This window comes from Entelurus aequoreus, linkage group LG22 (assembly GCF_033978785.1).
Source record: "Entelurus aequoreus isolate RoL-2023_Sb linkage group LG22, RoL_Eaeq_v1.1, whole genome shotgun sequence".
Classification (NCBI taxonomy): domain Eukaryota; kingdom Metazoa; phylum Chordata; class Actinopteri; order Syngnathiformes; family Syngnathidae; genus Entelurus; species Entelurus aequoreus.
Genome location: NC_084752.1, coordinates 40,957,840 through 41,018,787, shown reverse-complemented (window position 1 = coordinate 41,018,787; position 60,948 = coordinate 40,957,840). Strand labels below are relative to the sequence as shown.

General features: G+C 39.8%; 3 protein-coding genes across 7 annotated transcripts in view; all 3 read left to right on the top strand.

Moving 5' to 3' along the window:
* Positions 1 to 350: 350 nt before the first annotated feature.
* LOC133639733 (oocyte zinc finger protein XlCOF22-like) lies at positions 351 to 31,918 on the top strand. The gene is made up of 5 exons (XM_062033316.1): positions 351 to 814; positions 1,183 to 1,267; positions 4,884 to 5,080; positions 20,842 to 21,039; positions 30,555 to 31,918. The coding sequence occupies exons 2-5, from the start codon at positions 1,236 to 1,238 to the stop codon at positions 31,916 to 31,918; spliced, it is 1,791 nt and encodes a 596-aa protein (XP_061889300.1). The 5' UTR covers positions 351 to 814; positions 1,183 to 1,235.
* A 34-nt stretch (positions 31,919 to 31,952) lies between these two features.
* LOC133639744 (gastrula zinc finger protein XlCGF17.1-like) lies at positions 31,953 to 32,915 on the top strand. The gene has a single exon (XM_062033328.1). It carries the CDS (start codon positions 31,953 to 31,955, stop codon positions 32,907 to 32,909), a length of 957 nt encoding a protein of 318 aa, XP_061889312.1. The 3' UTR covers positions 32,910 to 32,915.
* A 19,766-nt stretch (positions 32,916 to 52,681) lies between these two features.
* The window catches only part of LOC133639727 (oocyte zinc finger protein XlCOF6-like), a 30,667-nt gene continuing 22,400 nt past the window's right edge, over positions 52,682 to 60,948 (top strand). For 4 of the 5 annotated variants that reach the window (XM_062033289.1, XM_062033290.1, XM_062033288.1 and 1 more), the window contains exons 1-3: positions 52,682 to 52,830; positions 53,103 to 53,187; positions 56,798 to 56,985. In XM_062033289.1, coding sequence (XP_061889273.1) covers positions 53,156 to 53,187; positions 56,798 to 56,985 — 220 coding nt within the window. In that variant the 5' untranslated portion in view covers positions 52,682 to 52,830; positions 53,103 to 53,155. The remainder of the gene's footprint in view (positions 52,831 to 53,102; positions 53,188 to 56,797; positions 56,986 to 60,948) is intronic. The other variant, XM_062033287.1, reaches the window with a different exon arrangement.

The following is a 60,948-nucleotide window of genomic DNA, read 5'->3' as shown; positions in this document are numbered from 1 at the left end:
AAACATGAAAATGGACTGTGTGAATGTGGGACAGAAGAAACTGTGCAGCATGTTTTTATGGAGTGTCCTATATACACAACAGAGAGGAGAGAGCTTTTTGCTGCATTACTAGATGCAGGGTTGCCCTGCATCTCACTGAGGATTATTCTGAACCCTGAGGAACATCAAAGTGCAGTGATGAAAGCAGTCATGGACTACCTGTGGAATACTGGCCTGCACCAGAAAGTGTAACTGCATAAGCTGTGATAATACCTGAACTGAACTGTGGGAGGCAGCAATACGCCGATGGGCGTCTAGACTGCCGGAAAGCCACAAGAAGAAGAAGAAGATGGTCCTAGTGCCCTCCTCATTTCCTAACCGCCATTAAACAACAACAAAAAGAACGACGAAGCCAAGTTGGAAGTGGTCCATTAAAAGGTTGATAGCGCGACCTCCTGTACTGTAGAATGTAGTATGGACCATAGGACAGGACGAAGACCTCCTGTACTGTAGAATGTAGTATGGACCATAGGACAGGACGTTAAGAAGCCGTGGAGGCCTAAGATGCTCTACTAGTCTGCTGGAAATCCAAAGAAGACGAAGGAGTAAAAAGCAAAATGTCGTTTGACAGAGAAGGCCTAAACGTGGCCACTGGCCATTATTGTTTCTCTATTTGTATTTAGTGCATACATGTACGCATATATGTCGTGTAGTAGATGAAACATTGTTTGTATCCGGATACATTAGTCGGAGCGCACTTTATCAAGTCTTAGCTTGCTACTTAGCTTAGCTTGTTAGCTGCTAACAAAGAGACGCGGACGTTATCAACACATCGGTAAGTAGACATCAAATGTGAGTGTAAAGTGTTGTGATTGTGTCAACATGTGAGTGTAAAGTGTTGTGATTGTGTGAACATGTGAGTGTAAATTGTTGTGATTGTGTCAACATGTGAGTGTAAATTGTTGTGATTGTGTGAACATGTGAGTGTAAATTGTTGTGATTGTGTGAACATGTGAGTGTAAAGTGTTGTGATTGTGTCAACATGTGAGTGTAAAGTGTTGTGATTGTGTGAACATGTGAGTGTAAAGTGTTGTGATTGTGTGAACATGTGAGTGTAAATTGTTGTGATTGTGTGAACATGTGAGTGTAAATTGTTGTGATTGTGTGAACATGTGAGTGTAAATTGTTGTGATTGTGTGAAAGTATGAGGAGGAACTTTGTCCAACAAAAGAGGAGAAGGAGCGACAACATCAACTATGGACGCTATTTTCAAGAAACATCAAGTCAGGTTTGTTGACTTCTTACTCTCACATCTTTACTAACTTTATATTTGATTATTAACACTTTTCTTCAATAGATGCGTTGTCTTGTGGGGATGATGCAATGCTTTCATTTACATTCTTCATGAAAAGGAGACAGTTTGAGGTTGATGTTCCTCTCAGTTTGTAACAATGTGTGATTGATTGATTGGAGGAGTTATGAGAAGTTTGCATAGGAAGGCTACACTTTCATCACGGTACACATTCACTGCTACAACAAAGCCTGAGATCGTTTCAGTTGAATTTTTTTTTTTTAACTCACACAGAACACAGTACTATGTAGAAAGTAGACAAAAATACTGCTAGAAAGTAAATTAAAATAAAATTAAAGCAAAAAGGCTTTGTCTATTCCCATACGGGTAGCGACAACCTGTGTCGTCTTTTCAAAGCCACTTTGAAAGAAGTAAGGGACTTACACTCCTTTGTGGCTATTGATAGGAAGATCCACATGTTGGTGGTATAGCAGGCAAACTAATTAGAAACTTTTTTGGAGTGAAATCTGGGTTGAATTTGATTTGTACATCTACTTCTGGTGTTATAATGGTGAACATTTTTTACATTTCTGAAGTATCTAGACAGGCACATGGGTATTTTAGTGGTATGGTGTATCTTGTACACCAGACCAACTGCAAGGAGCTGTACTCTGTCGGCGACTAAGAGCATTAAGGAAATGGTTGGCGGAAATGTGAGCCCGAGATGGACTTTGTTTTGGGCTGTCGAGTTTGTTTTTCAGGGCTGTTAAGGCGTCATGGTACCAAACATGAACTCTGTAGTCAAAGTGGGGTTAAATGAGTGCTCGTGTTAGAGTCTTAAGTGTATTTCTACCCACCAGCGGGGCGATCCTACTATGTAAGAACATAATTTGTCGGCTGATTCTTTGACTACCTTAGTAGTAATTTTTTCACTGGAGAGATTAGTCTCTACGATGCAGCCAAGATAGGTCATCTCATTTTTGTTTGTTATCAGAATCAGAATAGTTTTATTGCCATTGTTTGAGAACGGGTTCACAAACTAGGAATTTTTCTTGGTGCAAACGTACGACATAAAACACATATAACACATATTTGGTATAAAAAGAGCTGTGACTGAGCTATATATACACCAATATTATAATATTGTCACCCACTTTGACTGTGAACTTATCTACTTTTCTGAGGTTAGGAATTGACCCAAAGACCTGTGTACTTGCAAGTACCAGGCGAGTCTTAATTTGCCAGTTTGTCATTGAAAGCCTTGCTAGTCTAGGTCTTAAGGATTGTAGCTTTGCTTGTTTTGTGGCCGTCAGCTTTGGTTTTATTTTTTTTACAGGTATAGAAAATGATGGAATGATCACTTAAGCCGCATACAGTAGTTCCACTTGTGGTGATCTTAGACTGGTCAGAAGTAACAACGAGATCTATGAAGGTTTAAAGGCCTACTGAAACCCACTACTACCGACCACGCAGTCTGATAGTTTATATATCAATGATGAAATCTTAACATTGCAACACATGCCAATACGGCCGGGTTAGATTACTAAAGTGCAATTTTAAATTTCGTGCGAAATATCCTGCTGAAAACATCTCGGTATGATGACCTCTGCGCGTGACCTCACGGATGGTAGAGGATATTTTGGGACAGCATTGTGGCCAGCTATTAAGTCGTCTGTTTTCATCACAAAATTCCACAGTATTCTGGACATCTGTGTTGGTGAATCTTTTGCAATTTGTTCAATGAACAATGGAGACAGCAAAGATGAAAGCTGTAGGTGGGAAGCGGTGTATTTCGGCCCGCTGCAGCAACACAAACACGTAGCCGGTGTTTCATTGTTTACATTCCCGAAAGATGACAGTCAAGCTTTACCATTGGCCTGTGGAGAACTGGGACAACAGAGACTCTTACCAGGAGGACTTTGAGTTGGATACGCAGACGCTGTACCGTGACTACGCAACCAGAATGTTGCCATAAGCATTTTGTTTAATTTGTATGTGTAACGCAGTACGCAGCTGCGGCTTCCAAACATTTGATCGCTTGCCCGTACGTGCACGGCGCTATGTGCATGTCACGTACGTAACTTTGGGGAAATATATGTGCTGTATCAACTTTGAGGAGGTGAACGGTGCTTTGGGCTGTGGGATGTGTGTTGTGCGGGTGTTTGATTTGTATTGGCGGGTTATATGGACGGGAGGGGGGAGGTGTTTGTTATGCGGGATTAATTTGTGGCATATTAAATATAAGCCTGGTTGTGTTGTGGCTAATAGAGTATATATATGTCTTGTGTTTATTTACTGTTTTAGTCATTTCCAGCTGAATATTAGGTCCCACCCGCCTCTCACAGCATCTTCCCTATCTGAATCGCTCACACTGCCCTCTAATCCTTCACTCTCACTTTCCTCATCCACGAATCTTTCATCTTCGCTCAAATTAATGGGGAAATCGTCGCTTTCTCGGTCCGAATCACTCTCGCTGCTGGTGGCCATGATTGTAAACAATGTGCAGATGTGAGGAGCTCCACAACCTGTGACGTCACGCTCATATCGTCTGCTACTTCCGGTACAGGCAAGGCTTTTTTATCAGCGACCAATAGTTGCAAACTTTATCGTCGATGTTCTCTACTAAATCCTTTCAGCAAAAATATGGCAATATCGCGAAATGATCAAGTATGACACATAGAATGGACCTGCTATCCCCGTTTAAATAAGAAAATCACATTTCAGTAGGCCTTTAAAAGGACTCACTCACCCTGGTAGTTTGCTTAATGAGCTAAGTGAGACAATGTTGTTGGCACAGCTTGGTGAAGGTTTTAAAAATGGGTGCATCCTTTCAGGACATATCTGTGTTCCAGTCCCCAAGAAGATGTAAACCTGTATCAACATGTTTACACAAAACTCACACACTCACCAAATACATTTTACACTGTAATCAAATCTAATTAAAGTTATAATTTCACTTCCTGATTGTGACTTACATGCAACAATAAGTGAAAGTAAACATTTATTTTCAATAACCAAAGTAGTCAACACTTGAATTATTAAAAGAGCATAAAAGTGACTGGCTTTCTGTCAGCGTGTCGTAGATGGTCTCCAATTCCTAAAGAGGAATTGTTGATGGAGATACTCAATAAAACACCACATAGTAAAACATGTTTTTGGTAAAAGTTCCTTTTGGCCCAGCCAACAAAATGACCACCCAAAAGTATTCTGCATGATGACAGAAACATACCATGAATGTTTTTTTAAGTGATTTTGGAATTATATTTTTTTTATTTCCATGATATTTAAGTTATGGTAATGACAATCTCAATATTTACACACTTTACATCAGTGAGTGTAAAGTTAAGAATGCCTCAATCAATGCTGCCTCGTACTTATAAAACTTTTCAAATTGACCCCCATCACATGTCCAAGTCTGTTTTTGTACTCACTGTACCACTTTTTAATTAATTTTAGGACAAAAGGTGGTATTTCCTGTGTTTTTATTGGTTGTTTTGCTACACACTTTTAACACAACACACAAAAGAACACAATCTCATTGTGTTAACAGTGTCAGTCCAAAACTATTTATATTCACTCTTTATCTCTTATCATTTACTTATTTACCCAACAGACGTCCAGCAGCCCCCCACATTAAAGAGGAAGAGGAGGATCCACAGCCCACCCACATTAAAGAGGAAGAGGAGGAAGAGTGTGTTGTAGGGCAGGAGGAGGATGATGTCAGCAAGTTTCCACTGACTGTTGTCTCTGTGAAGACTGAAGAGCATGAATACAAAGCACCTGAGTCCTCACAGCTTCATCACAGTCCAAGTAAGCACATATCATTTTATTCTCAGGGCATTCAATCCATCACAACTGGACTGTTCACTTTGTCTTAGAGGACTCATCCAAGTAGGCTTCATCACTTCATGCTCATACACTTCAAGTCTTAAATCTAATCATTGGAATTTAGAGGGGAACTGCACTTTTTTGGGGGGAATTGTTCTATCGTTCACAATCATTATAAAAGACATGACGGTGGATATATATATAAACAAAAAATCACATTCTAACTAGGGCTGGACGATATGGCCTTTTATTAATATGTGGATATGTTTAGGCCATGTCACGATACACCATATATATGTGGATATGTTTAGTCCATGTCACGATACACCATATATATGTGGATATGTTTAGGCCATGTCACGATACACCATATATTTGTGGATATGTTTAGTCCATGTCACGATACACCATATATTTGTGGATATGTTTAGGCCATGACACGATACACCATATATATGTGGATATGTTTAGGCCATGTCACGATACACCATATATATGTGGATATGTTTAGGCCATGTCACGATACACCATATATATGTGGATATGTTTAGTCCATGTCACGATACACCATATATAAGTGGATATGTTTAGGCCATGTCACAATACACCATATATATGTGGATATGTTTAGGCCATGTCACGATACACCATATATATGTGGATATGTTTAGGCCATGTCACGATACACCATATATATGTGGATATGTTTAGGCCATGTCACGATACACCATATATATGTGGATATGTTTAGGCCATGTCACGATACACCATATATATGTGGATATGTTTAGTCCATGTCACGATACACCATATATAAGTGGATATGTTTAGGCCATGTCACAATACACCATATATATGTGGATATGTTTAGGCCATGTCACGATACACCATATATATGTGGATATGTTTAGTCCATGTCACGATACACCATATATAAGTGGATATGTTTAGGCCATGTCACAATACACCATATATATGTGGATATGTTTAGGCCATGTCACGATACACCATATTGTTGGAAGCATATCCATATTTAAGTGTTACTTCTTTCTAAACTCCTATAGTCATATAAAGAATAGCTAGTATTCTTCCTTCTTTTGAGTCTCATAGTAAGGTGTTGGCCTTCTAGCAGTGGAATGCAGAGAGTAGAGATAACACAAGAAGGAGGAATACTCCCTGTTCTGCTTCCCTGGCCAGACTCAAGATAAGAGACAAGGAGAATGTGTTTGAAGTTAGAGAAGTGAGGGCGGGGGGAGATATTGAAGAGGAGAGTGCATTCCGGGATGTTTTCAGATCAACTTGGGCTACGCATTTGTATGTGTTGTTCGAGGCTGGTCTCTATTCTCAAATATTTGACAATAAATTACAAAATACCTATTCTGTGCTTGGTGGTACCTTTGAGTTCAGTTTATATGTCATCTAAGGAACTTGGGACTGACCAGCGTTTTACATCCAACTTGGAGGAACATCTGGTCAAACGCAACAATTTATATTTGGATATGTTTAGTCCATGTCACGATACACCATATATATGTGGATATGTTTAGGCCATGTCACGATACACCATATATATGTGGATATGTTTAGGCCATGTCACGATACACCATATATAAGTGGATATGTTTAGTCCATGTCACGATACACCATATATATGTGGATATGTTTAGGCCATGTCACGATACACCATATATATGTGGATATGTTTAGGCCATGTCACGATACACCATATATATGTGGATATGTTTAGTCCATGTCACGATACACCATATATAAGTGGATATGTTTAGGCCATGTCACGATACACCATATATATGTGGATATGTTTAGGCCATGTCACGATATACCATATATATTTGGATATGTTTAGTCCATGTCACGATACACCATATATATGTGGATATGTTTAGGCCATGTCACGATACACCATATATATGTGGATATGTTTAGGCCATGTCACGATACACCCTATATATTTGGATATGTTTAGGCAATGTCACGATACACCATATATATGTGGATATGTTTAGTCCATGTCACGATACACCATATATATGTGGATATGTTTAGGCCATGTCACGATACACCATATATATGTGGATATTTTGCCTTAGCCTTGAATGAACACTTGATGCATATAATCACAGCAGTATGATGATTCTATGTGTCTACATTAGGGATGTCCCGATCCAGGTTTTTGCACTTCCGATCCGATACCGATGTTGTTTTTGCACTTCCGATCCGATACTGATACTGGAAAAAAATAAAATCTATTAAATAAATAAATATTGACTGTTACCCCCCTAAAAAAATAAAATAAATAAATATTGACTGTTGTTACCCAAAGTATATTAAGTGGGATTTTTCAGAAAAACAAATATATACAGCAACACAAAAACAACCTGTCTCTGTGATCACTATAGGTGTATAAATAAAATCAGTCCCATGGGCACAAAACTGAAAATAATACAGCTCTCCAAAAAGTGCACTTCTGCTGCTATTTGACATAACTGTTTGTTATGATGCTTTGACATTTTTGAACTTTATTTCTTTATTGAAAGAAAATTCTATGAAGAGAAAAGTTGTTTGCAAATGTGGTTACAATGCTAAACAATGAAAAGTTAAAGCTAAAAAAAGAAATACACTTTATTGAGTTAACATTATTTCTTTATAGGGTAGATAGATAGATAGATGTGATGTTATGTTATGAGCTAGGGAATATAACAACTACACTACCCAGCATGCAACGGGAGTGACGAGCATGCACAGTAGCCCCGAAAAGTGTTGTTGCATGTCGTCACCCGGCAGCTAAGAATGAGGTTATGAGCACGCTGTGAAAGTAAACGTCAAGAACTCAGCCAACACGCCTCGTCTGCTATATTTATAATTAGACAGACAAGACATATACAGTGTGATTTTGTAACGTTTACAAGGAAAGAAAAACAAAAGTTAAAAAAGGGAGATGTCATATATATGTATGTGCTGCGGTTGCTGTAAGAACGTTGCGACAGCTGCCGTAAAGGAGGTGCGCTGCTAGCCTGGTTGCTATGTTTCCGGTTGGTGGTAAAAGTGTTGGTCATGTGTTTGTACCCTGCTCAAATCTCTCAGTAAAGTGATTCATTGGATTATACCTTTTGTTTTGAACTTTATTACACCTTGGAGCGCTTTCTGCTTTCCCTATCTGCGGCTAATGACTGAGCTACGTGACGTAATTTCTTGTGATGTCTCAAGGGGCATTTCTGGTGGGGACGGGATTCGTTCCCAGCGATTCGAATAAAGAACCAACTCTTTTTCTTTACTATAGTGGTCTCGATAACGGGTACCGGTTCTCAAAAAGGGATTCGAGTCCGAGGACTCGGTTCTTTTCTTATCAAACAACCGGGAAAACCGGTTTCGAGTATCATCCCTACTTTCAAGGGGTATGTCACGTTTGAAAATATCCTGTAGAGCTTGGTTTATCTCTTTCCAATAGTCCTTTATGATGGAGCAGTCCCAGAAAACATGCTAGTGGTTTGCATTTACATTCCCACCATTTCTCCTGCAGGCAGGGGAGTTGTTATCATAGTGACACTTCTGAGAAGGTGTAATAAAAAATCTGATCAAACTTTTCCAGCCAAACTGGAAACAGCTGGTACAAGTCCATTGATATTTCCATATTATTGTCCATTCTTCCTCAGATATAGTTATCCCTCCTTCCTTCTCCCATTTTCTTTTAATATATGAAGTTGAATAGGATTTCATATTCAACAGACCCTTATACAAGCATGAAACAATTCTATCAATAATTTCTGAATTGTAGGCTTTTGTAAACAGTTCAATCAAACATATACTCGTCTTTGTGACACTTTTCACCTTCATATTAACAAAATGTCGCAACTGCAAATATCGCTAGAAGTCTTGGTTTTCTAATATATATGTTCTTTTAATAATTTCAAAACTAAGCATTTTTTATCTTTCATTACACTACATAAAGATTTTATACCCCTAGATATCCAGTCCTTAAATCTTGAGTCTAATTTATTAGGTGTAAACTCTGTATCATAGGCACACCATTTAAGAACTGCAATATCACTCTCGAGTTTGTATTCCTTTATGATCATTTTCCACACTTAGGGTCCATTTCACCCATGGGTTATCAGTGTTATTTATGTGGGTTTGTAAATTGCTATCCGCCAGGGTTGCTTGTATGGGGATGGAGGGCATTTCTTCTTCAATCATTTTCCATTGAGCAATGTATGATGGGTTGCACCAGCATATCACTGCTCTCATCTGGGCTGCAAAATAATAATATCGGAGGCAAGGTAAACCCCATCCTCCCTTTTGTTTGACCAATTGTAAAGTTTTGAGACGAACTCTTGGCCTTTTACTTTGCCATATATACCTTGATAGCATTTTGTCCCATTCATTGAATTGGTTTTGGTTAATCTCTATTGGCAGGGTTTGAAATAGGTACAGCAGTCTTGGCAGTACATTCATTTTAATGGAATCAATTCTAGAACTAAGGCTAAAAAGGAATTAAGTTCCATCTTGCTATGTCATCTTTTATTTTTTTATGTATGGGTATATAATTGTATTCTGATAATTTTGTTAGATCTTTTGACAAATTAATGCCCAGGTCTTTAAAAGACTCTGTTTGCCATATCAGAGGGTAACTACTTCTGATTTCCCCTGGTGGGTTATAATTATATGAGAGTGGATGGGTTTTACCGATATTGATTTTATATCCTGATAGTTGACCATACAGTTCAAATGATTGCATTAATTTAGGGAGCGAGTATGTTTGGTGTCCGAGGTAGACCGAAATGTCATCCGCATAGCAGGCCAATTTATACTCTCTTCCTTTAATCATGATTTCCTTAATATCTTCATTTTGTCTGATAGACTGAGCTAATGGCTCCAGATATAATGCAAAGAGTAATGGTGACCATGCACCAGAGGTGGGACCAAGTCATTGTTTTGCAAGTCACAAGTAAGTCTCGAGTCTTTGCCCTCAAGTCTCGAGTCAAGTCCCGAGTCAAGACAGGCAAGTCCAGAGTCAAGTCCAAAGTCAAGTCCCAAGTCCTGCATTTTGAGTTTCGAGTCCTTTCAAATCCTTTTAACCACAGACTAATATATTTACACAGATTGTATATGATTTTAAAACGCTCTATTTATTTATTACAACAAGTGCATTTGAAATTGCAGGAATAAAAATAGTGCTGACATTGCACTTCATAATAGCACTATTAAACAGTCATTTTAAACATTTAACTCATTCCTTTACAGAATAAACACATTTGAAAAAACAAGTGCAACTGTACTTATTTGTACAAAAGAGTTAACATTGTATTTCCATGGCATATTGCATTGTAACTAGTTCCACAGCAGTTTCTATCCTGTTCTTACCTCATCTCATTGATCTCATCTCATACTGTATGTGTGTTGATGTGTGCGTACACATGGAAAACATAACAAATACATGAACATAACAATGAACAGAGTTGTACTTTTTAGATGTCAGGGCCCTATGCAATATGTACACATATTTTTAACATAGTATACATTTTAACTGACCTTTATTTGACTATGTTTGTCTTTTTGTAGGTGGCTAAAATATGCGGTGCTGCTGACCGCCGTCTAACGTTACGTTACTGTGTGTGATACATTGACTAACGTAACGTTATGTATAGGTACCTCATGCAACCCTGCTTAAAAATAATAATTTGACAAAAAGTATGAATAAGGTAGCGAACTGCAGTGGACGCAACAGATTGCCGTGTTTGCAATGACGTTATAACCATAGACATGTTATAAGTAGACGCAGCATTGGCTGCTGTGACGCGAGCAATTTTGCCGCCATCTTGAAGTGGTGATGAGGAGCCGGCGAGCAGCCTAAACTGACAGTTGACAGGTAGAAAACAAAGATGCTGTACATGCCGAACATTAACGTACATGCCGAACATTAACGTACTAGTGGTTGTATTTTGTGAAAATAATATTAGCACAGAGTTGAGAAGGAGCAAAGATCTTCAATATTTGTATGTGAAAATCACAAATAAATCTTCTGGGGGAGGATGACGCCCCTACAGGGGTTTGGTTTACAAACTTTCAGCCCCACCTAAAACAAAATTCACCAGCCGCCTTTGATTATGATGCATTCTCATTTTAGGCAAAATATAAGACAATACTTTCTTAACAGTATAATTGTAACCAGGAATAAGTCTTCAAGTAACAATATTCAAATACTAACATTGTTGGGTAAGACAGAATTTGGTTTTATTCTGAATCCAGTGAAACAGATTGGTGGTTTTAGCTGATATAAAAACTTTCAGGTGTTTATATATGTTTATTTTTAAGTATTTGGCAGACGCTTTTATCCAAAGAGACATACATAAAAAATACATATAAAACAATCAGTGTAAACATGATCATTTAAGGGAAGAATGTAATACAAAATATCAATACAAAGTGTCAAGACAAAATAAACTGACTGCTGCTGCAGCAACAGAGATACAGTCTATAAGATATATAGATATCTAATGTATTCATACATTGTTTATGTAACATGTATATATAACCTCATCATATTGTTTCTTGAATTTAAAAATAGCTGACCGTTTTTTCCCCCTTCTCTGGGATTATATTCCCAGTTTTGATCTCGGACGTCTGGTCACTTATAGCATATAAGAATATTCTATCACTGTTAAGCAAACTATGAATAATAAAACACGCCAAAACATGTGTCCTTTATCATAGCTACACATATGACAAAAAAGCGTGTAAAATCAGTGGTATTCAGTGAGGTAAAAATAATTAAATGTGCTGACAGTTCATTGTTCCTGCCAAATGAATTTCACTGAGTGGAGCGGATCACCACTCCAAGATGGCGGCCCCACATCTCGTCAGCGCCAGTAGGCATTAGCGCTCGATGCTGCGTACCCTTATAAGATGTCGATGCTTATAGCGTTAGCAGTGAGTTTACAGCCTCACTGATTTAACTGCACAGCAAATAAAAGTTACGTTACTTAGAAAATAAACGTTAGTGCAACTTCAAATGTCGAACGAAGTTGGAAGATTAGTTTTTTGTTGACCAAGTCGTAGTTTTAATACCAGAACGAAACTATCTTTGGCGTAATTTTTCCTCACTGGCGCGTTGTTTGAGAGCAATTCTTCATTGGTTGTCCTGCAATTTGATTGGATGAATGCTGTGGGATGAAAACAACGTGGATGTAATTTGATTGGCTGTTGGACTGACAGGCAGCACACACGCTGACAGGCAGCACACACGCTGATAGACACAGACGTACAAAATGGAAGATACGGAGCGCTCCTGAATAACTTTTTAATCTTTGGGTTTTGGGGAAAGTAGCAAGTCTTGTCAAGTCAAAAGGCTCAAGTCCAAGTAAAGTCACAAGTCATTGATGTTAAAGTCTAAGTCCAGTTGCAAGTCTCTTTACATTTTGTCAGGTCGAGTCTAAAGTCATCAAATTCATGACTCGAGTCCAAGTCATGTGACTCGAGTCCACACTTCTGCCATGCACATCCCTGTCTAGAGCCCCTTTCTAGGATAAAACTGTTTGATAAGTATCCATTGACTTTAATCCTAGCAGTAGGATTGTTATATAGTGCCTGTATAGTTTTAATGATTGTATCCTGAAAGCCAAATTTATTTAGAACTCTGTAAAGAAAATTCCAATTGACCGAATCAAAGGCCTTTTCACACTTATAACAATTGCTTCGATGTTTTTTCTTTTTATGTGATCCATAATATGTAGTGTCTTTCTTATACAGGTATTGTCTTGTGTTTGGCGTTGATGTATAAAACCTGTTTGATCATTATGTATCAATATAGGTAAGAAATCTTCTAATTGTTTGGCCATAATGGAAGTAAATAGTTTATAATCTACATTGAGAACCGATATTGGCCTGTAAGATCCACATTCAATTCTATCCTTGCCTTCTTTTGGTATAGCTGAGATAATTGCCTCCCTCCAACTAAGTGGTGTTTGTGCCTTTTTTAAGACCCAATTCAATGTGGGGAGTAAAACAGGTATTAATTATTTTTTAAATTCCTTATACCACTCAGCCGTGTAACCGTCTGATCCTGGCGATTTACTTCATTTAAGCCTACTAATTACAACTTTTAATTCATTTTCAGTTATATCTGCAGATATTGTTTGGTTTTGTTTTTCATCTAAAATAGGTAAATCCAGGGAGTTCAGGAAGCTGTCAATTTGGGTTATGCTCCTACTAGAGACCTCGGAGTATAAAGTTTTATAAAAATGTTCAAAGGCTTCCTGAATTTCGTTTGGTTTAGTTTTTATCTCTTTTGTTCTTGGATCCCCGATTTTATGAATTGTGTTTTCCGCTATCTTTTTTTTTAGTTTCCATGCCAATATTTTCATAGACTTAGAGCCACTTTCATAGTGTCTCTGTTTCAAAAACATTAGATTTTTAAAAATTTGTTGTGTGGCAAAACTGTTAATTTCATTCCTAGTATTTCTTATTTCCCTTAATGTATCTTGTTCCAAATGTAGTTTGTTTTCTTTCTAATTCTCTTAGTTTTTTTTTTAAGCCATTTGATTTTGTATTCTCATTTTTTTTCTTAAATGAAGATATTGCTATAATTTTCCCTCTTATAACAGCCTTCAGGGTGTCCCATAACATGGGAGGCGACAACCTCTCCTGTGTCATTGAACTCCAAGAAGAGACTAATTTCAGATGTAATTTGTGTTTTAAATGATAGGTCATTCAGCAGACTTGAGTTTAGTTTCCATGTATTATTTTTTGCCCTCAGATTAAAGTCAATAGATAGGTATATAGGTGCATGGTCACTTAGATCTATCGTCCCAATTTCACAGGTACACATTCTATCTTTATCCTTTACAAATGTTAGAAATAATCTATTCTTGTATAAAGACAATGCGGAGCAGAGAAATAAGTATAATCCCTTCTGTCTGGGAAAAAGTCTCGCCATATGTCAATTAAGCCTACTTCCTCAAAAAGTGTGTTTTTTTTCTTATTAAGGGGTTTAACGTTATGTATTTTTATAGTAAATGAGTCCAATTTTGGCTGTAAATATATATTTAAATCCCCACCACAAATCAAAAGACCTTCGGTTTCCGTTACCATAATATTGGTGATTTTTTGGAAGTAATTAATATCACTCCCAGGGGGTGCATAGACATTCAATAAGGTGATTGGGTTCTGTTGCGTTTGACCAGATGTTCCTCCAAGTGGGATGTAAAACGCTGGTCAGTCCCAAGTTCCCTAGATGACATATAACTGAACTCAGAGGTACCACCCAGCACAGAATAGGTATTTTGAAATTTATTGTCAAATATTTGAGAATAGAGACCAGCCTCGAACAACACATCCAAATGCGTAGCCCAAGTTGATCTGGCATTCCAAAGGAAAAAGCAACTCTTTTCACACAAAGAAAGCCCCCATCTCCCCCCCCCCCCCCCCCCTCCTCTCAACACTGATAAGAAGAGAGACTTGGGGGTTGTGTTCACATTCCTGATGGTTTACGACCCTGTCTAAACAGGCAATCTGAAGACAAAGAGAAACTAGTATACAGAGTATACATGGAAAAATATGAGCTGATTCAAACATGATTATGAATAAAGAAATAGCTCTTAAACATATGCATTATCCACAGTTCCCATCTATCTTTCCCTTTACTACAATAAATCTACCCTCCTTATCACCAAATTCCAGTACTTTTTCAAAATTTCGCTTTTTTGAGATGAGGATTGCAACTCCTCTCCTCTGTCCTAATTTATATGACGAAAAAAACAAATGAGTGAAGCCCATTCTCTTTAGTTTTACATGCTCCTTGTCAGTCAAATGGGTCTCCTGTAAATATACTATGTGGGCTTGTTCTGTCCTCACCTTCGATAATATTTTATTGCATTTAATTGGGTTCAATATCCCATTAACATTAAACGATACACATTTTACTTTGTCACTAACCATATGTATTTACTTGTAAGTGTACCAATAAAATATTCAAAATAAAACCTAGTAAGTCTACTCCCATAACGAAAACAACTGAAATAACATAAATAAAACAAAGCAAAATAACTAAAGAAAATTAAAAAAGAAAAGTGTAGTTCCAAGGCAGTTGTCTCTAATAGATGACCCTGAGTTAGGCTAGATAAAACGTCTAGCTGTGGGGGAAATCCTCTCCCAACTATGGGCTGAGGGCCCCCATCATGGCACTTGGTAGAAAGAGAAAAAAAATCTCTGTTCATTACATAGATACATCCCTCATTTGTATATATTCTCATCTAGCTGGGGTTATTATATAAACACAAATGTCTTGGAGTGAATTTAAAGTCACCTGTTTTGGTTCTGTTCATCTTACCAACACTTTAAGAAGTCAGTCAGAATTAACAGGTCCTCCGGAAAAGGCGATGATTATCTTCTGAAGGCTTGTAGTCTCTCCTTGATGCTTTTCTCTGGCTCCTCACCTGTCCCCTCCCGGCTCCTTCCTCCCATGGTCTCTCAGGTGGAGCGGGACAGCTGATCCAGCAGGCTCTCCCTCGGCGTAATCACGCTGATTGGCAGTTCTCTGTCCTTCATGTCTTTTGTCGCCACCTTTGCTGTCCGGTACAGCTGCGTGCCGTCCTCATAGAACACTCGTAGTTTGGCCGGGTACGGAGTCTGGAAGTGAATATTTCTTTGCTTTAACACTCGCTTCGCTTCAGCATATTCTTTCCTCTTTTGCAGGACTGCTGGGGGGTAATCCTGGTCAAAGTATATTAGGCTCCCATTCAGAAAAATCTTCTTTCCCCATGCTTTGCGCAAGACCTCTTCTTTCATCCTGTAGTGGAGGAATTTGACTATTATTGACCGCGGCTTGTCTTCTCTGTCTCTGGCGGGTCTCAGCGCCAGCGCGCGGTGCGCCCTTTCGATGTCGAGTTGCGTAGTTGCGGGGATCTCCAACATGTCCCGCAGTAGTTTTTCCACAAAGTCTGGCATGTACGGTCCCTCGGCTCCTTCGGGAACATTGTATATCCTCAAGTTCTGGCGTTAGGATCTCCCTTCATAGTCGAGTAGTTTGTTTTCTTGCTGATGAATGACTTTTGTCATGTTGTTCAACACATACTCCACGTTTTGAATCCGGTCCTCCACCTTCTCAATTCGCTCCTCTGTGTCTGTTATTTGTTGTTTAATGTTGGTGAGCTCAGATTTAATATCGTTCAGCTGTTCTTTTATGTCTTTTCGGAAGTCCCGAATCTCCTCCAGAACTTGGACTAAACCTTTGGCGTCCGCCTCCTTTGAGCGAGGGTTAGCATTAGCACCGCCATCTTGTAGCTTTACAGGTGAGCTGTTCGGACACAGAGCTTTCCTCATTTACAGGCTCTGCAACAATATTTCCTCGATTTCTTCTGGTTTTCCCCATTCTTGCCCCTTTTGTTTTTTCAAAGATTATCTAAAAATGTGGCTTTTTACGGTCTAACGGGGCGAAATAACTTTTCTCACGGGGGAGATGTTACTCTAAGCTGCCATTCAGCTTGGTGACGTCACCGGAACTCCTCAGCCTCAGTTCTATGTTTTTTATGGGTACAGAAAATCCTGGAATGATCACTTAAGCCGCATACAGTAGTTCCACTTGTGGAGATCTTAGACGGGTCAGAAGTAACAACGAGGTCTATGAAGGTTTAAAAGGACTCACTCACCTTGGTAGTTTGCTTAATAAGCTAAGTGAGACAATGTTGGTGGCACAGCTTAGTGAAGGTTTTAAAAATGGGTGCATCCTTTCAGGACATATCTGTGTTCCAGTCCCCAAGAAGATGTAAACCTGTATCAACATGTTTACACAACCTCACACACTCACCAATTATATTTTACACTGTAATCAAATCTAATTAAAGTTATAATTTCACTTCCTGATTCTGACTTACATGCAACAATAAGTGAAAGTAAACATTTATTTTCAATAACCAAAGTAGTCAATCCAATCCAATCCACTTTATTTATATAAAACATTTAAACAACAAAAATGTTTCCAAAGTGCTGCACAACAATATTAAAAACAATATTAAAAACAATAATCAAATATTATCCTTAGCTCCCCCAATGACTGAATAAAAGCAAAAAATAAATAAATATAGAACCAATATCAAAACAATATAAAAATAAATATGATTAAAAACGATTTTAAAGGGAAAAACCAATTAAAACAGTAAATCAAAATTGATAAAAAAAACACAAGAGGACAACCGAGGACCACACAACTCACGTAGTGTTAAAAGCCAAAGAGGTCTTAAAGTAGGTCTTAAGATGAGACTTAAAACACTCCACTGTGGGAGCAGTTTGAACATGGAGGGGCAGAGTGTTCCAGAGCTTAGGGCCGACCACAGAGAAGGCCCTGTCTCCCCTGGATTTAAGTCTGGTCTTGGGCACCACGACCTGGAGCTGGCTCTCGGATCTCAGAGCGCGCGTAGGAGTGTAAATTTGGATGAGGTCCGAGATATACTGAGGTGCCAGTCCATGTAAAGCTTTAAAAACAAACAGCAAGGTTTTAAAATCAATTCTAAAATGAACAGGGAGCCAGTGCAAACTCTGAAGAATTGGAGTTATATGCTGGCGTTTCCTGGCCCCTGTTAAAAGTCGTGCTGCCGCGTTCTGGACTAACTGCAACCGGGAGAGAGCTTTTTGGCTAATGCCAGCATGAAGTGCATTGCAGTAGTCCGGGCCACTTGAAATAAAAGCATCTTCTTCTCCCCTAACAGGGGACGGCGTGGCGAAGTTGGGAGAGTGGCCGTGCCAGCAATCTGAGGGTTGCTGGTTCAATCCCCACCTTCTACCATCCTAGTCACGTCCGTTGTGTCCTTGGGCAAGACACTTCACCCCTGCTCCTGATGGGTCCTGGTTAGCGCCTTGCATGGCAGCTCCCGCCATCAGTGTGTGAATGTGTGTGTGAATGGGTGAATGTGGAAATACTGTCAAAGCGCTTTGGGCTCCTTAAAAAAAGGGGTAGAAAAGCGCTATACAAGTACAACCATTTACCATTTTTACCATTTGTTCAAAAAGGTTAAAAGATAAAAACGGTTTTACCTTTACTAAAAGACGAAGATGATAAAAACACGATTTTAAAACGCCATTGACTTGTTTGTCAAGTTTAAAATCGCTGTCTATAGTGACGCCAAGACTGGTGACTTTGGGACGCACATCATTTTGCAATGGTCCCAAGTCAGTGAGGGCCGGACCAAAAACTGAAATTTCCGTTTTTCCCTCATTCATTATTAAAAAATTCTGGGCTAACCAAGCCTTGACGTGGCATAGACAGTTGAGAAGGGTTGTCAGGGGGCCGTGGCCTTTTGAAATTGGCATATAAATTTGTCAGTCATCTGCATAAAAGTGATAGAACACTCCATGCCTCTTAAAAATCTCTCCAAGAGGGAGACTGTATAGTGAAAACAGGATGGGGCCTAAAATAGATCCCTGGGGGACACCACAGTAAAGCGGAGCAGAAGAAGAGGTGGCGTCCCCCAGCCTGACTGAGAAAGACCTCTCTGACAGGTAGGATCTGAACCACTCTAATGCAGTCCTCCTGACACCCACACAGTCTCTCAGGCGGTCTAAAAGAATTGTGTGGTCGACTGTGTCAAAGGCAGCTGTAAGATCTAAAAGCACTAAAATGGCAGAGCTGCCAGAATCAGACATTAAAAGCAAGTCATTACAAACCTTTAAAAGTGCAGATTCAGTACTGTGCAAAGCTTTGTATCCAGACTGAAATGGATCTAAAGTGCTATTTTCATCTAAAAAATGCTGCAGTTGCGCCAAAACATATTTCTCCAAAATTTTTGACACAAAAGGTCATTTGGAAATGGGCCGATAATCTGACAAACTTGTAGGATCAAGACCTGTTTTTTTAATCAAAGGCTCGACAACAGCTCTTTTACAAAAAGAGGGGACACAGCCAGAAATCAAGCTGCTGTTGATGATGTCCCTAACAGACAAGTCAATAGTGTCCCAGATTTCTTTAAAAAAGCGAGGGGGGGCTGGGTCTGTGGGACAGGACGAGTGTATTAGTTTGTCAACTATTCCTGTAAGCTCAAGCATAAACACAGGCTCAAACTGACAAAACACAGCCGAGCAATGAGTGGCCAATTTAAAACTCAATGGAGAACGAGAAAGATTTGCCCGAATAGAAGCAACCTTGTCGTTAAAAAAGGAGATACATTTTTCACAATTTCACTTGTCATCTCCAGTAAAGTGGTTGGATTCGGATTAAGAACATAACTAATAGTTTTAAAAAGAACACGTGGCTTGCTAATACTATTTGAAATTAGGTCTGACAGATATTTTGTTTTCTCAGCTTTAACCACACTTTGATAATTCTGACAGTTTTCTTTTAAAATTTGATAAGAGACTTCCAAGTGATCCCCTTTCCACTTGTGCTCCGCCCTTCGCCACTCACGCCAAGCTGTGCGTGTGGTTTCATTGAGCCAAGGCTCCTGTATTGGCTTTGGACGTATAGCTCTGAGGGGCGCTACACTATCCAGAATCTCAGAACATGTGGAAAGAAAAGAGCACATCAATTGTTCAGAGTGTGGTATACTCTGCATGGACACAGTGAATAAAGGGGAGAAGGTGGCTGCCGTGTCAGACCTAATAACACGCCCATGACGCACGGCAAGTGGTTTTACATCAGGATCAAAACCTAAATTAAACATAACAGGACTGTGATCAGAAAACACAGCATCACCAACAACGACATTGTCAACATTAAAACCATAAGACAGTACGAGGTCTAGTGTATGCCCACGTTCATGTGTCGAACCAGACACAGACTGTACAAAGTTAAATGAGTCAATGAAATTCAGGAAGCTCCTGGATAGAGGTTCGTCTGGGCAGCAGGTGTGAATATTAAAATCACCAACAATAAGGACACGATCATATTTGGGCAGGATTTTCCGCCAGAAATTCAAAAAAGTCATTTATAAAGTCTTTTTGGTACATGGGTGGTCGATAGACGACGGCACACAGGACGACATCAGAAAGACCCAGTTCAAACATGCATAGTTCGAAGCTTGAAAAGGAGGATTGCAGGCGGATCTGACGGCATTTAAAGTCATTTTTAAAAACGACTGCTAATCCTCTTCCCTTTCGGCCGGACGACCGCGGAGAATTAAAATACGAGCACTCCGGTGATTCAACACTTGAATTAGTAAAAGAACATAAAGGTGACTGGCTTTCTGTCAGCGTGTTGTAGATGGTCTCCTATTCCTAAAGAGGAATTGTTGATGGAGATACTCCATAGAACACCACATAGTAAAACATGTTTTTGGTAAAAGTTCCTTTTGGCCCAGCCAACAAAATGACCACCCAAAAGTATTCTGCATGATAACAAAAACATACCATGAATGTTTTTTTAAGTGATTTTGGAATTAGATTTTTTTTAATTTCCATGATATTTAAGTTATGGCAATGACAATCTCAATATTTACACACTTTACATCAGTGAAGTTAAGAATGCCTCAATCAATGCTGTCTCGTACTTATAAAACTTTTCAAATTGACCCCCATCAAATTTCCAAGTCTGTTTTTGTACTCACTGTACCACTTTTTAATTAATTTTAGGACAAAAGGTGGTATTTCCTGTGTTTTTATTGGTTGTTTTGCTACACACTTTTAACACAACACACATAAGAACACAAATACTCTCGTTGTGTTAACAGTGTCAGTCCAAAACTATTTATATTCTCTCTTTATCTCTTATCATTTATCTTATTTACTTATTTACCCAACAGACGTCCAGCAGCCCCCCCACATTAAAGAGGAAGAGGAGGATCCACAGCCCCCCCACATGAAAGAGGAAGAGGAGGGAGGGTGTCCTGTAGGGCAGGAGGAGGATGATGTCAGCAAGTTTCCACTGACTGTTGTCTCTGTGAAGACTGAAGAGCATGAAGACAAAGCACCTGAGTCCTCACAGCTTCATCACAGTCCAAGTAAGCACATATCATTTTATTCTCAGGGCATTCAATCCATCACAACTGGACTGTTCACTTTGTCTTAGAAGACTCATCCAAGTAGGCTTCATCACTTCATGCTCATACACTTCAAGTCTTAAATCTAATCATTGGAATTTAGAGGGGAACTGCACTTTTTTGGGGGGAATTGTTCTATCGTTCACAATCATTATAAAAGACACAACGGTGGATATATAAAAAATAGATAAAAAAATCACATTCTAGCTAGGACTGGGCGATATGGCCTTTTATTAATATCTCTATATTTTTAGGCCATATTGCGATACACCATACATATGTGGATATGTTTAGGCCATGTCACGATACACCATATATATGTGGATATGTTTAGGCCATGTCATGATACACCATATATATGTGGATATGTTTAGGCCATGTCACGATACACCATATATATGTGGATATGTTTAGGCCATGTCATGATACACCATATATATGTGGATATGTTTAGGCCATGTCACGATACACCATATATATGTGGATATGTTTAGGCCATGTCACGATACACCATATATATGTGGATATGTTTAGTTCATGTCACGATACACCATGTATATGTGGATATGTTTAGTCCATGTCACGATACACCATATATATGTGGATATGTTTAGTCCATGTCACGATACACCATATATATGTGGATATGTTTAGTCCATGTCACGATACACCATATATATGTGGATATGTTTAGGCCATGTCACGATACACCATATATATGTGGATATGTTTAGGGCCTAAACATATCCACATATATATGGTGTATCGTGACATGGCCTAAACTTTAGGCCATGTCACGATACACCATATATATGTGGATATGTTTAGGCCATGTCACGATACACCATATATAAGTGGATATGTTTAGGCCATGTCACGATACACCATATATATGTGGATATGTTTAGGCCATGTCACGATACACCATATATATGTGGATATGTTTAGGCCATGTCACGATACACCATATATATGTGGATATGTTTAGTCCATGTCACGATACACCATATATATGTGGATATGTTTAGGCCATGTCACGATACACCATATATATGTGGATATGTTTAGGCCATGTCACGATACACCATATATATGTGGATATGTTTAGGCCATGTCACGATACACCATATATAAGTGGATATGTTTAGGCCATGTCACGATACACCATATATATGTGGATATGTTTAGGCCATGTCACAATACACCATATATATGATAAATAATAAATAAATAAATATGTGGATATATTTAGTCCATGTCACGATACACCATATATATGATAAATAATAAATAAATAAATATGTGGATATATTTAGTCCATGTCACGATACACCATATATATGTGGATATGTTTAGGCCATGTCACGATACACCATATATATCTGGATATTTTGCCTTAGCCTTGAATGAACACTTGATGCATATAATCACAGCAGTATGATGATTCTATGTGTCTACATTAGGGATGTCCCGATCCGATATTTGGATCGGATCGGCCACCGATATTTGCCAAAAAATGCGTATCCGCAAGGCATGGGAAAATGCCGATCCAGATCCAGTTTTTTTTTTTAATTCCGGTCCGTGTTTTCCAACGCACCAATTTAAATAATACATTCCACTTTTCTGCTGCTCCCTAATTTCCGTTCCGCATTTGCCAGCACACCTTCAACACATCCACAGGTCTGTGTCCTAACCGTCCTAATCGGAAAGGGAGGCCGGTTCATGGTTCCGAAAGGCGAGCGGAAGTTACCGGTAAAAATGTCAGCTGTGTGGGATTATTTTACCCTACAAAACGAAAAAGATGAAGAGGTGGAGTGCAAAACATGCCACAATAAAGTCAAGCGTGGTGGTAAAGTTGTAAGACATTTTAATACAACAAATCTGATCAAGCATTTAGCGAAATCCCACCGTAAAGAATATGAAGAATTTCTAAAGAAAACTGACGAAAAGAAAAAGAAAGGTCCTACCCAACTAACTCTGACAGAAACGTTGGCGAAGCGTGACATACTCCCACTGAACAGTGCTAAAGCCCAGGGGATAACTAGTCATTGCCGAGGAAATAATTCTGGATGATGAGCCGTTATCTCTCGTGAGTAAAGTGGGCTTTCGACGCCTCCGCCACAGCAGCCGATGTTATCCCATCTGTCCGTGTCCTGACACGCTTTCTAGACAGTGAGAGCGAAGAACACAGAGGGATTCAAACCATGAAGGCCACCTTACTCGTTTTGACCATGTGGAAACTGAACCCCTCTATGCCGTGGCAACAATGCTAGATCCACGCTACAAAGACAAGTAAGTGCTTTATAATTATTTGAGCATGTTATAAGCTTCAGTACTATATTGAAAATATTTTACTCTACAGCTGGCATTTATTTCTTTGTCAGTATTTCAGTAGCCTAATGTTTCATAGATATAAGGTGATGGGAATGTATTATTATTGTTATTATTATTATAATATTTTTTATTATTATTGTTATTATTCTTATTTTCCTTCAGTTATATGATGGGTGAGGAAATGAATGTCACTGTTGATCATTTGTGATCTATTTTGTGTGTTACTTGTTGTCATTGAACATGAATATGTGGAGACTGGCTGAAACAATATAAAATAATTGATATATCTTTATTACATTTGATCCAAATGTTAAGGTTCTTCACTAATGCTACCAACCTGGATCAGGCAAAGGAGGCACTAAAGGTAGAGGTGATGAAAATGGAACAAGAACTGAAGACCACGCCCTCTGGAGAAGGTGTGGCTGAGGCTGAGACAGCAAGGCCAACACCAGGAATGGAGGCTGGAAGCTCAACCAGCAGCCTCGGCAGCTACTTTGACGAGATACTGGAGGAGAGCTGCACAGCAGCTCCATCTGAGCAGCAGATCACCCCAGGGGCACTGTTTCAGCTGGAGAGCTACCTCAGTGAGCCTCCAGCTGGGCGTTAGAGCAATCCTTTTCATTACTGGAGAGACAATCAGTCTCGACTACCCGCCCTGGCAGCAACAGCAGCCAAGTTCCTCAGTGCTCCTTGCACCAGTGTTGAGAGTGAGAGGCTTTTTAGCACAGCCTCACTCATCATTGATGAACACAGGAGCAGGCTGACACCTGAGCATCTTGAAGTGCTCGTCTTTGTTAGAAAGAATCTCCCCATTGTGCTCAGACTGCAGTCTGGGGGGGGGGCAAACAATTGAAGGGATTGTGTAGATCTTTTTTCTTTTAAGTTTACACTTGTTCAAGAGCAAGTATTGATGCTGAGTTATAGACATTTTATCCCACTCAGGTTGTGTGTTTTGCTTTTTTTAATAATGTTTACAGCATTATTTGCACTTTATACTGTTCAATGATGCCATTTCTGTTTGTCATGTATAATTGTGTCTATTTTGTGTTTATCCTTGAATAAACATGTCAGTTTCTTGTTACCAACCATTATTCAAACTCACCTAATTCAGCTGGCTAGTTTTTATCAAGAGTACTAAAACCCTTTTCAACATGAATCACAACTAAGTAGGCTAAATAACTTTAAACTTTAATACATGCTCGGATAGGCCAGTATCGGTATCAGATCGGAAGTGCAAAAACATCTGTATCGGATCAGAAGTGCAAAAACCTGGCTCGGGACATCCCTAGTCTACATTAAAACATTGTTCTTCATACTGCATTAATATATGCTACTTTTAAACTTTCATACAGAGAGGGAAGTCACAACTAAGTCAATTTAGCAAAAGTGTATTTATTAAACAGTTATTAAGCAGTGACACAAACATTCATGTCATTTCAAAACAGAAAGTGCAAGATTGTCAGAGACATTTTAAAACAAGCTATTAGTGCACTTTTGTGCATGATGTCACTAAGATGACATATCAAAACAACACTAAATTAAAGTGCGCTTTTTGTACAGAACGCCACTACAATAGTTTAAAACAAATAAAGTGCACTTTTGTGCATGATGTCACACAAGATATTTCAATAAGTGTCAAATAAAAATGAGCTGCATAATAGGAAATCAAATAGTGTATGTCCTTCACTATGTGGTAGGTTCCTGCGGACGTTATCTCCTTCTGTTGTTGACTATTTGTTTCATACGTTGTTGATCTGGAAATGGTTGCTTGGGCATTTTGTGGGTGTGGCACCGAACGGAGATGTTGACATGCAGAGTTTCAAGCACTCCTCATTCTCTAGCGGGTGACTTTTCAAATGATGCTACACATTAGTAGTGCTACTACTTTTTGTAGCAACGCTTTTGCAGCATACTTGTTCACCATCTACCCGCTTGAAGCCAAACCACTGCCAGATGATGGACTCACTGCTGTTTGTCTTGGGAATTAATTATTCCTTCATTTGTTACCAGATTGGCACCTTCTTTCTCTCGTATTACCACTAGCACCACAGCTAACGTTACCATGCCGCTACCTGTCTGCTCCATGGGAGGAGTTTGGGGAAGCCATGGAAAACGACTTCCGGACGGCTTCGAAGCGATTCTGGTCCACCATCCGCCGTTCAGGGGGGTGTGTGAAGCAGTGCACTGTCAACACCGTGTATGGTGAGGATGGTGTGCTGCTGACCTCTATTGCGGCTGTTGTGGATCGGTGGAGGGAATACTTCGAAGACCTCCTCAATCCCACCAACACATCTTCCTATGAGGAAGCAGTGCCTGGGGAATCTGTGGTGGGCTCTCCTATTTCTGTGGCTTAGGTTGCCGAGGTAGTTAAAAAGCTCCTCTGTGGCAAGGCCCCGGGGGTGGATGAGATCCGCCCAGAGTTCCTTAAGGCTCTGGATGCTGTGGGGCTGTCTTGGTTGACAAGACTCTGCAACATCGCATGGACATCGGGGCGGTACCTCTGGATTGGCTGGCCGGGGTAGTGGTTCCTCTCTTTAAGAAGGGGAACCGGAGGGTGTGTTCCAACTATCGTGGGATCACACTCCTCAGCCTTCCCGGTAAGGTCTATTCAGGTGTACTGGAGAGGAGGCTACTCCGGATAGTTGAACCTCGGATTCCGGAGGAACAGTGTGGTTTTCGTCCTGGTCGTGGAATGGTAGACCAGCTCTATACTCTTGGCAGGGTCCTTGAGGGTGCATGGGAGTTTACCCAACCAGTCTACATGTGCTTTGTGGACTTGGAGAAGGCATTCCACCGTGTCCCCCGGGAAGTCCTGTGGGGAGTGCTCAGAGAGTATGGGGTATCGGACTGTCTGATTGTGGCGGTCCGCTCCCTGTATGATCAGTGTCAGAGCTTGGTCCGCATTGCCGGCAGTAAGTCGGACACATTTCCAGTGAGGATTGGACTCCGCCAAGGCTGCCCTTTGTCACCGATTCTGTTCATAACTTTTATGGGCAGAATTTCTAGGCGCAGTCAGGGCGTTGAGGGGATCCGGTTTGGCGGCTGCAGGATTAGGTCTCTGCTTTTTGCAGATGATGTGGTCCTGATGGCTTCAACTGGCCAGGATCTTCAGCTCTCACTGGATCAGTTAGCAGCCGAGTGTGAAGCGACTGGGATGAGAATCAGCACCTCCAAGTCCAAGTCCATGGTTCTCGCCCGGGAAAGGGTGGAGTTACATCTCCAGGTTGGGGAGGAGATCTTGCCCCAAGTAGAGGAGTTCAAGTACCTGGGAGTCTTGTTCACGAGTGGGGGAAGAGTGGATCGTGAGATCGACAGGTGGATCGGTGCGGCGTCTTCTGTAATGCGGACGCTGTATCGATCCGTTGTGGTGAAGAAGGAGCTGAGCCGGAAGGCAAAGCTCTCAATTTACCGGTCGATCTACGTTCCCATCCTCACCTATGGTCATGAACTTTGGTTTATGACCGAAAGGACAAGATCACGGGTACAAGCGGCCGAAATGAGTTTCCTCCGCCGGATGGATGGATATTTTTGCTTAAAAAAATATATATATATTTTGTCCGGTCCAGCTTCTCAGGCAAACCATATAGTTGATGGAGATGCCGATATCGTCTGTACAAATTTACTTTACAAAAGAGAAGTGTGGGATACTTCTCTTGTTGCCTTATTTGTATTTTGACTTGATTAAATTGATTTATATTATCATTTGGTGCAGCCTGGCCGGAGCAATATTTTTGCTTAATTAAGGTTTAATTATACATGTTGTGCCCTCTATTATTGCGTTTGTCCTAATTGTCTTTTATTTCCTAAACACCTGTTTTCATTATTGAAGGCTGACCTGCAGAGCTAAAATGCAAGCCAATTTGTGTGTGCTAATAAAATCAGGTGCGCTCACAGCCCTATGTGCTGTGTGGTGTGATCACATAAAAAAGTAATTGTCTCTCATGCGTTTTTGATGATTATTATACGGTGCTGTTTAAATGGTGGTTTCTCCACACAAATCCGCTAAGCTGTTTTCAACCTGCCAACAATACATGAACAATATAAAAAAGACAAACCACTTAATAATGACGACAACAGTTTTACATTTTAAGAATGCTATACAGTTCATTGCATTCTTTGCATGCATAATAGTAATCAATGTTCATTTTGCCATCATACCATGTTTGAGATGAAAACACACACATATATATATATATATATATATATATATATATATATATATATATATATATATATATATATATATATATATATATATATATATATATATATACATACAATTTTTTCAAAATTAATATGAGAAAGTTAAAATAAAACTATATTCTTAGCATCAAAAATAAAACAACAGTTTTCATTATATCAAAAATAAAAAGTGGATTAGGTAGTGCCTTTAATACTGCATTTGAAATGTGAAACCAGTGGTGAGTCACCACCAAGCAAAAACCACACATGCTCAGAAAATGGGCCACGCTTCATCCACTTCGTCAGGGCAGGTGAAAGCGCAGCAGCAGGAGGGAGGAACAAAGGAGTTCTGGCCACAGCAAACGACTGGGAGATGCGGGCCGACCTGAAGAAGCAGCTCAAATTCCCAGAGGAGATAGCCCACACTACCCTGAGACCTGATATTGTTCTGTGGTCTAGAGGAACCAAACAGGTGGTGCTTATCGAGCTGACAGTACCTTGGGAAGAGAGGATGGAGGAGGCGTACGAACGCAAGCTCAAGAAGTACCAAACCCTCATCCTCGAGAGCCAGCACAATGGATGGAAGGCCTGGAACCTACCGGTGGAGGTGGGCTGTAGAGGCTTTGCGGGGCGGTCGCTCTGGAGAGCACTCGGACTGCTAGGGATCGAGGGGCTGGCTAGGAAGCGGCTGGTAGCCAACACCACTAAAAGGGCAGAGGAAGCATCGCGCTGGATTTGGTTACAAAGAAAGGTGCGATGGCAGAGCTGACCTACTGAAGGACTAGGGACATAGAGTTGGGTGGCATTCAGCGGGGGTAGATCCAGGACGCTGGATCTGCCGTCGAGCACCTCCGAAGCGTCATGGGCTTAATTCGACGAAACGTTGATGACGGGGGGGTCCCCATTTGAGAATCTGCTGATGCCAACCAACTCATGTCCAGTTGAGGTATGCGGTCAAGCTTAGTTTTGGCTCAGGGAGGAGGACGTCCCTGCCATGCAGAGTCCCGCCGGTGCCTTGATGGAAGGAGAGATGAAGAGAGCGAGGCCACAGGCTCACAGATGGTGCAGGGGCGAGTACCTGTAAAGGTGAGCCAGTTGCGATACCCTTATCGTATTTTGCATATATATATATATATATACAATTATTTCAAAATTAATATGAGAAAGTTAAAATAAAACTATATTCTTAGCATCAAAAATAAAACAAGAACAGTTTTCATTATATCAAAAATAAAAAGTGGATTAGGTAGTGCCTTTAATACTGCATTTGAAATGTGAAACCAGTGGTGAGTCACCACCAAGCAAAAACCACACATGCTCAGAAAAGTAGCGTCAGATTTACTGCCCGTCCGAGCATCCACTGGCAGAAATGTAGATCGATGCCTAAGCTATAGAGATTATAGTGGGCGGAAGTGCAAGATATCAAAGTAGCATGTGGTTGCATGACTTGAATAACCCGAATAAGAAAAAAAAACAGGATGGCTCTGAATAAAATAATTTGGTTTATGCCCTTAAAGTCTTCCTGTGTCCAAAGACTTATTTTCTGTAAACAATCACAAAATCATCAAAATATATATAATACAAACAATTGATCAAACCACTGTATCGACTTTATACTGATATTATACTTGGTATTGTTACTGTAAATTTTTGTATCGATCAGACCACATTTTTTTAAATATAAGAGGGTTTCTGTGGGTTATTAAAAAGCATTACAGGCATTTAATGGACTTTGCATAAATTAAGGCCTTAAAGGGTATTAAAAAGCATTAAATACGATGTCCAGAGGCATTAAAATATTCATGTAATCGTAGGCCGGGACTGATATAAATGAAAATAAACCTAATAACTCAATTCTTGCTGTCATCAATAAATTGCTTTGTGTGTTCCGTGTGTTTCCTTCTTGGTCTCTGGATTTTAAACTGGACTAAGAGGTTTCACTCTGTGCATGGCTCTCAGCACCTGAGCATGTTAATTCCACAGCAGACTTACATGAACAAAGTGAGCCTCTTGTCAGTTATTCACAACCTTTGGTTCGGCTACTTGCAATTCTCCTCCACACATTTTCCTAGTGTTGGCGACACTCACTTTAATGTTAGAGATGGCCATTTTAATACAACGCTGAAGTACAGGCCCCCATATAGCTGACCGGGATATGCCTGTTATATGATTCTTTAATTTTGGGTCTTTTAGAATCAGCATGTCTTCGTCCATTTGTGTCAAGGAGGTGAAATTAGGTCTGAAAACCTTTGACAAGTGGACTTCATGTCCATTAGGTATTTTCAAAGTGTAGAATACCATCCACCTTAAACAGAATATTCTACTTTGAAAGTAAACTGGATCATTTATTTTGTGTATATGCATGACTTCTTGTCCCACACGAGCAGATTTTAGCTCAATTGAATCGCCTTGTTGTGTCGACCACTAAATATAGAAGCCAGGTGGTGGAAACTGACACACTGACTTGAAAACAAAAAATGGAACGAGTCTGTCACCGTGGTGCCGCCGTTCCACATCCAGTGGAAATCCCCGGTTACACTTACAAACGTTGCTTGGCGAGATAAATGAAGAAACCATACTTCGTAGCAAAAGGAAATGCACTTTCAACCCACTGCACTCGCAGTGAGCGAACTCGACCACAAGATAGCGCCATAGCAGAGCTAACAATACGGAATACAGATTTACGCTGTAAACGACCTAATCTTTTCTCGAAGTTTATACATCATACCTCAGGCAGAAGGGAATTTATGGCAAGACAGATTTTAGGCCATATTGCCCACCCCTCGTAAAAAGTGGTCTTCTTTTCCTGTGAATAATGTTGTAAACAGCAGTGTGTTTGTTTTCAGGCCAATTCGTACATTAACTTGTTATTTGAAGTACATGTAAACTTACTGAATGCCTCATGTGACTGAGCAAATCTGGACATTTTTCAAGCATGTTTGTCATTTTGTGTCCTGCAGATGTCTGTAAAGAACAACTTCTGCCTGAAAAACAGGAGAGTAGCTTCAGGATGTTGAATGAGGATCCACCAAAGAGGAAGACCAGGCACCACGGACCCTCTGGTGTATTCTTTTCCTCTTTGACACAGACCCTTCCCTGTAAAAAAGAAGAGGAAGACTCACTGACCCCCCACATTAAAGAGGAAGAGGAGGAAAACAGCATCAGTCAGGAGGGAGATCATATTGAAGGACTGGTGGAGTTCCCAGTGACTGGTGTGCCTGTGAAGAGTGAAGATGATGAGGTCAAAGGTGAGAGTGAGGAGAAGAGAGAGGCGGAGCCTCCAAGCAGCAGCTCAACACAACACATGACAACAGAAGGTGATGGAGACCACTGTGGAGGATCACAAGCAGACAAGATGTTAGCTCCACTATCAGATAGTGAGGACACAACGTCACACTCTCCTGACACTGATGATGAACACTCTAAAGATGATAAGACATGTCACACTGACAACACTCACTTCAAATGTTCTCACTGTCACAAAACTTTTAAATACCATAGTTCTCTGAAAACAAACACAAGAAGACACACTGGAGAAAAAACTTTTATCTGTTCAATCTGTAGTAAAGGTTTTGTAGAAAGTCACAAATTGAAAGTACACAGGAAAACACACACTGGTGAAAAACCTTTTTCTTGTTCAATCTGTGGTAAAGGTTATACACAGAGTCAAAATTTGAAAAAACACATGAGAACACACACTGGTGAAACACCTTTTTCTTGTTCAATCTGTGGTAAAGGTTTTACACAAAGTCAATATTTGAAAATACACATGAGAGCACACACTGGTGAAAAACCTTTTTCTTGTTCAATCTGTGGTAAAGGTTATACACAGAGTCAATATTTGAAAAAACACATGAGAACACACACTGGTGAAACACCTTTTTCTTGTTCAATCTGTGGTAAAGGTTTTACACTAAGTCAAGATTTGAAAGTACACATGAGAACACACACTGGTGAAACACCTTTTTCCTGTTCAACCTGTGGTAAAGGTTTTACACAAAGTCAAGTTTTGAAAGTACACATGAGAACACACACTGGTGAAAAACCCTTTTCCTGTTCAACCTGTGGTAAAGGTTTTACACAAAGTCATAATGTGAAGGTACACATGAGAACACACACTGGTGAAAAACCTTTTTCCTGTTCAACCTGTGGTAAAGGTTTTATACGAAGTCAAGATTTGAAAGTACACATGAGAACACACACTGGTGAAAAACCTTTTTCCTGTTCAATCTGTGGTAAAGGTTTTACAGGAAGTCAATATTTGAAAGTACACATGAGAGCACACGCTGGTAAAAAACCTTTTTTCCTGTTCAACCTGTGGTAAAGGTTTTACACAAAGTCATAATGTGAAAGTACACATGAAAACACACACTGGTGAAAAACCTTTTACTTGTTCAATCTGTGGTGAAAGTTTTACACAAAGTCAACATTTGAAAGTACACATGAGAGCACACACTGGTGAAAAACCTTTTTCCTGTTCAATCTGTGGTAAAGGTTTTACACAAAGTCAAGATTTGAAAGTACACATGAGAACACACACTGGTGAAAAACCCTTTTCCTGTTCAAACTGTGGTAAAGGTTTTACACGAAGTCACTATTTGAAAGTACACATGAGAAGACTCACTGGAGAAAAACCTTTTTCCTGTTCAATCTGTGGTAAAGGTTTTACACTTAGGCAATCTTTGAAAACACACATGAGAACACACGCTGGTAAAAAACCTTTTTCCTGTTCAACCTGTGGTAAAGGTTTTACACAAAGTAACAATTTGAAAGTACACATGAGAACACACACTGGTGAAAACCCCTTTTCCTGTTCAACCTGTGCTAAAGGTTTTAAACTAAGTCAAGATTTGAAAGTACACATGAGAACACACACTGGTGAAAACCCTTTTTCCTGTTCAACCTGTGGTAAAGGTTTTACACAGAGTAACAATTTGAAAGTACACATGAGAACACACACTGGTGAAAACCCCTTTTCCTGTTCAACCTGTGGTAAAGGTTTTACACAAAGTCAACATTTGAAAGTACACATGAGAACACACACTGGTGTAAAACCTTTTTCCTGTTCAACCTGTGGTAAAGGTTTTACACAAAGTCAACATATGAAAGCACACATGAGAACACACACTGGTGTAAAACCTTTTTCCTGTTCAACCTGTGGTAAAGGTTTTACACAAAGACAACATATGAAAGCACACATGAGAGCACACACAGGAGAGAAAGTGTTGAGTTGTAGTGTGTGTGGTGAAAGATTCTCTTATAAGTACCAGTGTAAGAAACACAAGTGTGCTGGTGAGAACAGCAGCAGCAAATGAAACTGCAGGATTTGAAATAAACTGTCAAGACTTTAATGTTGACTTTGCCGTCAAGGGACGGCGTGGCGAAGTTGGGAGAGTGGCCGTGCCAGCAATCTGAGGGTTACTGGTTCAATCCCCACCTTCTACCATCCTAGTCACGTCCGTTGTGTCCTTGGGCAAGACACTTCACCCTTGCTCCTGATGGGTCCTGGTTTACGCCTTGCATGGCAGCTCCCACCATCAGTGTGTGAATGTGTGTGTGAATGTGTGTGTGAATGTGGAAATACTGTCAAAGCGCTTTGGGCTCCTTTAAAAAGGGGTAGAAAAGCGCTATACAAGTACAACCATTTATTTATTTTACTTTCTAACAGCACATATAACATGTGTGACATTGTTGTTTGTGTAACTATCTTTTTAATATGCTACTACATTTATAGATTAGATGGTTTGAAATATGGAAATATTACATATTTGTATTTCTAATTGTTAATAATCCCATAGATTAGCCCCTATTTATAACATACATATTTACTGGTTCACATCTGAAACATCTTATTATCATATTATTATTTACTTTATACATCATTTGAACACTTGTCTTTTATACCATTTTAAAATGTGTGACTTTATGAATTATTTGTTGGGTCTCTATAATCCATTTTAGTAATGATCTTTATTACTCTTTTTTTTGTAATATGATGATTGTGTTGTGATTGTTTTATATGTATGTCCCCAGACCTTTATGCAATATAAAAGTGAGAGAAAATGGCTGAATTGTTTGTGGAAGGATGTTTTATTTTATTTTTTTACAAATTTACATTCGTGGATTAAACAAAGATTCCCATTATTGGGTTTTAAACATTTTTAATGTACAGTTTCTTTTTAAACATCCCCAACACAACATCAATATCAATCAAAGTTCGGAGTGTCAGGCAAAAGCCAATATTGTACATCATCCCACAGACATTTACTTTGCATACTGTAGGAGCCAAATGTCCTTATTTGTTTATATTGTTTTTATTTTGTTTTCTCTAATTGATTGCTGGCCTCTGTTCATGCTGAAATTCTTTTTCGGCAGATTGCTCCGCCCACTTCCTCTTGAGAACCAGGAAGTGTTGACAGGGATGGCATGGAGGACACAAACAGTTTTCGGCCGTGTGTGCCGTGACAATGTTCCATTCAAGGTCAGCATACATTATGTTCTATAGCCTACATTTCATTTGCATAGCTTAAAATAAAGGGATTGTCATATCCAAACATACACTGCTCAAAAAAATTAAAGGAACACTTTAAAAACACATCCGATTTCAATGGTGAAAAAAAAAAGGTCGGATATCTATACTGATATGGACAGTTTAATGTCTCAGGAACAAAAGGATGCCACATCTTTAGATGGAAATACAAGTTTTCAGCCTCCAGAGGGCTCAGTATATAGACACCCCAAAAATCAAAGTGAAAAAATGATGTGGCAGGCTCGTCCATTTTGCCTAAATTCAATTTCTGCAACTCAAAATTCTTTTCAATATCTTGTGTGGCCCCCACGTGCTTGTATGCATGCTTGACAACATGCTCCTAATGAGACCACGGATGGTGTCTTGTGGGATGTCCTCCCAGACCTGTCTAAGGGCATCAGTGAGCTCCTGTAAAGTCTGAGGAGCAACCTGGCGGCGTCTGATGGACCGAAACATTATGTCCCAGAGGTGTTCTATCGGGTTTAGATCAGGTGATCGTGAGGGCCATTCAATTGTGTCAATTCCTTCATCCTCCAGATACTGTCTGCATACTCTTGCCACATGAAGCTGGGCATTGCCGTGGACCAGGAGGAACCCAGGACCTACTGCACCAGCGTAGGGTCTGACCATGGGTGCAAGGATTTCATCCCGATACCTAATGGCAGTCAGACTGCCGTTCTCTAGCCTGTAGATGTCTGTTGGTCCCTTCATGGAAATGCCTCCCCAGACCATCACTGACCCACCACCGAACGGGTCATGCTGAATGATGTTGCAGGCAGCATAGCGCTCTCCTTGGCTTCTCCAGACCCTTTCACGTCTATCACAGGTGCTCAGGGTAAACCTGCTCTCATCTGTGAAAAGCACAGGGCGCCAGTGGCGGACTTGCCAATTCTGGTGTTCTATGGCAAATGCCAATGGAGCTCCACGGTTCTGAGCGGTGATCACAGGGCACACTACAGGACGTCGTGCCCTGAGGCCACCCTCGTGAAGTCTGTTTCTGACTGTTTGGGCAGAGACATTCACACCAGTAGCCTGCTGGAGGTCATTCTGTAGGGCTCGGGCAGTGCTCAACCTGTTCCTCCTTGCACAAAGCAGCAAATATTGGTCCTGCTGATGGGATGAGGACCGTCTACGGCCCTGTCCAGCTCTCCTAGAGTAACTGCCTGTCTCCTGGAATCTCCTCCATGCTCTGGAGATTGTACTGGGAGACACATCAAATCTTCTTGCAACAGCACGCATGGACGTGCCATCCTGGAGGAGTAGGACAATCTGCCAACTTCAGGAGGGTTAAGAAATCGCCTCATGTTCCCAGTCGTGATAATGACTCTAGCTAAAGCCAACACTTGTGGAAAAACAGTTAAAAAAGATCGAGAGGGAGGAACTTGAAATGGCCTCCACCTGCAAAACCAGTCCTGTTTTGGGTGCCATCTCGTTGTTGCCCCTCTAGTGCACCTGTTGTTAATTCCATCAACACCAATGCAGCTGAAACTGATTAACAACCCCCTCTGCCACGTACCTGACCAAAACCTTATCAGAAAAGTGCAATTGAATTCATGCCATACCCTGATAAAAAACTGTTCCTTTAATTTTTTTGAGCAGTGTATTTACACAGTACTGGACATTCAATCATTTGCACGCGTCAAACTAGTCAACACAGTCGCCCTCAGTATCAGCTTAAAGGTAAAGGCTTTTATCGGACATCTCTAATCATAAGTCAACTTAACTACTACCATAACTCCACCTGTACTACTACCATAAGTCAATTTAAAGGCCTACTGAAATGACATTTTTTAAATTTAAACGGGGATAGCAGATCCATTCTATGTGTCATACTTGATCATTTTGCGATATTGCCATATTTTTGCTGAAAGGATTTAGTAGAGAACATCGACGATAAAGTTCGCAACTTTTGGTCGCTGATAAAAAAAGCCTTGCCTGTACCGGAAGTAGCGTGACGTCACAGGTTGAAAGGCTCCTCACATTTCCCCATTGTTTACACCAGCAGCGAGAGAGATTCGGACCGACAAAGCGACGATTACCCCATTAATTTGAGCCAGGATGAAAGATTCGTGGATGAGGAACGTGAGAGTGAAGGACTAGAGTGCAGTGCAGGACTTTCTTTTTTCGCTCTGACCGTAACTTAGGTACAAGGTCTCATTGGATTCCACACTTTGTCCTTTTTCTATTGTGGATCACGGATTTGTATTTTAAACCACCTGGGATACTATATCCTCTTGAAAATGAGAGTCAAGAACGCAAAATGGACATTTACAGTGACTTTTATCTCCACGACAATACATTGACGAAGCACTTTAGCTACGGAGCTAACATGATAGCATCGTGCTTAAATGCATATAGAAACCAAAAAAATAAGCCCCTGACTGGAAGGATAGACAGAAAATCAACAATACTATTAAACCATGGGCCTGTAAAACCACGGTTAATGCTGTCCAGCCTGGTGAAGCTTAACAATGCTGTTGCTAACGACGCCATTGAAGCTAACTTAGCAACGGGACCTCACAGAGCTATGCTAAAAACATTAGCTATCCACCTACGCCAGCCAGCCCTCATCTGCTCATCAACACCCGTGCTCACCTGCGTTCCAGCGATCGACGGAGCGACGAAGGACTTCACCCGATCATAGATGCGGTCGGCGGCTAGCGTTGGATAGCGCGTCTGCTATCCACCTCAAAGTCCTCCTGTTTATGTTGCTGCAGCCAGCCGCTAATACAACGATCCCACCTACAGCTTTCTTCTTTGCCGTCTCCATTGTTCATTAAACAAATTGCAAAAGATTCACCAACACAGATGTCCAGAATACTGTGGAATTTTGCGATGAAAACCAAACTTTTTGTATGGGATACAATGGCGTCCGAATACTTCCGTTTCAACCATTGACGTCACGTGCAAACGTCATCATACATAGACGTTTTCAACCGGAAGTTTAGCGGTAAATTTAAAATTGCACTTTATAAGTTAACCCGGCCGTATTGGCATGTGTTGCAATGTTAAGATTTCATCATTGATATATAAACTATCAGACTGTGTGGTCGGTAGTAGTGGCTTTCAGTAGGCCTTTAACTACTACCATAACTCAACCTGTACTACTACCACAAGTCAACTTAACTACTACCATAACTCATCCTGTACTACTATCATAAGTCAACTTAACTACTACCATAACTCAACCTGTACTACTATCATAAGTAGGGATGTCCGATAATATCGGACTGCCGATATTATCAGCTGATAAATGCTTTAAAATGTAATATTGGAAATTATCGGTATCGGTTTCAAAATTATCGGTATCAGTTTCAAAAAGTAAAATGTATCACTTGTGATTTAGGGCTATATAAATAAACATTGATTGATTGATTGATTGACTTTCTAAAAGGCCGCTGTGTACACGGACGTAGGGAGAAGTACAGAGCGCCAATAAACCTTAAAGGCATTTCCTTTGCGTGCCGGCCCAGTCACATAACATCTACGGCTTTTCACACACACAAGTGAATGCGAGCCATACTTGGTCAACAGCCATACAGGTCACACTGAGGGTGGCCGTATAAACAACTTTAACATTGTTACAAATATGCGCCACACTGTGAACCCACACCAAACAAGAATGACAAACACATTTCGGGAGAACATCCGCACCGTAACACAACATAAACACAACAGAACAAATACCCAGAACCCCTTGCAGCACTAACTGAAGCTTTTTTATTAGTAGATTGTACAGTACAGTACATATTCCGTACAATTGACCACTAAATGGTAACACCCCAATAAGTTTTTCAACTTGTTTAAGTCGGGGTCCACATAAATCAATTCATGGTAACTCTTCCGGGACGCTACAATATACACCCCCCGCTGCCCCCCCCGCCCCCACTTCAATCCCGCCCACTTCAACCTCCTCATGCTCTCTCAGGGAGAGCATGTCCCAAATTCCAAGCTGCTTATTTTGAGGCATGTTAAAAAAAAGAATGCACTTTGTGACTTCAATAATAAATATGGCAGTGCCATGTTGGCATTTTTTTCCATAACTTGAGTTGATTTCTTTTGTAAAACCTTGTTACATTGTTTAATGCATCCAGCGGGGCATCACAACAACATTAGGCATAATAATGTGCTCATTCCACCACTGTATATATCGGTATCGCTTGATATCGGAATCTGTAATTAAGAGTTGGACAATATCGTAATATCGGATATCGGCAAAAAAGCCATTATCGGACATCTCTAATCATAAGTCAACTTAACTACTACCATAACTCAACCTGTACTACTACCATAAGTCAACCTGTACTATTATCAAAAGTCAACCTGTACTGTTATCATAAGTCAACTTAACTACTACCATAACTCAACCTGTACTACTACCATAAGTCAACTTAACTACTACCATAACTCAACCTGTACTACTATCATAACTCAACCTATACTACTACCATAAGTCAACTTAACTACTACCATAACTCAACCTGTACTACTATCATAAGTCAACTTAACTACTACCATAAGTCAACCTGTACTACTACCATAACTCAACCTGTACTACTATCATAAGTCAACTTAACTACTACCATAACTCAACCTGTACTAATATCATAACTCAACCTGTACTACTACCATAAGTCAACTTAACTACTACCATAACTCAACCTGTGCTACTACCATAAGTCAACTTAACTACTACCATAACTCATGTTTCCTTTGATGTAAAGGTTGCAGCTAATGAAGTTATTATTAGAGATGTCCGATATCGGTCTGCCGATATTATTGGCCGATAAATGCGTTAAAATGTAATATCGGAAATTATCGGTATCAGTTTTTTTAATTATCAGTATCGTTTTTGTTTTGTTTTTTATTAAATCCACATAAAAAACACAAGATACACTTACAATTAGTGCACCAACCCAAAAAACCTCCCTCCCCCATTTACACTCATTCACACAAAAGGGTTGTTTCTTTCTGTTATTAATATTCTGCTTCCTACATTATATATCAATATATATCAATACAGTCTGCAAGGGATACAGTCCGTAAGCACACATGATTGTGCGTGCTGCTGCTCCACTAATAGTACTAACCTTTGACAGTTGATTGATTGATTGAGACTTGTATTAGTAGGTTGCACAGTACAGTACATATTCCGTATAATTGACCACTAAATGGTAACACCCCAGTACGTTTTTCAACTTGTTTAAGTCGGGGTCCACTTAAATTGATTCATGATACAGATATATACTATCATATATACTATCATCATAATACAGTCATCACACAAGATAATCACAATGAATTATTTACATTATTTACAATCAGGGGTGTGGAGGAGGGTGGGGGTGGGGGGGGGGTAGGATATGGACATCAAGTAGTGGACATAGAGAGAGAGAGAGAGAGAGAGAGAGAGAGAGAGAGAGAGAGAGAGAGAGAGAGAGAGAGAGAGAGAGAGAGAGAGAGAGAGAGAGAGAGAGAGAGATCAGAAGGCATAAGAAAAAGTATCTGCATTTGATTTTACAAATTTTCATTAATTACTAGTTTCTATGTAACTGTTTTTATATTGTTTTACTTTCTTTTTTATTCAAGAAAATGTTTTTAATTTATTTATCTTATTTTATTTGGTTCCATTTTTTAAAAAAGTACCGGCTTATCTTCACCATACCTGGTTGTCCAAATTAGGCATAATAATGTGTTAATTCCACGACTGTATATATCGGTTGATATCGGTATCGGTTGATATCAGTATCGGTAATTAAAGAGTTGGACAATATCGGCATATCGGATATCGGCAAAAAGCCATTATCGGACATCCCTAGTTGTTATACATGTTTGTTTTACATGTGTTCATACTTTAGAGTACACATAAATCCCTCTTAGTTCATATTTCCTGCTTCACATGTGAAACATCTTCTAGAAGCATATTATTATTGACTTTATACGTCACTTGAGCAGTGGTGTTTTATACAAGATCATTCAAATGTGTGAGTTTAATGTTGCTAGGGAGTATACCAAATGAAAAAAGAGGGGAGAGATATTTATCGAAGATATTACTGACTAGTAGTATGAAGATACTGTACTACTGACTAGTAGTATGAAGATACTGTACTACTGACTAGTAATATAAAGATACTGTACTACTGACTATTAGTATGAAGATACTGTACTACTGACTAGTAATATGAAGATACTGTACTACTGACTAGTAATATAAAGATACTGTACTACTGACTAGTAGTATGAAGATACTGTACTACTGACTAGTAGTATGAAGGCAATCATTTAATAAATGTCTGTCAAAAGAAGCCCCAACAATTGCAGAATGGGAACAACAAATGAGATTATTTACAATGTGGAACAAATGACATTCTTGCTAAGATACGTCACCAAAAAAAGAAAAACTTACTGAAAAAATGGAATAAAAAAAAAAAGATTATTACTAAAAAAAGACACTTGTGTGTGTGTACTTACCATGTATAATTGAACCACCTGATGGCGTGTTTGGTGACCTCGGCGTCCGTGGCTGACCTTGTCAACACATTTTTACTCACAGCACCTGTAATCAAACAAGATTACAAGACAGATACGTTTATGTTTATGGTAGGAAGCATCCAAAGCCAAGTATGCTTACACAATACAAAATATGTGATAGGTATTAAGGAGATTACATTTGAAAAAAAAAACATGACTTAAAGTTACTGGAGGTGGTTAAAATAAGGTGCGTAAACTATGAATTTGTGATCAGGGTATAGGTGTGCAAGACATCCAACATGTTTAAACAATATGGTTATTTGGTTCCTTGATCAGAGTACTTGTTTGGCTCTGTTGGATGACGGCGGCGGGGGGTTGGGGGTGGGGGGCATAAATAAATATCCATAACCCAACTTTGGGAGGTTGACATTGTTTTCTTATTATATTTGTACTATCATTCTATGTTTGTATTGGTGTAGGCAAGGGGTGTCCAAAGTGCGGCCCGGGGGCCATTTGCGGGCTGCAGGTCATTTTTTAACGGCCCCAGGGCACATTTTTAAAAAATATGATCGAAATAAATAAAAAACATTAAAAGTGGTATTTAAAGAGCAAACAGGTGAAATGTAACAAGAAAATGTAGCAATGTTTACTCTAATCACACAAAGCTGCCATGTAGGCTGTTTCTTTCTTTAAAAAATAATAATGAATCAAAATCAATGTCGTTATGAAATATTGACCTATTCAAGGCTTAAGAAGTTTACCTTCGCAATCAGCTGGTCTTGGTTGTGCTTAATAGTTTCCAGCAGGCTAAGGATGTGGATTACCTCAGGCGCTGTTGACAAACAGCAGTATAAAATTAACATGTTTCAGTGTTCATCCTCATTACTCATAATCCTGACATTAGCTATTGACCTTAGTTAAGGACAAAAGTTATTGACAAAGTTTAAAGAAAATATGTGATTGCTTGTGAATTTGAATTTTTTCCAAAATTTGTGGCACAGAATGACCATCCGGTATTTGTCAGTTATTGCTCACCAGAGCAGGAAATGTTGTCGGCCATTCTTCCCCCTCGCCATGTTGGCCTGTAGGCCAGGCTGGATCCAGGCTCCTCTGTCTGCCACATGTTGAGGGCTGCTGGTGAGGGGGGTGGAGGGAGTCGAGGAGGGACTGCCGTTCCTAGTCAGGTGGGCATTGTGAGAGAGCCATCAGTTAACCATGACTGGTAATACCCAAGGAGCCTATCTATACACTAATATTTCAGAGATCAGTCCCTACCTTGTGTAACTCTCTGCATGTTTAATGCAGGTGCTGGTGAAGGCATGTGAATGCATCCTTCCCCATGGTGAGGTGCTAAGGGAGATAAATTGGTATTAAATGGTTGTGATCTGTTAACCATGGTTACTGGATGCTGAGATATTATTTCAGAGATCAATCTTTACCTATAAAGTTATCTCCAGTTGAGGAGTCGAGTTGACAAGTACTCATGACTCTTGCTGGCACTCGGCGAGATGGTGGAGCTGGGAGAAGGGATACAAGGAGAGGGGAATATCTTTAGCACTAAGAATGTTAACCATATCTTTTGGTGATTTTGTTGTTTTCGATGTTAAGAGATTATTCCTTACTCTGCCTGTGCAATTGGCTTGCCAACCCCAGAGATGTGAGGTCACTATTTCCCGGGTCTTCTTCGCTATCATCTGAGTTCCCGAGACGATGGCTGTTGGGTAACCATATCATTAGGATTATTGCAATACCAAAATTGCCAAATATACATATAGTACAAGCATCTCTGGTCTATTTTTGAATGCTACCGGAAATAACCTTCCTATTACTGTAGAAACATGACAAAAACAAGACGGAACACACTTACACTGGCTTCCTGTTCCTTTTTTCTGGCAGCTCCTCGTTCTCTGCCTCAGATTGCAGGTCTGAGGTGTCGCAGCCCTTTCCATATTGTTGCATTATTTTTAATGCGTCTTTGTAGTTGTCTAAAATTGAATATGTTAAAATGAACATGAGTTTCAAATTAGCTGTAGAGCTGAACAGAATATTATTATTATTGATGATGACAAATCAGGTCTCTCTCTTACAAGAGACCTGGTCAGAACATAGACACAATAGGTTATTCCAAGCATAAAGAGAAGCAACTATGACGTTATTTTTAAACAAGAAGATTATGAATTTGCATACCACAAGTTCGGACAACAGAAACGTCAAATCTTGGCCAGTTTGGCTCATGCTGCTCCTCATTTAAAGCTGCCCTTTCAATTCTGTCGGTGTTGTTATAGCTGAGCCAGAAAACCATCCTATCATCATACCATCCACTTGGGACAACCGCAATGTCCCTGTTCATTATAAACTTAATCAGATGAAAAGGCACCCTTAATGTAGAAAGAAAGAAAAGGGGTATTTATTCATCGTCAAAGGAACAACGTGGACAAAAGCATGCACAGGTGTTAGTGTATACAAATAAGCAAGTAAGATGAGCTGAGATTTTACCTGAATGGTGCCCCAAGGTGGTAAGAACTATAAGAAAGGTAAAAGTACAGGTCATAATAGTCAGAACTTCAGCTCAATCGTAAAGTAGGGTTTGAAATGATGGGTGTAGTGTATACAGAGATCAGTCCCTACCTTGTGTAACTCTCTGCATGTTTAATGCAGGTGCTGGTGAAGGCATATGAATACATCCTTCCCCATGGTGAGGTGCTAAGGGAGATAAATTGGTATTAAATGGTTGTGATCTGTTAACCATGGTTACTGGATGCTGAGATATTATTTTGGAGATCAGTCTTTACCTAGGAAGTTATCTCCAGTTGAGGAGTCGAGTTGACAAGTACTCATGACTCTTGCTGGCACTCGGCGAGACGGTGGAGCTGGGAGAAGGGATACAAGGAGAGGGGAATATCTTTAGCACTAAGAATGTTAACCATATCTTTAATATTAATGTGGTGGTTTCGTCTACATCGCTAAATATATCCTGTGGTGTACCTCAGGGATCAATATAGGACCTAAATTATTCAATGTCTAGATAAATGACATTTTTAAAGTTACAAAAGATTTAAAGTTAGTATTATTTGCGGATGATACAACAGCGTTTTGTTCAGGAGAGAACACACAGAAGATAATACAAATAATAACAGAAGAAATTAACCAATTAAAAAGATGGTTTGACAAAAACAGACTATCTTTGAATCACAGTAAAACTAAAATAATGCTATTTGGTAACCGTAGAAGAGAAAGTCAAACACAAATACAAATAGACGGAATAGAAATTGAAAGAGTAAATGAAACCAAATTTCTAGGTATAATGATTGATGATAAATTGAACTGGAAATCTCAAGTAAAAAATATACAACATAAAGTAACAAGAAACACGTCAATAATGAATAAAGCAAAACATGTTCTAGACCAAAAATCCCTTCATATTCTCTACTGCTCACTAGTGTTACATATATGAGTTATTGTGTAGAAATATGGGGAAATAATTACAAAAGTACACTTCATTCATTAACGGTGTTACAAAAAAGATCAGTTAGAATAATATATAATGTTGGATATAGACAACACACAAACCCTTTATTTATTGAATCAAAGATACTGAAATTCCACCACATAGTGAATTTGCAAACAGCTAAAATTATAAACAAAGCAAACTATAACCTGCTACCCAAGAATATACAACAATTCTTCTCAAAAAAAGAGGAGAAAAATCATCTTAGAGAGAAATGTAATTTAAAACATTTGTACGCACGTACAACACTTAAGACCTTCAGTATATCAATATGTGGAATTAAATTATGGAATGCATTAAGCAAAGCAATCAAACAATGTACGAATATGATCAATTATTTATGCTTACATGTGGAAATAATAATAATAGTAAATAAAATAACAATAATAAAAAAGGTAAATAAAGCATAAAATAGTCTCTAATAAATTAATTAAATAAAAAACAGCATATAAAATATATACATCAGCAAATAACAAAAATATAGATCAAGAAAAAGGATCCTTAATATGTGCAGCAATTTTTCCCACTCACATCACCTCGTTTTATGTATTTTTTCTACAATTAACTATGCCAAAAAACACGTAGACATACCTTTTTTTTTGTAATGGAAACAAAAACAACATGGCGTCACACACAGCTAGTCCACAGTAAACAGGATCTCGAGCTCCACTAAAGAACAAAGAAAGAAATAATACACACTCATATTAATAGCAAAGAACGGCTGTTTCCACTCTGTTAACGTTATGTTGTTATAACGAAGTAATAGCGATCTGGGCCTAAACAACACTGACAATAAAGTAATACGCTTTCGTTTCAACCAGTTGGAAATATGTGGAATGTCGTAGCATGTAACCTACACACATTCACAGCGTCTAACAAAAGATAGCCTAAGTTAACTGTATTGAACGTTACTCACCGGCTTCACAAAACACAGATAAAAAACAATTTTACAATAGCACGGCGAAAAAATGACCGTCGTTGTGTGGGTTTTTTGACGAATAACACTCTTTTCCACTTTTATTCGCTCGGGCCTCACCTCCCGCGTGCAGCCATTTCGAATTTTCTGAATATGTGACGTCAGACGCACGTCCCCACGCAAAGCATTCTGGGAGGCGGCGCTGGAAATAAAAGCCTTTTTTTACAGAATATAAAGTTTTACTGCTAGTCCTAATATCAAACAACGTCATTACAATCATACATAAATGATGATGGAAACACAAAGGCCGATCTTTACTGCGAATGTAGCAATAAATCAATAAATCTATACTTACGTTCGTGTTCCAGCAAAGAAAGTCCAGAGATCTTGGCTCATGCGCGTACACGCTAGTAGGCGCGTCCACGTCTGCGGGTGCAGACATTGGTCGGCTCAGCGCGCGTAGGCGGAGCCTATAACTCTAGGCGGCGCGCGCCGGTTTAGTTTGTCGCGTCCGCGTATGCGAATCAGACACGAGTCCGCTCAGGATCAGCTGTCTGACCGTACAATTTTCAGAGGCGGAGCTGTATCCTCTAGGCGGAGCCAAAACGAATGTGACAGTAACGCGGGTTGGGCGACTTGAAGGCGGATCCGTATAGCAGTCTTCTGCTGTGTGGGTAGGAAGATGGTCGGAGGAGTGAAACTGCCTTCAGGACAGAGGCTACCAGCAGTGAGAGGCTACATGGATGATATCACCACCATACTTCAGACAGCAGCATGTACAACAAGACTGCTGAAGAGGATCGACGAGCTTGTGGGCTGGGCGAGGATGAAGATCAAACCCCCCAAATCACGCAGTCTGTCTATCAGGAAAGGAGTCAGAAGTGACAACACCATCTTTGTCGCAGGCGGTGAGAACATTCCATTGCTGGCAGATCAACCTGTTCGTAGCCTGGGTCGCACCTACACAACAGAGCTCTCTGACAGGCAGATGGGGGAGAGGGTGAGGAAGCAGCTCGCAGATGGCCTGGCCAAGATCAATCAAAGCCAACTCCCTGGGAAGTACAAAGTATGGTGCTACCAGTTCATACTGTACCAAAGGGTGATGTGGCCACTGAAGATGAGCGAAATCCCCTCCTCAGTGGTAAGCAAGATGGACGGGGTGGCAAACTCGTTCATCAGAAAGTGGCTGGGACTACCAAGGTGCCTCTCAGACGTAGGCCTCTTTGGTAGGAACGCTCTTCAACTACCACTGCGATCCATCAGCCTGGGATACAAGCAAGAGAAGGCTCGGCTGGTGCTGGAGCTGAGGGAATCCACTGACCAGCTGGTGAGAGCAGCGGGCACCCAGATAAGAACAGGAAGAAAGTGGAAAGCCCAAGAAGAGGTTGACACGGCGATCAGCAGGCTGAAGCACCGTGAAGTGGTCGGCAGAGTTCAGGAAGGTCGAGCAGGCCTTGGGAGGGGCGAGGCTCCCTTGTTCTGGTCAAAGGCTTCCAAAGAGGACCGGAGAGCCATGGTGGTGGCAGAAGTGGCAAGAAATGAGCAGGAACGCCTAAACATCAAAGCGGTGTCCCAGGGCCAGCAAGGTCGTTGGACATTGTGGGAAGGTCTCACAGACAGGACGATGTCATGGTCTGACCTGTGGAAGATCCCCCAAGCCAGGCTCAGCTTCCTGATCAGAGCAACGTACGACACCTTGCCTTGTCCCCGAAACCTCCACCAATGGTTTGGTGCCGAGGAGACCTGTCCCCTCTGCAACACCATCAACGCAAGCCTCCAGCACATCCTGTCGGGCTGCTCGACATCGTTGTCGCAAGGCCGGTACAGATGGCGACACGACCAAGTCTTGAAAAATTTGGCAGAGGTGTCAGAGACCTGCAGAAAGGAGGCAAATAGCAGACCTTCCGCTCCAGCCAGACATCTCATCCAATTCGCGAGGGCTGGGGATGGTGCCAAACACCCCCACCAGAGAGCTACAGCGAGACTCCTCTCACCAGGAAATGAGTGGAGCATGAGGGTTGACCTGGGGAAGCAGCTCCAGTTCCCCAGGGAGATCGTCGAAACATCGCTACGGCCAGACCTGGTCTTCTGGTCAGAGGCTTGCAGGACGGTTCTTCTGGTCGAGCTTACTGTCCCATGGGAGGGGGGGTTGGAGGCTGCTTATGAGCGGAAGCGAGCCAAGTACTCTGACCTGGCAGCAGAGTGCAGGGAGGCTGGCTGGAAAGCCGTCATCTGCCCTGTGGAAGTAGAGTGTAGGGGCTTCGTGGGTTCCTCAACTGCCCGCCTACTCCGAGACATTGGATGCACAGGAGCGGGGCATCGGAAAGCCATGAAAGAGCTGGCCGAGGAGGCGGACAAAGGCAGCTTCTGGCTGTGGCTAAGGAGGAAGCATAAGAGTTGGGGGGCAAACACCTAGGACATCAGCAGGGGGTGGCAGGGAGACATCCCTGCCATCGCTCCGCCACCATGAGACGTTCTGGGGTTAAAGGAGCGAAACGTTGATGAATGGTGGTCCCCAGCTGATGACCCGTTTATGCCCACAGAGGTGTTCGGTGAGGTGTCACAGCACACCTGTCAAAAGGCACTGGAGGAGGTGTGTCAGGCAGCAATGCCCAGCAGGAATTCCATCTCCTGTATCTTGATATACCTTTTCCTTGAGTTCTGCGATCTAAGTTTGAAGCTCTTGCTCTCGCTGTTTCCGCAGCGCGTTCTCAATTTGAAGCTCTCGCTCTGTCCGCAACGAGTTCTCAATTTGAAGCTCTCGGGCTGTCTGCAGCGACTCCACTGCAAGAGATGGTTTGAACTTAACAACATTGTAATGTCAAATTGAAGAATCTACGTTCCTTAGGTTTAAAATCGAGCTTGCACATCTCAGCTTCGAAATGTTCCTTGAGAAATTTGTAACTTCTCGCTTTAGTTTCAATAATCTCCTCGCAAGACGCCATCAGAGCCTGGAGAGAGACCTTTTTGCTGCTGTAATTATTAGCATTTGTTTTGGCCTCCACCACCTGCCGTTGGCGTGGCTCCAATTGTTCCAAGACACGTTGAAAGTCCTAAATCATCGTTCCTTACATTTAAAATCGAGCTTGCACATCTCACTTTCGAAACGTTCCTTGAGGAATTTGTAACGTTCCTTTTCAGCTTCGCTAGTCTCCTCGATAGACTCCATCAGAGCTCGTAGAGAGTCCTTGGTAAGCTGGAGATAGGTCTTTTTGCTGCTGTACAAATTGTCCAGCATTTTGGCCTCCAGATCCTGGCTGGTACCTTCACCACCATCTTCCTTTCTCTCTCCGGGAACTTGAGCTGTGGAGAACAAAGTTATCACAAAATGCGTCTCCAGGTTGAAGTATAAGAAAACAAATACTCACGAGCGGCGGCGGTCCGCCTTTTCTAAGCTATGTTTGGAGTTCAAGTTGTTGCCGTTGTTTCGGTTAAGGCAGGTACAGAAATACAAGTTACAAATGAAAGTTCATTATCAGCCCACTCAATTAGTCATACCTTTTCCTTGAGTTCTGCTATCTCAATTTGATGCTCTCGCTCTCGCTTTGTCCGCAGCGCGTTCTCAATTTGAAGCTCTCGCTCTGTCTGCAGCAACTTCACTGCAGGAGATGGCTTGAACTTAACAATATTGTAATGTCAGATTGTAGAATCTACGTTCCTTACATTCTACGTCGATAGGTGCACATCTCAGCTTCGAAACGTTCCTTGAGGAATTTGTAACTTCTCGCTTTAGCTTAAATAAACTCCTCAGAAGACGCCATCAGACCTTGGCAGCCTGGAGAGAGGCTTTTTTGCTGCTGTAATTATTAGCATTTATTTTGGCCTCCACCACCTGCCGTTGGCGTGGCTCCAATTGTTCCAAGACACGTTGAAAGTCCTGTTCATCACAAGTAAATACACACAGCAATCATAGTGTTTATATGGCATGATAACTGCAGTAACAGAGTGACTGACTGATGAATGTGTGAAAGTATGTCCTGGTCTTATTCTTTTATTTCTGTCTGTAAAAAATGCCACACATTCTGCTGTATGTGTGCCTGCTTCCCTTTTTTAAGGAAGACTTTAAACTTGTGTAAGTTGCAAATGCAGTAGAAAAGCGTAGAAGCTAAACACACAATACAAACTCTCACAATATGACTGATAAAAAGTATTTAATAGTCCATGTACATTTGTTTGTATATTTGTTTTATAACACATTGTAGGGTATATTATATAACATTATACATATCCTCTTATGTTATATTGCCTAAATGTATCTTCTTTGTATGTGTTCCCTTTAGACCACACACACTGTGTTCCCTTTAGACCACACACACACACACACACACACACACACACACACACACACACACACACACACACACACACACACACACACACACACACACACACACACACACACCACACACACAGCGCGTCTCTTCCTTGTGACACAAGAACATTCAGGACGACACCGCAGCGCTCCAATAAAACACACTCAGATCTTCTGTTTCTAGCCGATACTACATAAAAAATAACGTAAAATAACGCAGTAACGCATCATGTAGTAACGGTAACTGAGTTACTGAATATAAAAAATAACGCGTTAGATTACTAGTTACCGCCGAAACTAACGGCGTTACAGTAACGCATTACTTTGTAACGCGTTAGTCCCAACACTGTTCATAATAGTGTTTTTTTTATAGGTGTTAGAAATATTGAAGTGTGGCATATTTGTATTTCTAATTGTTAATGATCCCATAGATTAGCACCTTTATATGATATACATATGTACTGGTTCACATCTGAAACATCTTCTGGACCACTTCAGGAAGCATATTATTATTTACTTTATACATCATTTGAGCAGTTGTCTTTTATACAATTTTAAAATGTGTGACTTTATAAATTATTTGTTGGGTCTCTATAATCCATTTGATTAATTATCTTTATTACTCTCTTTTGTAATATGATGATTGTGTTGTGATTGTTTTATATGTACACTACCGTTCAAAAGTTTGTGGAATAGCCTTCATTTCTAAGAACAAGAATAGACTGTCGAGTTTCAAATGAAAGTTCTCTTTTTCTGGCCATTTTGAGCGTTTAATTGACCCCACAAATGTGATGCTCCAGAAACTCAATCTGCTCAAAGGAAGGTCAGTTTTGTAGCTTCTGTAACAAGCTAAACTGTTTTCAGATGTGTGAACATGATTGCACAAGGGTTTTCTAATCACCAATTAGCCTTCTGAGCCAATGAGCAAACACATTGTACCATTAGAACACTGGAGTGATAGTTTCTGGAAATGGGCCTCTATACACCTATGTAGATATTGCACCAAAAACCAGACATTTGCAGCTAGAATAGTCATTTACCACATTAGCAATGTATAAAGTGTATTTCTTTAAAGTTAAGACTAGTTTAAAGTTATCTTCATTGAAAAGTACAGTGCTTTTCCTTCAAAAATAAGGACATTTCAATGTGACCCCAAACTTTTGAACGGTAGTGTATGTCCCCAGACCTTTATGCAATATAAAAGTGAGAGAAATGGCTGATTTGTTTGTGGAAGGATGGTTTTGTTTTTACAAACTTACATTTATGGATAAAACAAAAATGTTCATTATTGTGTTTTAAAGATTTTGTATGTTTTTTTTTTCTTTTTTAACATCCCCAAAACAATATACATTTCAGAAAACAAGTGTGGAGTGTCAGGCAAAAGCGAATGTTGTACATCATCCCACAGAGATTTACTTTGCATACATTCATAAAATAAACTATTTTATTTCTTATCACAGAAAGAACAAGTGTTGTCATCAATTGTAAAACAACATCCTGAGATTATTTTAAGTGGTAATTTTTTTTATTTTTTATGAACGCCTTTGCCTTTGGAAGAATGGATTCTTTCAAGTTATGAGTATTTTTTGTTTGTTTGTTTTGTTCCAGAGAAAATACAGCAAATAAGAAATAGTATAATAATTGTGTCCAAAAAGGGACAAGCAGTAGAAAATGGATGGATGTCTAATGTCAGAGTTTCAAATCTGTAATATTGTGTCCATCCATCAAAAGCCCAGAAAGGTTAGAAAAGAGTTCTGAAAAAGATGATATGCTGTATTTAGAATATTTTGAACGAAAGCCTTTATATATTTTTTAAAATATTTTTGTCTATTTGCAGGTCGTACTTAATGAAATCTTAAAATATTATAATACTTTTATCACTCAGTAAGTGCATCAGCGACCAAATGCTTATTTCAAACCATTAGGGTTGCCAACACCCAGACTTTGAAATAAGGGACATATCGTGGGCGGTCGGAACATTTTTGGTGTCACTTACAAAATTTGGGTGTCCCCTAGCAGTCCGGGCCTGAAAAAATGCTTGGAAAATGCTTTAAAAATGCCAAAATGCTTAGAAAAATGAACTTTACACCTCCACTAGACCACTGTTGCACTTACTGTAAGTCCTATTCATACCATAATCACAACACAATTGTATTCTTCAACCATACATTTGTTTTTTCAAAATGTGCAAAACAGAGGGGGAAAAAAATCAAAAATCCCAATTGGGATGGGTGCTGGATCAAAAAAGGAACACTTACAAGAACAAGAAAGAAAGAAAGATCCGCACACACCGCCGCAGCAGTGGGAAAAAGAGCGCTTGCTCGAAATGTCATACTTAAATAAAATAAATCATCCATCCATCCATTTTCTACCGCTTATTCCCTTTAGGGTCGCGGGGGGCGCTGGAGCCTATCTCAGCTACAATCGGGCGGACCTGATCAATGTAAAATGTGCAAAACAGAAAATGTGCAGTTTCTTCAAAAACATTTGCCATTAAAGAGCTGGCACACAAGGACCAAACAGAAAGGTTGATAATATGGATGTTAACAATGTCCATGTGAATGTCCATATAAGATGGAAGTCAATGCCCGTAAATGTCCTTCATGGAGTGTTAGGGCCAGCTAGGGGACATCCTGGCGACACTTCTGATTGATGAGAAAGAAAAGAAGAACAATAGGAAAAACGTATTAGGAGTATGTTCGAAGCACAGCCATTGGGGAAAAAGTAAATGAATAAATTTAAATTAAAAAATAAATAAATAAATATATATATATATATATATATATATATATATATATATATATATATATATATATATATATATATATATATATATATATATATATATATATATATATATATATATATATATATATAAATAAAATACAAAATAAAAATACAATAAAAAGCTTAGTTACTCACCTATTTCTTTCTCCAGGGAAACTTCCTGCTTCTCTTCCTGCGGCCACAAAGAGCGGTCCTAGTGCCCTCCACATGGTCCTAGTGCCCTCCACATGGTCCTAGTGCCCTCCCCATTCCCTAACCGCCATTAAACAACAACAAAAAGAACGACGAAGCCAAGTTGGAAGTGGTCCATTAAAAGGTTGATAGCGCGACCTCCTGTACTGTAGAATGTAGTATGGACCATAGGACAGGACGAAGACCTCCTGTACTGTAGAATGTAGTATGGACCATAGGACAGGACGTTAAGAAGCCGTGGAGGCCTAAGATGCTCTACTAGTCTGCTGGAAATCCAAAGAAGACGAAGGAGTAAAAAGCAAAATGGCGTTTGACAAAGAAGGCCTAAACGTGGCCACTGGCCATTATTGTTTCTCTATTTGTATTTAGTGCATACATGTACGCATATATGTCGTGTAGTAGATGAAACATTGTTTGTATCCGGATACATTAGTCGGAGCGCACTTTATCAAGTCTTAGCTTGCTACTTAGCTTAGCTTGTTAGCTGCTAACAAAGAGACGCGGACGTTATCAACACATCGGTAAGTAGACATCAAATGTGAGTGTAAAGTGTTGTGATTGTGTGAACATGTGAGTGTAAAGTGTTGTGATTGTGTGAACATGTGAGTGTAAAGTGTTGTGATTGTGTGAACATGTGAGTGTAAAGTGTTGTGATTGTGTGAACATGTGAGTGTAAATTGTTGTGATTGTGTCAACATGTGAGTGTAAAGTGTTGTGATTGTGTGAACATGTGAGTGTAAATTGTTGTGATTGTGTGAACATGTGAGTGTAAATTGTTGTGATTGTGTGAAAGTATGAGGAGGAACTTTGTCCAACAAAAGAGGAGAAGGAGCGACAACATCAACTATGGACGCTATTTTCAAGAAACATCAAGTCAGGTTTGTTGACTTCTTACTCTCACATCTTTACTAACTTTATATTTGATTATTAACACTTTTCTTCAATAGATGCGTTGTCTTGTGGGGATGATGCAATGCTTTCATTTACATTCTTCATGAAAAGGAGACAGTTTGAGGTTGATGTTCCTCTCAGTTTGTAACAATGTGTGATTGATTGATTGAAGGAGTTATGAGAAGTTTGCATAGGAAGGCTACACTTTCATCACGGTACACATTCACTGCTACAACAAAGCCTGAGATGGTTTCAGTTGAATTTTTTTTTTTAACTCACACAGAACACAGTACTATGTAGAAAGTAGACAAAAATACTGCTAGAAAGTAAATTAAAATAAAATTAAAGCAAAAAGGCTTTGTCTATTCCCATACGGGTAGCGACAACCCGTGTCGTCTTTTCAAAGCCACTTTGAAAGAAGTAAGGGACTTACACTCCTTTGTGGCTATTGATAGGAAGATCCACATGTTGGTGGTATAGCAGGCAAACTAATTAGAAACTTTTTTGGAGTGAAATCTGGGTTGAATTTGATTTGTACATCTACTTCTGGTGTTATAATGGTGAACATTTTTTACATTTCTGAAGTATCTAGACAGGCACATGGGTATTTTAGTGGTATGGTGTATCTTGTACACCAGACCAACTGCAAGGAGCTGTACTCTGTCGGCGACTAAGAGCATTAAGGAAATGGTTGGCGGAAATGTGAGCCCGAGATGGACTTTGTTTTGGGCTGTCGAGTTTGTTTTTCAGGGCTGTTAAGGCGTCATGGTACCAAACATGAACTCTGTAGTCAAAGTGCGGTTAAATGAGTGCTCGTGTTAGAGTCTTAAGTGTATTTCTAACTACCAGCGGGGCGATCCTACTATGTAAGAACAGAATTTGTCGGCTGATTCTTTGACTACCTTAGTAGTAATTTTTTCACTGGAGAGATTAGTCTCTACGATGCAGCCAAGATAGGTCATCTCATTTTTGTTTGTTATCAGAATCAGAATAGTTTTATTGCCATTGTTTGAGAACGGGTTCACAAACTAGGAATTTTTCTTGGTGCAAACGTACGACATAAAACACATATAACACATATTTGGTATAAAAAGAGCTGTGACTGAGCTATATATACACCAATATTATAATATTGTCACCCACTTTGACTGTGAACTTATCTACTTTTCTGAGGTTAGGAATTGACCAAAGACCTGTGTACTTGCAAGTACCAGGCGAGTCTTAATTTGCCAGTTTGTCATTGAAAGCCTTGCTAGTCTAGGTCTTAAGGATTGTAGCTTTGCTTGTTTTGTGGCCGTCAGCTTTGGTTTTATTTTTTTTACAGGTATAGAAAATGATGGAATGATCACTTAAGCCGCATACAGTAGTTCCACTTGTGGTGATCTTGGACTGGTCAGAAGTAACAACGAGGTCTATGAAGGTTTAAAGGCCTACTGAAACCCACTACTACCGACCACGCAGTCTGATAGTTTATATATCAATGATGAAATCTTAACATTGCAACACATGCCAATACGGCCGGGTTAGATTACTAAAGTGCAATTTTAAATTTTGCGCGAAATATCCTGCTGAAAACATCTCCGTATGATGACCTCTGCGCGTGACCTCACGGATTGTAGAGGATATTTTGGGACAGCATTGTGGCCAGCTATTAAGTCGTCTGTTTTCAAAACAAAATTCCACAGTATTCTGGACATCTTTGTTGGTGAATCTTTTGCAATTTGTTCAATGAACAATGGAGACAGCAAAGATGAAAGCTGTAGGTGGGAAGCGGTGTATTTCGGCCCGCTGCAGCAACACAAACACGTAGCCAGTGTTTCATTGTTTACATTCCCGGAAGATGACAGTCAAGCTTTACCATTGGCCTGTGGAGAACTGGGACAACAGAGACTCTTACCAGGAGGACTTTGAGTTGGGTACGCAGACGCTGTACCGTGAGTACGCAACCAGAATGTTGCCATAAGCATTTTGTTTAATTCATATGTGTAACGCAGTACGCAGCTGCGGCTTCCAAACATTTGATCGCTTGCCCGTACGTGCACGCCGCTATGTGCATGTCACGTACGTAACTTTGGGGAAATATATGTGCTGTATCAACTTTGAGGAGGTGAACGGTGCTTTGGGATGTGTGTTGTGCGGGTGTTTGATTTGTATTGGCGGGTTATATGGACGGGAGGAGGAAGAGGTGTTTGTTATGCGGGATTAATTTGTGGCATATTAAATATAAGCCTGGTTGTGTTGTGGCTAATAGAGTATATATATGTCTTGTGTTTATTTACTGTTTTAGTCATTTCCAGCTGAATATTAGGTCCCACCCGCCTCTCACAGCATCTTCCCTATCTGAATCGCTCACACTGCCCTCTAATCCTTCACTCTCACTTTCCTCATCCACGAATCTTTCATCTTCGCTCAAATTAATGGGGTAATCGTCGCTTTCTCGGTCCGAATCGCTCTCGCTGCTGGTGGCCATGATTGTAAACAATGTGCAGATGTGAGGAGCTCCACAACCTGTGACGTCACGCTCATATCGTCTGCTACTTCCGGTACAGGCAAGGCTTTTTTATCAGCGACCAAAAGTTGCAAACTTTATCGTCGATGTTCTCTACTAAATCCTTTCAGCAAAAATATGGCAATATCGCGAAATGATCAAGTATGACACATAGAATGGACCTGCTATCCCCGTTTAAATAAGAAAATCACATTTCAGTAGGCCTTTAAAAGGACTCACTCACCCTGGTAGTTTGCTTAATGAGCTAAGTGAGACAATGTTGTTGGCACAGCTTGGTGAAGGTTTTAAAAATGGGTGCATCCTTTCAGGACATATCTGTGTTCCAGTCCCCAAGAAGATGTAAACCTGTATCAACATGTTTACACAAAACTCACACACTCACCAAATACATTTTACACTGTAATCAAATCCAATTAAAGTTATAATTTCACTTCCTGATTGTGACTTACATGCAACAATAAGTGAAAGTAAACATTTATTTTCAATAACCAAAGTAGTCAACACTTGAATTATTAAAAGAGCATAAAAGTGACTGGCTTTCTGTCAGCGTGTCGTAGATGGTCTCCAATTCCTAAAGAGGAATTGTTGATGGAGATACTCAATAAAACACCACATAGTAAAACATGTTTTTGGTAAAAGTTCCTTTTGGCCCAGCCAACAAAATGACCACCCAAAAGTATTCTGCATGATGACAGAAACATACCATGAATGTTTTTTTAAGTGATTTTGGAATTAAATATTTTTTTATTTCCATGATATTTAAGTTATGGTAATGACAATCTCAATATTTACACACTTTACATCAGTGAGTGTAAAGTTAAGAATGCCTCAATCAATGCTGCCTCGTACTTATAAAACTTTTCAAATTGACCCCCATCACATGTCCAAGTCTGTTTTTGTACTCACTGTACCACTTTTTAATTAATTTGAGGACAAAAGGTGGTATTTCCTGTGTTTTTATTGGTTGTTTTGCTACACACTTTTAACACAACACACAAAAGAACACAATCTCATTGTGTTAACAGTGTCAGTCCAAAACTATTTATATTCACTCTTTATCTCTTATCATTTACTTATTTACCCAACAGACGTCCAGTAGCCCCCCACATGAAAGAGGAAGAGGAGGATCCACACATGAAAGAGGAAGAGGAGGGAGGGTGTCCTGTAGGGCAGGAGGAGGATGATGTCAGCAAGTTTCCACTGACTGTTGTCTCTGTGAAGACTGAAGAGCATGAAGACAAAGCACCTGAGTCCTCACAGCTTCATCACAGTCCAAGTAAGCACATATCATTTTATTCTCAGGGCATTCAATCCATCACAACTGGACTGTTCACTTTGTCTTAGAAGACTCATCCAAGTAGGCTTCATCACTTCATGCTCATACACTTCAAGTCTTAAATCTAATCATTGGAATTTAGAGGGGAACTGCACTTTTTTGGGGGGAATTGTTCTATCGTTCACAATCATTATAAAAGACATGACGGTGGATATATATATAAACAAAAAATCACATTCTAACTAGGGCTGGACGATACGGCCTTTTATTAATATGTGGATATGTTTAGTCCATGTCACGATACACCATATATTTGTGGATATGTTTAGGCCATGTCACGATACACCATATATATGTGGATATGTTTAGGCCATGTCACGATACACCATATATATGTGGATATGTTTAGTCCATGTCACGATACACCATATATATGTGGATATGTTTAGTCCATGTCACGATACACCATATATATGTGGATATGTTTAGTCCATGTCACGATACACCATATATTTGTGGATATGTTTAGGCCATGACACGATACACCATATATATGTGGATATGTTTAGGCCATGTCACGATACACCATATATATGTGGATATGTTTAGGCCATGTCACGATACACCATATATATGTGGATATGTTTAGTCCATGTCACGATACACCATATATATGTGGATATGTTTAGTCCATGTCACGATACACCATATATATGTGGATATGTTTAGGCCATGTCACGATACACCATATATATGTGGATATGTTTAGTCCATGTCACGATACACCATATATAAGTGGATATGTTTAGTCCATGTCACGATACACCATATATAAGTGGATATGTTTAGGCCATGTCACAATACACCATATATATGTGGATATGTTTAGGCCATGTCACGATACACCATATTGTTGGAAGCATATCCATATTTAAGTGTTACTTCTTTCTAAACTCCTATAGTCATATAAACAATAGCTAGTATTCTTCCTTCTTTTGGGTCTCATAGTAAGGTGTTGGCCTTCTAGCAGTGGAATGCAGAGAGTAGAGATAACACAAGAAGGAGGAATACTCCCTGTTCTGCTTCCCTGGCCAGACTCAAGATAAGAGACAAGGAGAATGTGTTTGAAGTTAGAGAAGTGAGGGCGGGGGGAGATATTGAAGAGGAGAGTGCATTCCGGGATGTTTTCAGATCAACTTGGGCTACGCATTTGTATGTGTTGTTCGAGGCTGGTCTCTATTCTCAAATATTTGACAATAAATTACAAAATACCTATTCTGTGCTTGGTGGTACCTTTGAGTTCAGTTTATATGTCATCTAAGGAACTTGGGACTGACCAGCGTTTTACATCCCACTTGGAGGAACATCTGGTCAAACGCAACAATTTATATTTGGATATGTTTAGTCCATGTCACGATACACCATATATATGTGGATACGTTTAGGCCATGTCACGATACACCATATATATTTGGATATGTTTAGTCCATGTCACGATACACCATATATATGTGGATATGTTTAGTCCATGTCACGATACACCATATATGTGTGGATATGTTTAGGCCATGTCACGATACACCATATATTTGTGGATATGTTTAGTCCATGTCACGATACACCATATATTTGTGGATATGTTTAGGCCATGTCACAATACACCATATATATGTGGATATGTTTAGTCCATGTCACGATACACCATATATATGTGGATATGTTTAAGCCATGTCACGATACACCATATATATGTGGATATGTTTAGGCCATGTCACGATACACCATATATAAGTGGATATGTTTAGGCCATGTCACGATACACCATATATATGTGGATATGTTTAGGCCATGTCACGATACACCATATATATGTGGATATGTTTAGGCCATGTCACGATACACCATATATATGTGGATATGTTTAGGCCATGTCACGATATACCATATATATTTGGATATGTTTAGTCCATGTCACGATACACCATATATATGTGGATATGTTTAGGCCATGTCACGATACACCATATATATTTGGATATGTTTAGGCAATGTCACGATACACCATATATATGTGGATATGTTTAGTCCATGTCACGATACACCATATATTTGTGGATATGTTTAGGCCATGTCACGATACACCATATATATGTGGATATGTTTAGTCCATGTCACGATACACCATATATTTGTGGATATGTTTAGGCCATGTCACGATACACCATATATATGTGGATATGTTTAGTCCATGTCACGATACACCATATATATGTGGATATGTTTAAGCCATGTCACGATACACCATATATATGTGGATATGTTTAAGCCATGTCACGATACACCATATATATGTGGATATTTTGCCTTAGCCTTGAATGAACACTTGATGCATATAATCACAGCAGTATGATGATTCTATGTGTCTACATTAGGGATGTCCCGATCCAGGTTTTTGCACTTCCGATCCGATACCGATGTTGTTTTTGCACTTCCGATCCGATACCGATACTGGAAAAAAATAAAATCTATTAAATAAATAAATATTGACTGTTACCCCCCTAAAAAAATAAAATAAATAAATATTGACTGTTGTTACCCAAAGTATATTAAGTGGGATTTTTCAGAAAAACAAATATATACAGCAACACAAAAACAACCTGTCTCTGTGATCACTATAGGTGTATAAATAAAATCAGTCCCATGGGCACAAAACTGAAAATAATACAGCTCTCCAAAAAGTGCACTTCTGCTGCTATTTGACATAACTGTTTGTTATGATGCTTTGACATTTTTGAACTTTATTTCTTTTTTGAAAGAAAATTCTATGAAGAGAAAAGTTGTTTGCAAATGTGGTTACAATGCTAAACAATGAAAAGTTAAAGCTAAAAAAAGAAATACACTTTATTGAGTTAACATTATTTCTTTATAGGGTAGATAGATAGATAGATGTGATGTTATGTTATGAGCTAGGGAATATAACAACTACACTACCCAGCATGCAACGGGAGTGACGAGCATGCGCAGTAGCCCCGAAAAGTGTCGTCACCCGGCAGCTAAGAATGAGGTTATGAGCACGCTGTGAAAGTAAACGTCAAGAACTCAGCCAACACGCCTTGTCTGCTATATTTATAATTAGACAGACAAGACATATACAGTGTGATTTTGTAACGTTTACAAGGAAAGAAAAACAAAAGTTAAAAAAGGGAGATGTCATATATATGTATGTGCTGCGGTTGCTGTAAGAACGTTGCGACAGCTGCCGTAAAGGAGGTGCGCTGCTAGCCTGGTTGCTATGTTTCCGGTTGGTGGTAAAAGTGTTGGTCATGTGTTTGTACCCTGCTAATATCTCTCAGTAAAGTGATTCATTGGATTATACCTTTTGTTTTGAACTTTATTACACCTTGGAGCGCTTTCTGCTTTCCCTATCTGCGGCTAATGACTGAGCTACGTGACGTAATTTCTTGTGATGTCTCAAGGGGCATTTCTGGTGGGGACGGGATTCGTTCCCAGCGATTCGAATAAAGAACCAACTCTTTTTCTTTACTATAGTGGTCTCGATAACGGGTACCGGTTCTCAAAAAGGGATTCGAGTCCGAGGACTCGGTTCTTTTCTTATCAAACAACCGGGAAAACCGGTTTCGAGTATCATCCCTACTTTCAAGGGGTATGTCACGTTTGAAAATATCCTGTAGAGCTTGGTTTATCTCTTTCCAATAGTCCTTTATGATGGAGCAGTCCCAGAAAACATGCTAGTGGTTTGCATTTACATTCCCACCATTTCTCCTGCAGGCAGGGGAGTTGTTATCATAGTGACACTTCTGAGAAGGTGTAATAAAAAATCTGATCAAACTTTTCCAGCCAAACTGGAAACAGCTGGTACAAGTCCATTGATATTTCCATATTATTGTCCATTCTTCCTCAGATATAGTTATCCCTCCTTCCTTCTCCCATTTTCTTTTAATA

Bases quoted from the DNA above. Each gene is read 5' to 3' on its own strand.
- LOC133639733 (XM_062033316.1), top strand. From the start codon at position 1,236: ATGGACGCTATTTTCAAGAAACATCAAGTCAG. The intron at 1,268-4,883 runs GTTTGTTGACTT...TTTACCCAACAG, and splicing joins TTCAAGAAACATCAAGTCAG to ACGTCCAGCAGCCCCCCACA. The intron at 5,081-20,841 runs GTAAGCACATAT...TTTACCCAACAG, and splicing joins ACAGCTTCATCACAGTCCAA to ACGTCCAGCAGCCCCCCCAC.
- LOC133639744 (XM_062033328.1), top strand. From the start codon at position 31,953: ATGAAAACACACACTGGTGAAAAACCTTTTACTTGTTCAATCTGTGGT.